Here is a 72,089-nt window from a genome sequence, read left to right on the forward strand (position 1 = left end):
ATTTGATCATTATCACCAAGTGTTTGTATATTTGTTTCTATCACTCTTACTGCATTGCAAACATTGTCCATCATACAAAAAGTTAATCTGATTTTCAATAAGAGAAACGCTTTGATTCTGCAACATATACTCTTATCATTTACTTCAAGTCTTTGACTGGTTTTTAAACACATATATAATCGTTTCGATAGTGGTTCGGAATAGACGCGAGTCGATTCAGAATCACTTCCGCTGAAAAGTCATTTAAATCCGTAAAACTGTGAACGATCTATTCACCCCCCCCTCTAGATCCTAAGGCCAGCGTCTAACAAGTGGCATCAAGAGCTCTGGTTTATTCCGTGCTATGTGAAACACTTATTGGAAAGATGGCTTCCGGACCTAAATGGGGCTCATAATAGAGCTCCAGTTTTCAACGGTGAAAACTATGGCTATTGGAAGGATTGTATGTGTGTCCACATCAATGCAATTGATAGGAACATCTGGACAGCTATTGTCAATGGTCCCTTTCAGATCACCATGACAAATGCAGCTGGTGCAGTTGTTCCAAAACCAGAAAATACTTGGGATGCTGAAGATGAAAAGAGATATGCATACGATTGGAAAGCGAGAAACATTCTAATCTCAGCTCTAGGAGTTGATGAATACTATCGCGTTTCCCATTGTAGATCCGCTAAAGCTATGTGGGACACATTGCAAGTTGCCCACGAGGGAACGGATGATGTCAAACTAGCTAGAATCAATACGCTAACTCAAGAATTCGAACTCTTCCACATGGAAGATGGTGAATCCATCAAAAACATGCAGAAGAGATTCGTTCACTTGAAAAATCGTTTAAATTTTCTTGATAAACCTGTTTCCAATGCAGTTGCTACTAACAAAATCTTAAGATGTTTGAACAGGGAATGGCAACCCAAAGTTACAGCAATAAAGGAAGCAAATGATCTAAACACTTTAGACATCACAACTCTATTTGGTAAACTAGAGGAACATGAACAACACCTTAAATGCCTTGACATGCATGAGAAAAGGACAAAGAAAGAAAAGAACATGGAGAAAGAGGTAGAGAAGAAGTCAATAGCTCTAAAAGCTTCGAGCTCCAAGACCTCAAAACGAGAGCCAAAGGATAGTGACATAAGTGATGACGAAGACTCCGATGATGAGGAAATGGGACTGTTTGTGCGAAGATACAACAAATATCTAAAGAAAAATGGAGCAAAACATTCCGACAAAGGCAAAAGATCGTATACTCCTTTATATAGTAAATACACTTTTGTACCAAAAGTATCAACTAGCAAAACTCCATATTCTCATCATATTACCTGTCATTATTGTTGCAAAAAGGGACATACCATTGAAAAATGCAAATTTAGGAGAATTTTAGTTCCTAAAGGAGTATTTCAATGGTTGCCTAAGTGCAACAAATTGTGTACTCACTACCAAGGACCCAATGAAAATTGGGGACCTCCCTTTTTAAATTAATCTTGCAGGAAAAGTGTCTTGACATTGCCGAAAGGTTGTGGTTCCTTGATAACGGATGTTCAAGACACATGACTGGAGACCTATCTCTTTTCGTTGAGTTTCAAGCAAAGAAAAAGGGGTATGTCACCTATGGAGATAACAATCGGGGAGCCATACTTGGTAAAGGAAGTGTAGGTAACCCTTCTACCACTACTATAACTGATGTGCTGCTAGTAGAAGGTCTTAAACATAATCTTTTAAGTATAAGTTAATTGTGTGACAAAGATTTTAAAGTAATGTTTACAAATTCTGGCTGCACAATAGAACATACTAAGAAAAGAGACATTATGTTTAAGGGCTTAAGAGTAAACAACATCTACATGCTAAAGCTGATGAGGGCATATTCCTTGGTTACTCACAATCTAGCAAAGCATATCGGATATATAATAAGAGATTACTTATAGTAGAAGAGTCAGTACACGTGTCTTTTGATGAATCTTATGCAAAATATGTCGAGAAAGGTCTTTCATTTAATGGTGCAGGTCCGTCCACTGAAGACATTGTCAAGAATAAGGAAGACGAGAATGAAAGTATTGTAAAGAAAGATGCTGAGAGAGAAAGATGAGTCTCACAATGAAAATGAAAAAGAAAGCATCTCAAACAATGAAGAACTTCCCAAGGCCTGGACAAATGTGAAAGACCATCCAATTGACAATATAATAGGAGACATCTCAAGGGGCGTTACAACACGCTCAAAGATAAGTAACTTCTGTCATCATTTTGCTTTTGTTTCACAAGTTGAGCCGAAAAACGCTAAGGATGCATTACTTGATGAGCATTGGCTAATGGCCATGCAAGAAGAATTAAACCAATTTAAACGGAATGATGTTTGGGACTTAGTCCCTCATCCGGGAGATCATCAAGTAATAGGCACTAGATGGTTTTTTTTCGTAACAAACTTGTTGAAAACGGCGTTATTACTAGAAACAAAGCTAGATTAGTTGCCCAAGGTTATAATCAAGAGGAAGGTATTGATTATGAAGAGACATACGCTCCTGTAGCACGTCTCGAAGCTATTCGTCTCTTACTTGCTTATGCTTGTTCTAAAGACTTCAAACTATTCCAAATGGATGTTAAAAGTGCCTTTCTAAATGGCTATATAAATGAAGAAGTCTATGTTGCTCAGCCACCCGGCTTTGAGAATTACATGTATCCAACTCATGTCTATAAGCTGAAACGTGCTCTATACGGTCTTAAACAAGCCCCTTGGGCTTGGTACGAACGTTTGAGCAAATTTCTCCTTAGTCAAGGGTACTCTAGGGGTAAAGTTGACACTACTCTCTTTATTAAAAGAAAAGATAAAGATATTCTCTTAGTCCAAATTTATGTAGATGACATTATATTTGGGTCGACTAATGCAAAACTTGTCAAAGATTTTTCTAAGCTTATGCAGAGTGAATTTGAGATGAGTCTCATGGGTGAGCTAAATCTCTTCCTTGGCCTACAAATCAAGCAACTCAGTCATGGAACGTTTGTGAATCAAACTAAATACTGTACGGAGCTGCTCAAAAGATTTGGAATGAGTGAAGCAAAAGAGATTGACACACCTATGGCAACAAATACTAACCTAGACAAAGATGAGAAAGATATCAATCTTGTCCAAAGGAATCTCACTTAAAAGTTGTCAAAAGAATTCTGCGACATCTACGTGGAACTCCTACATATGGCCTATGGTATCAGAAGGGAAATGAGTGTTATTTGGTAGGATTCTCCGACTCAGATTTTGCTGGCTGCAAATCCGATAGAAAGAGCACCAGTGGAACATGTCATCTATTCTCAAATTCATTGATAAGTTGGCATAGCAAGAAACAAGTATCGGTTGCATTATCTACTACTGAGGCAAAATATGTAGCTGTCGGAAGCTGCTGTGCGCAGATATTATGGCTCAAGCAACAACTTCTTGACTTTGGTATTAAGCTTGATCGCATACCTATCATGTGCGACAACACAAGTGCCATAAACTTGAAGAGCAAGAAGCAACTAGCTGACATCTTCACCAAACCTCTTGCAACGGAGCAGTCCTTCAACATTCATAGGGAATTAGGGATATTAGATATCTCTAATTTTGAGCTAAATGCGTTTGTTTCCTTAATTTTATTCCTTTACTTTATATATATATATATATATATATATATATATATTGATTATGCTCAAGCTAACATCTCTCTCAGTATGAAGGTAGTTCATCATCAAATCAAGCATCATTCCACATTGACTAGAGGAATATACTTCATTATACGAAATGATGACGAGATACCTACAATTGAGAAAGTGGTAACATGTTTGTTGTTCACTTCCAAAAATATCATTGATGCTATAATATGCTATCAATTAACATGTTTATAGTGACTTCTTATATGCTTCTCCACCTATCTCATTTACATGTATATGTTGTTCATCATTACTCATAACATATCATGTTTGGACATAAAAATAGTAAAATAAGCATACATCTAACATGTTTGGGAAAACGTTAGCGAGTATTGCATTAGTTCATTTCATTGCATTGCATCTCATTTCTGTCATGTTGTTATGTCTTTTATTACTTGAACTTAAGCTTGGTTTGTACCTTTAAATATGTTTGGATATTATGCTCTATTTCTTTACTATTGTGTTATGTAAGACATTGTTTTGTTTAGATTATTTTGTTATTCTCTTCTACTATTCTCCTGGTTTCTTTCTTTTTGATGTTGACAAAGGGGGAGATGAGTTGAGAGTACGGGGGAGCTTAGTACGGGGGAGCTTAGTACGGGGGAGCTTACGCATACAAGACCGGGGGAGCTTTCGTCATTTAATCAAATGTTTGCCATCATCAAAAAGGGGGAGTTTGTAAGAACAAGCATACACTCACAAATGAGTTTTTGATTCATGGCAAACATCACAAGCAACCAAATACAAAAGCATAAATGAATGACTCAAGACAATGGAAGATTATGAAGCTCAAATCACTCAGAAAATGGTATTGCATCTGTTAGGTCGACCAAGCAAAGCCCTAGGTCGACTCAAAACTAGAGCAAACTCAGCAAAACTGACAAGGTCACTGTTAGGTCGACCTACCCACACTCCTAGGTCGACCTAAACTGAAGAAAAGTCACAAAAATGCATTTCAACTGACTTTAGGTCGACCTAAACCTTCAACAGGTCGACCTAACTGGAAACAACTGCATTTAGGTCGACCTAAACCTTCAACAGGTCAACCTAACTGACTTTAGGTCGACCTAAACCTTCAGCAGGTCAACCTAACAGATTTTAGGCCAACCTAACAGGTCAACCTAACTGGGACAACTTCAACTCTGCTTCTATTAGGTCGACCTAAGCACTAAAGTAGGTCAACCTAATTGCTGAAAACTTCCCAAATTATGTGTTTTATCTGCTCCAACATACCAGCAACTATATATATCATTCCATGTTAATTATTCAACAACACCAACGACTGAAAGATACACAAACGCTTCTCATCTTCGTTCTTCATCATCTCCAACACAATTACACATAATCATTCTTGCGTTGCGGGTTAGTGATGAGTTTGATAACGTCCATGGAACGGAATTGAAGATTCCTAGTGGGTGAAGGTTTGTGGGGTTTGTTGGTGAATAAAATCTGCGGGTTTTGTCCTCCACGACGGGTGGTTCTTGGGGGTTTTTATCAAGAGGCGTTCATTGAGGATTCGGCTGAGTGTAACGATTGAGGAACGGGGAGTTCAAGGAATCAAGACACTGCAGAAGGGAATCAAAGTGAAGCTCTTGGATAACCTTGATCTTGGTCAAGATTAAGGGGGAAGAAGATTCAAAGGATCGACATAATTGGTTTATCGTTTATCGCTTTGTTATCTTCTTTGTATATACTACTTTCAACATTAATGAAAGATTACCCAATTTCAATTTGGAATTGGGGGCAGACGTAGTCGTAGCGAGGACGATCGACGAACTGCCTAAACAAATATCGTGTTCTTGTCGCTTTTACTTTTTCATTTACATTCTGTTCATATTTGGTTATAATAGCAAATTGATCAACGATTCGAGTGTTAAGATTGTGAATTAAGAACTTACATAAACATCACAATCCACCACACATTGAATTACCTTCAATTTGATCATTATCACCAAGTGTTTGTATATTTGTTTCTATCACTCTTACTGCATTGCAAACATTGTCCATCATACAAAAAGTTAATCTGATTTTCAATAAGAGAAACGCTTTGATTCTGCAACATATACTCTTATCATTTACTTCAAGTCTTTGACTGGTTTTTAAACACATATATAATCGTTTCGATAGTGGTTCGGAATAGACGCGAGTCGATTCAGAATCACTTCCGCTGAAAAGTCATTTAAATCCGTAAAACTGTGAACGATCTATTCACCCCCCCTCTAGATCCTAAGGCCAGCGTCTAACAACCATGGTGTTGGCCCCGCATGCCAACCAGCCAGAGTATAACGCGATGCGGTCAAATGGGACAACAGCAGTGTAGTCATTAAATGGCGTCCAACGAATGTCATCGCGAGCTTTGCGGTCGAGGTACCCACGATATGGTCCCACTGCATTGTTCCCCCTTAGGAGAACGTATCCGGCGGCCCTGGGCAAAGCGTAGATGCGGGGGAAGTAGGAGATGATCCAGCTCTGAAAGACAAACACGATAATGTATTAAAAATAAATACGAACCATAAATAAATGTGTAACAATTAAAAGGAAACGTACTGTCAAGAGTGTGGCAGATCCAGTCAACTGCCTGGTCCTCTGGTTGGAGGCTTTATTCAAGTTCTGGTATATGTATACCAGAATAGCTGACCCCCAGTTCCACTCGTGAATGGTAGTCAGGTCCATGAAGTATTGGAGGTAGGTCACATCCGGTTGCACTCTTGTCCACAAAGAGTGCAGTGCATCCCAAGAACATGAACCAGCACCGGAGAGCGCAAGCACGGTGATACTCCGTAAATAGCTCGTTACCCGCCTCCTCAGACTCGGCCGCTGCCACCAAGTGGTTCTCATACAACTCCCTCAAGCTGGAGAACCGGATATGTGCCCTATTCTTCGTCCGGCATTCAAAATCAGCCATGTGTGGGTCCATACCTAGATAGATTCTCATCCACCCGATCGCCTCGACCCTCTGGATCCGGGAATGGTGCAGCAGCCTCCCTCTGATCGGCAGGTGGAGCAGACACTGAATATCGTACAAGGTGATTGTCAACTCCCCATCCGATAAGTGGAAAGAAGATGTCTCCCTATACCACCGCTCCATGAAAGCCCCTTGCATGTCGTGGCTGATGGTGGTATACCCGGTCATGCACAACCCACCTAGCCCGGAAGCAGACACCGCATCATTAAACCATTGCGTCTCTGGTTTAAAGAGATAAAAAATCTTCCCCGCGTGGTTCACCATTTTTAGCGTTGCCCTTTCCCGTTACAACAAAAACAAAAACAAAAAAGTTTGTTAATTAGAGCGTAAAGAAAATGTGAAATAAAAAGCTAAATAAAAAACGGGTAAATAATAAAGTCGGTTAAATTAAAAAATACCTCTCTCTCCCAGACACGTCGAGCGACGTGCTCGTGGTAGGAAATCAGCACAGAGTGTCCCTAGGCCCTCCTGGGTAGCCCTACTCCTCCTCCTCCTCCCCGTGCGGAGGGTCAACATCCAGTACCACCTCCTCCTCTTGATGATGGGAAGAAGACACCCGAGCCAGGCGACTCCTGGATCCAGATGAGGCTTCGGGCGCATCCATATGGACGGGTACTCGTACTCGACCCCGTCCCAGTGTAGCATCCAGCTGAGACGTCCGCTCGCGTCTAGCCGACGCTGTCTGAGTCTCTCTACCCTATCAGAGTCGTGCGGTGTTGCCGGACATTTTCCTGAAAACTTTGAAATCCATAAGAATGCGAAACAATCAAGAAAATAAAAAAATATTTCTGATATATTTCAGAAGTACATTTCCGAAACTGGTCAGGGAGGTGTTTTCGGAAATGCACTTCTGAAACCCCCTGCAACACCATATTTGTAGAAAACCCAAAAGCTTGCCCTAAGTGCATCAAAATCTCAATTTTCCTATCTAAATAACACCAGTGACATGTAATAACTTAAATGAACTACACTATACTAATTTCTAACACTCCTAAATCAATTTCAATCCTAAATTGAAAGTTTGAAAAACTTACAGATTTGAGGTGTTGTTGGAGGTGCTTTAGAAGTGGTCTATGAGCCTTTGGAGTAGTCTTTGATGGTCTTTGAAGTTGCCTTTGGTGTTTATGCAAATGCTTGAGAAGAAATTTGGTGTTTTTGAAAGATTTAGGGTAAATGGAAATGGGGGGAGGCTGTTTTGTTTAAACAGCAAAACGCGCATTTTTTCGGAAATGCATTTCCGAAATATTTTTTTTTACGTAAAAAAAAGGTGATTTCGGAAATGTATCTCCGAAATCACTCTTTTTTCAACTTCGAAGATGCATTTCCGAAGTATAGGAGCATTTTGGGAAATTCGCCGCAGGTGGTCAAGAAGGTAGGAGGATCAATAAAGAATCTCCTTAAAGAAACGGATCCCATGTATAATGTACTACTCTTGTTAGGGTATGTCATTTGTAAACATGCTCGTTCCTTTCCACATGTTTCTTTTCCACATGTTTCTTTTCTTTCCCACTACTTTCCACATGCTTTATTTTCCTTCTATTTTTCTCAATAAATAAAAAGATAATCCAATTCAATTTACAGTTCTGCAAAAGTATTAGATGAAATGTCCGGATTTAAATATGTGACATCTTACTTACCCATTTTTAAATAATGAATTTTCAACTACTAAAATACTTGAAGAAAAATAGTGTTTTCTCTATGAAAACAATTAAAAAGTTATTGGAAGAAGACTCTTAATCAAATTTTTATTGAAATTTTTCTTATAGGAAATTTTATTTTCAAGACGGCTAACTCTTCCATTTAGGAGTTCACTATCATTAAGGCATTCAAAGTTAAGTTGCATCTGTCTAAGGCTTCTAAAATCATTTAAGTTATTTGAAAGCATACTGTGAATGGTTGGTTAAAATGTAATACCCATAACTCCTTCTCAACTGACATGGCTTCGTGTGACGATTTGTTCATAAGCATTTTGTGTAATTTTTTGTTTGGTTTTCCTAAAAAGTTTGATTGTCCTTCCTTTATTCATGCTGAGTTTTTTGGAGTTATTAAAGCGGTTAATTATGCCTATCGTTTCAGTTGTAATACTCTTTGGATTGAAACAAATTCTTCTTTTGTGCTTTTGGCTACCCAGGAGCTTAAGCTTGTCCCTTGGACTATTATGACCATTTGACTTAACTATTTAGCTAAAATTAGACATTCTAGTTTTCATGTATCTCACATATATATATATATATATATATATATATATATATATATATATATATATATATATATATATATATATATATATATATATATATATATATATATATATATACACATAGAAGAGAATCAATATACAAATTTGTTAATATCTTTTGCTATCAATTCTTCTTCGCCTCTGTCTTAGGATAAGCCTCCGGATGCTCCGATTCCGTTAGTTGTTCATAATAAATTGGAGCTTCCGCATCAATTAAAAAGTTAAATTAATTAATATTTTACTCCTTTCTTTCTATCATAGGAAATCGTTTTCGACTTTTTTTTTGGGAAGAAGGAGGGCTTGCACCCAAGGAACAAACTACTCTACACCACTCCGCACACAGACGATTCAATTAATATCCTTTACATACTCCTCTGCGGAGGTCTAAAGGGCACGCACCATATACACTATTGCACTGGGCATTAGCTACCCCTATCTTACCTAGAAGGTTGGCACAAGCATTTGCTTCTCTATTAATGTGCTTCACTTTGTACTCTTCCAAGTTGCTTAGCAAGTTCTTTATGTTCAACAACAAACTTGATCCCCGCTGCTCCACACCCGGTTTATAACTAGGTAAATTCTTCACTTTTGTGTTATCTGATTGGATTTCTAATTTTTCAATACCTCTATAAATAGCATGCCTGACACCTTCGCATACGACCCACAATTCTGCTGTCAACATTGAGCAACTTCCAAGGTGTTTCGCATAGCCTTCCACCTAAAGAGCGGAACTGTTTCTAATCAGCTCCCCATACCCGGCTTGGTTCGACTTCCAAGGTGTTTCGCATAGCCTTCCACCTAATAAGGAATTTATGTTTTCCATATGTTAAAATTATAACTTTAATTTTTTTTAATTATTTTATTAATTTTTAACTTAAAGTTATTGATTTATTATAAGTGTGTTGTGAGAAGTTGAACATTGAAGTAACAATTTATAATTATTTAACTTTATTATCAAATACTAGTTGGCATATTTCCTCCACATAAATGAATTAAATATTTAATATATTATAACAAAATAAAAATTATGTTCAAACATTTAAGGCCGAACTCTAATAAGAGTGTCGGCACTTGCAATGCCTTGTATGCGAAATTATGGAACATATTAGAAGGTCTCACTCTTACCCATAAACTTTGTTTCATGAAGGGCATCAAAGGAGGTTGATGGTTACAACATTCTCTTGAGAATTTTTTAATTATTGGACAAGCATGAAGAAGTCAAGGTTCTACATGAACATAGAGAATCAAATCAGTATGCCAACGCGCTTGCACGAGTTAGAGATGACGGTATTGGTCTTTTAGTTTTTGAGTTAAATAAAAAAGGAACTTCTTTCCCCTTTCCCCTGTTTAGTTTTTCTTTTCGGACTTAGACCCTCCATTTATATATATATATATATATATAGGGAGCATATCAAGTGAGAGCATTTTAAAATGAGAGATGAGAGGAATAAATATCAACCATTGAATTCGTCAAGAGAGAGAAGGTTAATGCATTAATGTGGCTATTAATTTCTCTCTCTTGATGAAACCAATAGTTGATATTTATTCCTCTCATCTCTCATTTTAAAATGCTCTCACTTGATATGCTCCCTATATATATATATATATATATATATATATATATATATATATAACCAAAGTTCTCATTTGATACGTCCCTATATATATATATATATATATATATATATATATATATATATATATATATATATATATATATATATATATATATATATATATATATATATATATATGATTTTCAAACGCACAAAATTAATATCTATAAATCCTATAGTTTAAAAAGTATTACTTTTATACTTTTTAAAAATAAGAAAATCCATATAATAGTTTGATCAGGTTTAAAGAGGAATACAATTTATTTTATATTTATCATATTGGTTTATGGTGCTATTTATGAAAATAAAATAATCAAAAAATTCAAATTCAAAATTTTTTTATTTTTTTTAAATCAGCTTAATGTAAAACAAATTTAGTATTTAATATGTAAAAAATAAATACATTTAATATGATGAAATTTTGTTGAGATATGATGTAATTTGGACATAATTAAACAAATTTCTTTTAAAGAATGAATTTTGTTATCCTCAAAGTAGAATATTATTAAAAATCAAGAGAAAACAAACATCTTAGAGACTATGTCAAAATTCAAGAAGAAACTAAAAAAACAATTGTCTTGTTAAAAACCTTTACCAACAGTGCAATGCACAAAAACTTAATGAAATCTAAAAATTAGTTAAAATCTATGTAAAATTCTGATCACATAAATCTATTAATTTGTACATAATTCAATATCAAAATTTATCTTACAATAAACATCATTGAGTCAGATTAGCTACAGGCCAACTCAAATGGAAGATCTGAACACCTTCAGTTTCAAATTGAATATCAACAATACTCCGATAGATAAAGTCGAGCATCGTTGTACGCAGCAAGATCTTGATTTTTCACAGGGAAGTAGCAAAACATGTTCATAACCAGCAACCAATTTGTCGTAACTTGATTACTCGCTTAAATCATCGTCAAAATAATTCAGATCCGACTCATCGTCAGTGGCTCCATCGATGTTAGCATGATCTGCATCTGATGATCCTACTGCTCCGTCAGCCATAGTCATCAGTTCAAGGGAACCCTTTAGATGTCTTGCAGCTCCACCATCTTCATAGTCAATTGAATCATTTTCATATTCATCGTCTAATTCAACTCCGAAAGGGATATTCTACAAAAACAAAAGGCAAAACAAATATTCAATTAGATAGCCAATAATTAATGCTAAGCACCAATTAATGCTAAGCACTGAATACCTTATCAACATCGGAGCTTTGTGCAGCGGTATCAACTATCCAGTCACCAAGTAAATGCTCTTGTAAAACATTGTCAACAGATGTTGACTTTGACTCCCTGGACCTTTTCCTTACTTGGCATTCTCTAAGGCGTAAGTTATAGTGAACGTACATAATGTCGTTAAGTTTCTTCTGAGATAGACGATTTTTTCTTTTGTTATATATCTGATCATACATACTTGAATCATGCTCACATGCAAAAGATGAGCATGTCTGACTTAATATACGCACGGCTATTCTTTGCAACTCTAAGCAACTTATTCCATGCTGTTGCCACCAAGCAGCTAGTGAGGTAAACAAAGTTAAGTAAATCAATAAACTCAAATAGAACTAGCAACACATCAATACATATTTAATCGATACATGAAGCATATAACGCGGTGGTTTACCTGGTTCAAGATCTGTTCTTGTGCTAATTGCCAATTCAGTTCCAAAATCATCTTGTGCAGAATTATAATGAGCAATCTGGATATAACATCATCGTTAACAAGATATGATAATTAAAAATTATCTAATAAAGACTATTACATAGCAGTCATTAAGTATATCTTACTTGCATAGATGCAGATATTCGTCTCATACTATCTAGATCTAGCCGAACAATGCATTCATTCAGCCCTCGTACTACCTCAGAATGCTATAGACATACCAAACTTTCACTTCAGGAAAGATCTTGCATAAAATGAAAAATTTGCGAACAATATGAAAAATATTCAATGCCATGACATACCGCAGCAAAATCCTGACGGTATCGGTATGATGGATTCAAGAAGTAAGCAGCCTTGTAAAGAGGATGACAGAACAGAGAGTTACAATGCCTGTCTATCACCTTCAAGAATGGTTCATATTTACGTGCATCATCGCCAAGACCAAATTTGATTGCAAGTCTTGCCCTGTACAAGTCGTTATATAAAAATGGCATTGACAAGCTCTCGCCACTAGACAGCTTTTGAATCACTTGCAAAATGGGTTCCACTGACTTCCTCACATACTGCATTTTCTTCCAAAATGTAACATTCAGAACAATTCTTTGCACCTCTTTCCCCTCACTTGAGCTGGAGAACCTGGATGACATCCATTTGTTTGAAAGAAACATTCGTCTGAGACTAACTCGATGATCCAACAAACTCAGCAATGTAGCAAAGCTAGAAGCACACTGGGTGCCGGCTGGTCTAAGAAGATCCTTTCCCTGGGTAAATTCACTTTTCATAAGATTTAACAACCATATTTGATTGTATATTAGTTTTGTAATTTTTTGGCCCTTTTCCATGCACTCTTCTACAAATTTTATCTTCATGAAATCTTCAAGCACTTGATTAAAACAGTAGGTAGCGCAAGGAGTCCAAAACAAATTTCTTCTCCTCTCTTCAAGCATTTTCCCTGCAGCTTTATAGTTAGGAGTATTTTCAGTGATTACCTACATCAAAAGAGGGAAATAGAAGAACCCGATTAATAACAGATACAAGGTAATATTTAGGATGAAGGAGAATTCCTCAAGAATAGAAAGAACATTTTACCTGCACTACATTTTCCTCACCTATTTCTTCCACTACTTTGTCCAGAAGCTTAAATAAATATGGTGCATCTTCTACGACATTAGTGGCATCAACTGATGAAACAAAGTATACACCGTGAGGACATGAAACAAGAAAGTTTATAATTGTCCTACCCTGGGTATCTCTCCAACTATCAGCCAGTACAGAACAACCAGTGATTGCCCAGGAAGCCTTATATTCAATAAGGTAATTCTTAATGGAATTGATTTCCTCCTGCAAAAAGCGACTAGAAATAACTTGGCTGGGCGGGCATACCAGTCCTTGTCCATATTGACCGGCCATTTCCAGCATTTTATGAAAATATATGGAGTCAGCAGCCTGTAAAGGAATTCCAGCATGGCAAAAGAACTTGCATATTGAGGAAATAACTTCCTTGCGTAATTTCTTTGTGGACGACCCTGTCTTAACTTTTAAATGTTTGTAAGTTGTAGGAGTCTGATTCGTGGGAGGTTTCCGGTAAAAACTATCTAATTTCGATCTTCTCAATACTGGTTCTGGGCCAGTGGACATTCCCTTGAAGGTCTTTTCTGTATCTTTGGAGTATCTCCTATCAATATCAATCAAAGCTTCCTTGTTTATATGATGCAAAGTATCTTCCGGTTGCTCGTATTCCTCATCATCATTATCGGACTTCGAGTAGAAAGCCAACAGTTCCTTACCCTCAGGATGCCTATGTCTCTTTCCAGTGCGATGCCATTTCATATTATCTTTAATTTTAAGATAAACTTCTTCTGGAGCACTTTTACAAGGTGCTACCTCTCCAGGAATTCTAGCCAAATGTTGTTTAAACCTATTAATACCTCCACTGACAACTTTCTCACAGTAACTGCATTTAACTTTTTTCTTTCTCTCATCCTGAGCAACACCATGTTCCCAACCTGGGTCAATATATCCTAAAGACCGAAGAGGAGTCAAATTTACAGACGCATTCCTTTCAACCATCAACTGCCTCCCTTTACTTCTACACCCAACTTGCTCTTCATCGTCTTCATCGTCATTAGAGTGGAAATTCATATATGCCTGCGCATCAACCTGCTTTTGTTTCTTATTGGAACGACACCCTTCCAGATTTTCCTTCATTTTAAGATAGACTTCCTCTGGAGCCTTTTCACAGTACGTTACTTCACCAGAAACTCGAGCTAAATGCTGTTTTAATCTGTATATCCCACCACTAACAACTTTCCCACAGTAATTACATCTAACCTTCTTTTTGCGCTCATCTTGAGCAATACCATGATCCCAACCGGGATCAACAAATCCAGTGGAACGTATTGGAGCCATTACATCCAAATCAGAGCTATCACAATTATACCTGCATAAGCATGTGGGATGAATACAAGGCACATAAATATTTAACTGCTAATAAGCATCAAATAGCATCAAAGACTCTGAGAAAACAGTACGTAAGAGAAAGAAAAACTCATATCGCTGGTTAGTAGGATGAATCCAAAGAAACATCAATACCTTTTGTCTCATTGAATACGGTCAACAATAAGAAATACTTTGTAACAATTTTTAACACAGTTGTCTGACGAAAATCAAGGGTCCAATGTTGGATAACAAAAGCACCATCAACTTCATGGATTACAATACAGCCTACACAACCACAGACTATATTTAACAAACATACATTGTACAACACTCAAAAGAGCAATAAGAAATAGCAACCAACAGGTACACAGTTGGACAAAAATCTTCTCGAGAGTTTTGGATCGAAATGTCCTATTGACGCCAAGTTGGGACTAGCATCGAGAGATATTTCCCTGATTCCACATTACATCAATCGGAAGGCAACTCGTGTACCTATGAGGTATAGAAGTGACAAGTCCATGATACTCTTAAGGCTTTGTTTGGCATTAGGAGGGGGAGGGGATGACCTTAGGGCTTTTGAGTTTCCTCCAAATAGTGGAATTTTAGTTTTACAAAAAAAGATAAACCATCCATCATGCATGTTGGGAGACTAACCTCCCTTATTCCCTTTAGTTATGAAACACGGACGACACTCGACATGACACTGACACATCGACACGGACGACACTTGACGTAATACAAGTGCCGGTATATCGGTATTGATGTCCAACACTAACAGGGACACGCCTTTTTCGTCGGATCACTTATTCTAAACCTTAAACCCTAACTCTTAAAAAAACTCAAAATTCAGGTATTTTTTCTTCACAAAAAAAACTATAAATTCAGAAATGAAAATTTCACTCTTCTTCCACCCCATACAAAACCTCAGAACTCCACTGGATCAAAAAATTCATCTATAAATATCCAATTAAAACCTAACCATAATCAGAAAAAAATTGCAAATAATTCAAATAACCTAGAAAAGTAAAACAATTTCTAAACAAAATCATCTAAGAAAAACAGTGAAAACTCGGCAAATTTTCCTTAATCACTTCTCAAAATCACAATTTCCTTTTCCAATCAAATTCAATTCCAAGAATAAGAAACTCGATCATACAAAGAAGAGAAAGTGAGAAAGAAACCTCTACGGAAGCCGATCCGGATCGAAGTGGACTCCGCGATAGAGAAAGTTCTGCAGGTGGTGGAAGATCGATGGCGCTAGAATCGTTCGGTTGTAGGTGGCGGAGACGAAAATCGCTTAGGAATCGTCGTGAGTCGCGGTTGGATTACTGGGTGAGACTCTCAACTCGACCCGGCGCGTTTTACCGAGTTTTTCATTTTCATTTTCTTTTTCTTTTTCTTATAAATTAATTATAATTATTTTATTTTTCTGAAATAATTTTAAGAATTTAACCATTAGACATAGATTAGAACGTAAAGTTTTACCTAACAATATGATAAAATTTAATTATAAGTATAATGTGTATTACACTTTCTTATTTTTATGAAAAATGTTTTTATGCTTTATGCTGTAAATTATTAGTCGGAAAATTAAATAATTTTTTAACTATAACTTCACCAACTAATATAGTGTTATGATATGTATTGCCTTATAGTTATAGTAGTAATAAAAATTAATTAATCTTTTAGGTTTATGAGTGATCAAATATATTAATTATTAAATAAATTTAAAAATAAATTGGTGATAAAAATTAGAGGAGGACAGAGTATTATATAATTTATATAAAAAAAGAATTTGGTGAGTTGACTCAGGTTTTTTTTTAAAGAGGGTCCTAATTCTCGATGGAAAAAAACACTCACCATATCAGACATGTAACATATGCGTAGGGAATTCTTTTGGTACATTTGGATACAAGAAAAATAAATACTTTTTTATGGCTGATCTTAATAAATAAATTATTTTATATTATTAAATAATTATTTGAATTAGTAGTGAATGACGTTTGGACTTAATTTAAAAAAAAAAAAAAAAGGACAGAAAGATACGGTAAGATTCTCTGCAATTAAGCAATCTAACAAATAGGATACGGATGGTAAAAACTACAATAACAATAAATTAATGGTGTTTCACTATTGTAGAAATTTTGGACTTTGAAACTGCTATTTATATTCTCTAATGGCTTTTAAACTGTTATTTTCATCTCCAATGGCTTCTTAAAGGACTCTTGTGGTCACCATTTTCACTCCTATACAAACCAGAGAAAAATATATTCTTAATACGGAGAAATGCAATACTATCCTATGTATTTAAAGTTTTTTAATTCTTTTTAAAATGATTTTTATAGTGTTATATAATAAAATTGTATAAAAAAATTTCATAAAAATTTAGTTTGATAATTATTTTTAAAATATTATTTTAAATATTTTATTATTTAATTAAAACTTTTTTTGAATTTCAAAATTCAAAAAACCATTTAATTTTAAATAATTTTTATAATTATTTGAGTGAAGTCTCATTTTAGTCCCTCACAAAAATTGTAGAGGTCAGATTAGTCCCTGAGAAAAAAAAGTCTCTATTAAATCCTTTTACAAAATTTAACTGAGTCATGTTAGTCTCTCAACTAACATTTTTTTAAAATCGGTTTTTTTTCTTACTTTTGAATCGTGGCTGGACTACTAATAGAGACTCATTTTAGTCCCTCACAAAAAAGGAAGAGTCCAAATTAGTCCCTAAAAAAAAGTCTATATTTAATCCTGTTCTGGACTGGGCCAAGATTCAGCCCAATCTACTTTCGGCCCACTTAACCTTGGAGGTCCAGACCATCCCTGAGCCCATAAGGAGCAAACTGTGCCCGGCTACTCGAAGACCCAACGACACTAGAGTAAGCTACTTGGTGCTCGGTATGTGTGCCCCCCGCGAGCACCCCACCTGACGAGGACCTACCTCCTCACTTGAACCCGAGCATGTCAAAGCGCGCTCCCCGCGAGCACCTTCTCTACCGAGGACCCTTCTCCTCGTAGGGTTCCTTCACATCCAACCTCATAAATAATGCGGAGTCCACGTGGTCCCTAAAAGACCGCGTCTCCCTTAAATTTCGGAGTGGTTGACTAGGACGAAGAGCACTCACGCATCTCCGATATTTCCGCCTAGGAAACCTGGCAGTCTCCTAGTTGGGCCTGGAAATCCAGCCCAGTAGCGAGATCATGGCCCAACGCTGGGGGCTATAAATACCCTCTTTCACTAGAGGGTCAGGTATTCATTCTCTTCTAACCTTTAGCTCGTACTTGCACTCTGATTGCTCGTTTTCTTACTTTAGCATCGGAGTACCTTGCAGGTACACCCCCCTCCACTTCTCAAAGATCCAGTTCCGAGCAGGCCTTGACGATTCGTCTGATCAGGTACGATCAAATCCCTTACAAAATTTAATCAAGCAATGTTAGTCCCTCTTTTAGTATTTTTTTTCAAATCGATATATATTTTTTTAAATTGTGACTGGACTTCTATTTTACGACTGTTGAATTGAAATTATTTATGAAGGGATTGTAGATAAGTCATCGCGATACCACAATGTTCTTTTCTTTGTTTGGTTTATTATCAGGCTTATGGGTGGGTGACTATAGTTTTTGTTGTTATGTATTCTTCTGTACTAGGTGTTGTTGTTGTTTTAGTTGTTAATAATCTTTTAGGAAGGTTTAGTTTTGTTACTAAGGTGATTTAGGATAATTTCTTGCTTTTGTAAATAATACTTGTGGCGAAAATAATACACATGATATGTTGGAAGAAAATTGGTTTATACCATATCACTTAGGTTTTGATGATAATAAAGTATTTAATGAAAGCAGGTATATCTTGTCAAGTCTAGTCATAGTTTAAAAATACGAAAAAAAATCGTTTGAAAAAAATATTAAAAGAGGGACTAACATGGCTCAGTTAAATTTTGTAAGGGACTAATTTGGACTCTCCCTTTTTTGTGAGGACTAAAATGGGTCTTCACTGGTGGTCTAGTCACGATTCAATAGTAAAAAAAAATCGGTTTGAAAAAAATATTAGTAGAGAGACTAACATGACTCGATTAAATTTTGTAAGGGATTTAATAGGGAATTTTTTTTCTCAAGGACTAATCTGACCTCTACAGTTTTTGTGAGGGACTAAAATGGGACTTCATAGTCAAAAAAAATGGGATTTCAGTCTAATTATTTTTGAGATATTATTTTTTGAAAAAAATTACGATTTTGATTATATTTTAATTTTTAATAATTTATGTTTATGGTATATAATATTAATAATCAATTTTTAATTTATAAAAATAAATATAAAAAATTATAATATTTTAAAAAACTGTTTTATAAAATCCATTTAAAAAATACAGAAAAATATCTATTTTTATAAGGGTAAACAAACTGGCCCTTATTTTAATTAATCAATTTGAAAAGACAATTTTTAGTTATAAAAAACTTGTACCTTAATATTTTCCATTCCAAGATCTTAAGTACCCAAAAAAACCCATCATTTTAGTACTTGTGAACAAAATCAAAAACAAAATTACGGAAAAAAAATACACTTGCCAACATTTCTAAAAACAGTAGGATACAATATTGCTTAGTGTTGTTTATGATTCAGTTTGTGAGAAAATTAAATAGAATCGATTTAAATTATAGTTAAAATTTATTTGAACTTAATCGAATTATTTCAATTTATTAAGAATCGAATAGATCAAAATTATTGTTCTGGTACATCATTTTAAAACTTCGAATCGTACCAAATTATTAGAAGATAATTTTTTCTAAATCGAACCATTTATTAAAGAACTAAACCGTTGAACTATTTTTTAATTTTTTTATAAAAAAATTAACTTGTTTTAAGTATTTTTTTTATTTTTTTAGTTTGGTTCGCTTTCACTTTAGTTCGATTTCGGTTTAGGTTTGATTTTAAAATTGTTTGTGCATTATGGTTTAAACATAATGATTTAGTTATTTTAATTTCAGTTCGGCAATTCAATTCAGTTATTGATTTTTTTTAAATAGTCCTAATATTGCTAATTTAGTACAATCTACAACTGCAGCGAATTGCAATTTCAGTATGAATTAAAACTATGTACATGATCTCCATTAGAAACTACATCTACCAATTACATTAAAACTCAAAAACTTAATTTACCCTCTATGGAATGAAAATCTTTATCTCAATTATATTTAACAATATATTCAAATAATTTTTAATTAAAATTCACGCTGCAACGATATGCCACACAATGATGATTTAAAGATTGAGAATATTATTTTTTTTCTAAAATCATCGTAGACGCAATTACTTTCATAATTTCTTCAAAAGAGAAGAAAGAATTGAGAAATGAGACTTTGTTAATAAGTTTATATTTATGCTTCTATTTTCTATTAGATTAGATTGGTACTTGCGTGATATGTGGGGTTATAATGAATTATAAATGCAACTAGTATTAGAATAGACAGGTTTTAATTTTGTTTAATATAAAAAATTGTGTTTGAGACAATTAGACAAAAGTCATAAAAATGTAAGATAAAATATTAAAAATTAAGATTGAAATTGTGAAATAAGTATGAAAATATCGAGTCATTTATTTATTTTTTATTTTTTCTCAACAGAATGTTTATTCTCCATCATCATGGGAATCGAAGACATTCTACATTTGAATGATTCATATTCAATATAATTAATATCAACGACTGATTTTAAGATATAAGATGAAACTCTCTATTTTGCATTATCTTAGTAATTTGCAAATGTAATGGGTCTGATGGTTGAATGTGTCCCTATGAATTGGGTGATGAGTTTGGTATTTCAACTAGTGTGATATTTTTTGTCTTTGTCTTAAATTATACCATTATATTCAATATATACCAATTAAATTTAATCAAACACTTTAATATCAATTGAATTATTTATATTGGAATTTTAATTTTGTATCATATATCGGTAATTACTCAATTCGCCTCCTTTCATATAGGGTGAAGTTCATAGTTAGTTCCAAGATTTCCATAAAAAGTATTTCTCTCAAGACCCAAAAAGTATGTACTGACAGCACCCCACGGACAACCCGTGAGCTATTTATGTTTCTGCACTTCTCAATAATTATAAGTACCACAACTAGAGTAGAACAATGAAGTGTTCCTTATCCTCAAAAAAATAAGATCAAGTTTATAAATGTGTTAAGAGTCCCACATCGGACAATATATGGCCTGAACATGTCCTTATAAGTGGGGGCAATCCTCACCTTACAAGCCGGTTTTGTAGGGTTGAGTTAGGCCCAACCACACTTCTTAACATGATATCAAGAGCCTCGTTTAAGATCTGGTGGGCCACCTTCTATGGTTTCCGCTATCGGACCACCCGCCATGTATTTCCACGCTCCAGTTGTCTAGTCCTGGACGTGAGGGGGTGTGTTAAGAGTCCCACATCGAACAATATATGGCCTTATAAGTGGGGGACAATCCTCACCCTACAAGCCGGTTTTGTAGGGTTGAGTTAGGCCTAACCACACTTCTTAACAAAATGATATTCTAATTGAATCTTCTTTTATGGATCCTAACTAAGACTTTTAGGATCTTTGAAATAGTCTGAAAATCTCATGGATCACTCGTACCCTTACTCCTAAAAAATTTAAAGTACTATGTGTAGCTTATGCCTTTCAATTATAGAAATATCATGAAGATGGTTTTACCAATGGAAATCATTTTAGGGTTTTTGATATTATTTGTGAAACTTATATGGAAATATGGAGATCGTTCCATCTCAAACTATTTTACTTGTGGTTCTATGTGTTTGCGAAGGTAATTATGGATTTGATTATGGTTTTGATTATGATAAAAATTATAAAGCAAAACAATCATGAGTATCATCAAGGAAGAAAAGATTAAAGTAAATCAAAAGAAAAAGTTATAAGATTGTGATGTTTAGCGCAACAAAAATCAAATGCTAAGAACAACATCTAAGAAACTGAAGTCTTTTAAAGTCCGCCTATGATCTTATGCCTCAGTTGTTTTTATCTTTTTATGTTATTAGTTTGTAATAAGTGTGAGTATCTCTTTCAAAATACTAAAGTAATGCACGCGCACACACACTTAAAATGTTTTACAAACTTCATCAGTTTTAAAATCTCCTTAAAAATCATCTATGGCCTAAACTAATCGATTAAGAAGCATATATAATCAATTAGAAAGCGAAATTCTCTCTCTAATCAACTAGAACACATGTCTAATCAATTATGGAGCGAACATAGTCGCTAATAACTAATCAATTACTAAACCATATAGGCATGAAGTGCAATGCTTTTTGCTTAGAAATATGTTTTTATGCTTTATTTCTACAAATATTGAACCTTGAAGTTTTAAACAAACTTTTAAATCTGATTGTTGGAGAAAGATAATGGATGTTTACTTAGTGATTTTTTATCAAAGCTTTACATGCCAACAAAGTTATCAATCCTAGATAACGAAGAAGTGCAACCGATTCCAAAAATATGATAGTGAGATAGTGGATAGTGGAATAACCTCTACTTAACTATTATTTGGACTAATTATATGAATAATAACTATAAAAAATATATTTAATGAAAAAAATAAACAAATAACACAATACCGTAAAAGATTCATAAAATCAAATATGAAAGCACGATGCTTAATCAAATTCAACATGTTTAATCAAATTCAAAACATCACATCTTATATTAAAATTCAAAAAAACGACTTATCAAAAATAATTAAATTCAAACAAATATAAAAAAAAAAACACATCTTATATTAAAATTCAAACAAGTATAAAGAAGATGTTATCATTGTCTACAAATGAAAGAAAAAGAAAACGTAAGAATAGAGTTATTAACTTATTATTACTTTAAAAAAATATCGAGGACAAAATAAAGAGTAAAAAACATAAAAGAAAAACCAGAGGACAATGAGAAGAGAAAAGAAAGAAGAAGAAGAAAAGAAAAGAGAGAAAACAAAGATTGGAGAAAGAAGAAAAGAAAGAACAAAGAAGTAAGAAGAAGAACTTTCAAAAACCAATCTGAAAAGAGAGGAATCGCCCAAGTGAGAAGAGGATAGAGAGTTTCCTAAGTTTCCTCATTGTGTACAAATAAAAGAAGAAGAAAACCTAGGAATATAGTTATTAACTTATTATTACTTTAAAAAAAATAAAGGAAAAAATGAAGAGTAAAAAACGAAGAAGAGAAAAAACAGAAGACAATAAGAAGAGTAAAGATAGAAGAAGAAAAGAACGGAGAGAAAAGAAAGACCAAAGAAATAAGAAAAGAAGGAACGAAGAAGTAAGTAGAACTTTCGAAAACTAATCAGAGAAGGGAGGAATCGGCCAAGTGAGAAGAGGATAGAGAGTTTCCTGAGTTAGGAGTGGAAGCAATGAGAAATGAAGTGAAACGCGTGAGGAAGTGAGAAGATGAATCCTTTGTTTTAATTTTTTAAGGATAAATATGGTTTTTCACCTTCAAAACAAAACTCACTATGGGCGTGAAGCGCTCCTCTCACGCGACCTTCTCCAAGCCAAAAATAGCAGCCGCTATCTCAAATTGGGACATAAACAGCTACGTCGTAATGGCCAACTACCGTTGCGCGCCACTCTTCCAAGATAGTGCTGCTATTCTCCGGGATTGATAAAGGTAGTAGTTGATCTTCCCAAAAGTGAAACCCGTGTTGGTGTTAAATGGATCTACAAGGTCAAATACCAAATCAATGGTTTTGTTGAAACATATAACTACAAATTGTTTGCCAAATTACCTACACACTAATGAAAGGAATAAAACATGTTAATACATTTTCATTAGTTGCTAAAATGAATATAATTAGAGTTTTATTAGAATTATCCTCAATAAAAGGTTAGCATCATGAACAACTAAATGCCAACAATACATTCCTTCAGGGGGGACTTGAATGAGTAATTGATATGGTTCAAAAAAACAATACATTCCTTTAGGGGGATTTGAATGAGTAAGTGATATGGTTCAAAAAGCTATCAATTGTCTTAGTTGCCTCAGTCACATGTTATTGTTGTTATCCTTAAATCATCACTCATATCTTACATGTAATATGTATAGTATTCAATATATAATATACATATGAATATGACTACACTTAATTCAATATTTCATGTATGCATCTTGAAGGAATATGCTTAGTGTAACACCCCACTTTTCCCAATTATAAATTACGGTAAAATAGTAATAATATTATCAGAGTAATTCAACACAAGTGGAATGTCACACTTTTCCAATAAACCAGAAACTAAAGTCTCAATACTTTATTTATTCGTTTCTCACAAAAAAATCAATAATACAGCGGAAATAGTTTTTATTTAAAACAATTCACGGCATACTTGCCACTAACAAATAAAATCCACCTTAACTTGTGGTTCTCCAAAAAATTAGAATTTAAAAGCGATACGTAACAAAATTCATTAAAATAACATTTGAAATAAATTCCCAAAAATTCCCGTGTTACGTATTAGAGCGACTCCTAAGACTCGGTCAAGCAACACGTACTCCACGTACAGATTAAGTACCTGAATTATCTGTACTTCTGAAGAAGCACAGGCACAGCAAACAAGAAAGAAAGGGGTGAGAACTACGTTCAATAAATAGCGGTGAATAATACATGCTAAGGAGTAGTACTCACGCCTATCACACAATATCACATAATCACAATTTAACAACCAAACAACGATAATGCAATATGACTCCATGACTTGACACAAATGCATGTGGTACCAAACTCGGTTCATTCAATCGAACCCGATTCACTAAGGAATCCGGATAATTCGCATACACTCCACTGAGCAACGAATTATGTCCACAACGACTCCACAAGTGAGTCTGGACCTACTAGGCATCTACCAAAGATCTTCACCTAGCAGTCTCAATGCGATGATATGCAATGCACCAAAAACAATACACATATTAAAATATACACAATATGCATATTACACGATCCGCCCGATCCACGATCCCCCTGATCACTCGTAAACAATGTTTACCGTAATTCACCTCGGAATTACACTCGCTGTCCAAAATACAACACACTACGAATAATCATATTATAACATTATCATTGCTGAAATTCTGTTAAATAATTAATTCCCACACGTACAGACTAAACGACCTCTGCTAATACACTTACAGCCAGCACTTGTTTTTCTGTCATTTACAGTGTATAATGACTGATAAACAATATATACTCCTCCTTGCAAGAAATTGCCCATTAATTATCTCTTACTACCAATTCCTTGCCACTACAACTTATAGAATCCTTAAATTTCATCTGGAAATTCTTCTGTTACTATACTACTCCTGTCTCTAATATTAATTCAACTATTGATAATTACCTATATTAATTCTACTTAGTATGACTTAATAATGTGGAATTATGTAATTCAAAACACGTTTTCCTACTAATTAAATTATTTCCTATGGATTAATAATATGTTAACTCATTACTAAATTACTTACAGTATGCTAGCTTACCCCAGAGAAATATACATATATGCATCTCTAGTCTGGGGCGGTCATCCCATTTATGGAGCCCCCCATCTCCAATGAATTTTATTTCCTATTAAATTAATCTCCTAAGGTTAACATATATATTAATGTGATGCACTTACAGTAACTAAATCAAAACAAAAACACAATGAACTATGTGTGGGGCGCCCACCCCTTGATAGGGGCCCCCATCCAAAATGCACACCATGGAGCGGCCCTCTTAACCATATGGGGTCTTACCATTTTTTTCAATTGCCTTTAGCATTCAGTAAATCCTAGAATCTCTACGATCGGTATATTTCCTTAATTCTTATCAGTATCAATTGTCAACATATGATTCTTAGCAATAGCATAATATTTTCACATACACCCTATCATTGACACACAACATTTCTAGAGTACGATTCACAATGGATTCACAGCAACAACATCAAACAGTATGACCTCAAGAAGAATACAGATTTCACACCAATTCAATTCTTCGATTATACAAGTTATTCAATTCAAATCAAATAGTCATACCAGACAAAATTAACATATGAAATTCCTACGAAGGAAAGGACCCCTCACTACCCTCTCATGATTAAATCACCTATAATGAACCGATTCTCCCCCCTTACCTCGATTCCGGAAAGCTTGACTCAACAATGGTGAAACCCTCTTGCTTGGCCTCCTTGCTCCTCTCCTCTCAATGTTACGGTTTTTGACTCTCAATGAAAACTAACTTCTCATATCTACCACTAAACCCTTATACTCTTATTACTAAAATACCACTTCTACCCTTAACCACTAATGACTTAGTTTCTCCATTATAATAATAACAATAATATTAATAATAATAATACTAATAATATTCATAATAGTAATAATAATAATAATAATAGCAATATTATTAATACTCTCACTAATAATTAATCTATCCAAGTCTAATATTACTAAATTAATATTGTATCAACATTTCAAATTTATCCGTTCCGATAAGGGTACTTCGCCTACGCGCTCGATCAGACACCCTAAACAAGGACAAGCAATTAAAATATAACGTACTGACTAAATAATTTAAAATGGGGCGTTACAACTCTCCCCCACTTAAATTATTTTCGTCCTCGAAAATGTACATGATAGAAACAGTTCCGGATACGACTCTCGCATCCTGCTCTCCAACTCCCAGGTCACACTTCCTCCAGCAGCTCCTCCCCAAGCTACTCTCACCAAAGGAATCTCTTTTCCTCAAAGTTGTTTCATCTTCCGATCTTCGATCCTAATCGGCATCGCTTCTACAGTGAGATTATCATGAATCTGGACTTCATCCCTCTGAATGACGTGAGATGGATCAGACACATATTTTCGAAGTTGTGACACATGAAACACATCATGCAAGTTCGAAAGCTCAGGCGGCAATGCCACACTGTATGCTACTGTACCCACTCTCTGCAAAATCTGATACGGTCCAATAAATTAGGATCCATCTTCTTAGACTTCAACGCACGACCAACACCTGTCATCGGGTTGAATTTCAAAAACACATGATCACCTTCGCTAAATTCTAAATCCTTCCTCTGATTATCATGATAACTCTTCTGTCTACTCTGAGACACTTTTATCTTCTCTTGGATCATCTGAATTGTCTCAGTAGTTTGCTGCATAATTTCTAGCCCAAGCACATTCCTTTCGCCGGTCTCATACCAACACAAAGGTGTCCTACACCTTCTACCATACAGAGCCTCGAAAGGTGCCATTCCAATGCTAGAATGGTAGCTATTATTATACGTGAACTCAATCAATGGCAAATGAGTATCCCACGCACCACCTTTCTCCAATTCACAAGTTCTCAACAAGTCTTCTAGCGATTGAATAGTCCTCTCCGACTGACCGTCCGTCTGCGGATGGTAAGCTGAACTCAATTTTAACTTAGAACCCAGAGCTTCTTGCAAGCTCTTCCAAAATTCTGAAGTAAACCTCGGATCTATGTCCGACACTATGCTCGATAGAACGCCGTGCAACTTCACAATTATTCTGATATAAATCTCCGCCAACTTTGACAACGCAAAACTGATGTTAATTGGTATAAAATGTGCGGACTTAGTAAGTCGATTCACAACTACCCAAATAGCATCAAATCCCCGCGCTGTATTCGGCACACCTATAACAAAATCCATAGTAATACAGTCCCACTTCCACTATGGGATTTCCAACGGTTGCATCAACCCCGAAGGTTTCTGATGTTTTACTTTTGATTTCTGACACGTCAAGCAAGCATACACGAACTGGGCTATGTCTCTCTTCATACCGGACCACCAAAACAACTTCTTAAGATCTTGATACATTTTCGTAGCTCCCGGATGAATACTCAAGCTACTTCGGTGACTTTCCTCCAAAATCGCCTTCCTCAATTCTTCATTATCTGGCACACAAATTCTGCCCCGAAATCTCAACACACCAAGATTATCCACTTTAAAGTCACTATCAGGATTGTCTTCTCCGGTAGGTATTAAATCCACCAGTTTCACATCAAGTCTCTGATTCTCCTTAATTACATCCAAAAAGTCATTATTTACCTTCAGCATCCCCAATCTAACACTATCAGGTTTCGTCTCACAAACCATACTCAGATCTCTGAACTGTTCAATTAACTCCATTTCTTTCACCATTAATGCCGACATATGAACCGTCTTCCGACTCAGCGCATCAGCTACCACATTAGCCTTTCCTGGATGGTAACTCAAATTAAAATCATAGTCCTTCAAGAATTCTAACCACCTCCTCTGCCTCATATTCAATTCCTTCTGATCAAATAGATATTTCAGACTCTTGTGATCACTGAACACTTCAAATCTTGATCCATACAGGTAGTGTCTCCAAATTTTCAATACGAAAACCACTTCTGCTAATTCAAGATCATGAGTAGGATAATTCCTCTCATGCACCCTCAATTGTCGTGAAGCATAGGCCACCACCTTACCATCTTGCATTAATACTCCGCCTAATCCCATTTTAGACGCATCGTAGTACACAACAAACGGTTCACTTGGATTTGGTAGAATCAACACTAGCGATGTAGTTAACTTCTTCTTCAACTCTTCGAAACTTTCCTCACATGCTGCATCCCATACAAAGGCTTGACCCTTCCTCGTCAACTGAGTTAATGGTAACGCCAAATTGGAAAATCCTTCAATAAATCTGCGATAATATCCTGCCAAACCCAAAAAGCTTCTAATCTCCGTCACTGTCTTCGGAGGTTCCCACTGAAGTACTGCACTTACTTTAGATGGATCCACTGCTATACCTTCACCCGAAATAACATGTCCTAAGAAACTCACAGTTCCTAGCCAAAACTCGCACTTCGAGAACTTTGCGAATAACCTATTATTCTTCAACACTTGCAACGCAATTCTCAAGTGTTCTACATGCTCCTCTTCTGACTTAGAGTAAATTAATATGTCATCAATGAATACCACAATAAACCGATCCAAATACGAATGAAATATACGGTTCATGTATTCCATAAAAAACACCTGGCGCATTAGACACTCCGAAAGGCATTACTGCTTATTCGTAGTGTCCATAACGAGTTCTAAAGGCGGTCTTCTGAATATCTCCTTCTTTCACTCTAATCTGATGGTACCCCGACCTCAAATCAATTTTACTAAATACGCGAGCACCAACGAGCTGATCCATTAAGTCATCAATTCTTGGCAACGGATACTTATTCTTAATGGTTACTTTATTCAACTGTCGGTAATCAATACACAGACGCATACTACCATCCTTCTTCTTTACCAGCAACACTGGAGATCCCCACGGTGATACACTCGGCCGAATAAATTTCTTATCAAGCAATTCTCCAATCTAAGCCTTCAACTCCGCCAATTCTGATGCAGACATCCGGTACGGCGCCATAGAAATAGGCCTAGTACCAGGAATAAGATCAATAGAAAATTCGACTTCCCTCTCTGGAGGCAACTCTGTAATATCCCCAGGAAACACTTCGAGAAATTCTTTCACCACCGGTATCTCTTCAATTGATGTTTCGCTCTCAACCGATGGTGAGGCAAACACAGCAAACATCTTGGCTTCATCATCTAACAATACTTTCATCTCCTTGGTAAAGAAAGAATCCGCTAACGCTTCTTCTTATGGAGTCAGGAACAATAACCTCTTTTTAAAGCAGTCAATATACACATGATTGAACTCTAACCAGTTCATTCCCAATATAACGTCAAGATTACCGAGTGGCAAAATAATTAAGTCCACTCCGAAATCTCTACCAAAGATAGTCAACGGACAATTCAAACACACTTGAGAAGTAACCACAAAACCAATAGATGGAGTTTCAATCGTCATCCTCCTATCTAAAGTGGACGGCACAATTCCCAATCTCCTTACACAATCAACAGAAATAAACGAGTGGGTTGCACCCGTATCAAAGGAGTGTTATGGATGAAACAAGTACCTTTGACTGTTCTGTCATCACTGGTAGACTGGGCTCCTACCAATGCAAACACCTTGCCATTACCCTGCGCTTTCTTTGGCTTCAGACAATGAGTGTTGATATGCCCTTCCTCACCATAGTTGTAGCAAGTAGGCACTCTGGTCTTATAATCTGCCACCATATGACCTGCTTTCCCACATTTGAAGCACTTCTTAACATCCTTCTGACACTCAATAGCACGGTGTTCCTTGTACCACACTTGAAGCAAACAATGGGCTTGGAAGCAAATCCTCTCCCACTTGGATTCTTCCCAAAAGCAGCCTTCTGTTTTCCTTTGTCAGCAGGAGCACTATACGGTTTCCCACGATTCTGATTACCCTTCCAATCATTCACAGCTTTGTAATGTGCAATCCTGGCTCTGTTATCATTGTCATAAATTCGGCTTCTGCTCACCAACTCTGGATAATTCCTTATCTTCTGACAAGAAATACCCTGTTTAATCTCGGGACGTAGCCCGTTCTCAAACTTGATACACTTGGAATTCATAGCCTCATTAGTATTGTAATGAGAGCAATATTTCACCAATTCCTCGAATCGAGCAGCATACTCATCAACAGACATATTCCGCTGCTTCAATTCCAGGAACTCAATCTCCCTCTTGCTTCGAGCATCTTCCGGAAAGTACTTTTCTAGAAACTCAGCCCGAAACACTGGCCAAGTAATCATAGTACCTGCAGCTTCCAATCTCTGACGACTGTTATCCCACCAGTCCTCAGCTTCGCCTTCCAGCATATGCGTACCAACCTGTACCTTCTGATCCTCATTGCATCCCATGGTTCTGAAGATCTTCTCAATAGCCTTCAACCATTTCTGTGCAGTATCTGGATCAATAATACCACCTTCAAACTTAGGCGGTATGTTGCTCTGGAACTTCTCCAAGTTACGGAACTGCAGATCTCCAACATTTTGATTGTTGTTGTTCTGCACCGACTGCGCCATAGCTTGCAGTGCGGCAGCAAGAGCAGCATCATTCCTTCCTGCCGTTCTGTCCAACAATCCAAAATATGGTTAGAAGGACACACAAATCGACTCCTAATCTAAGGACTGACTCTACTACATCTGGCCGATTGAACCGACCTGCTCTGATACCAATTGTAACATCCCACTTTTCCCAATTATAAATTACGGTAAAATAGTAATAATATTATCAGAGTAATTCAACACAAGTGGAATGTCACACTTTTCCAATAAACCAGAAACTAAAGTCTCAATACTTTATTTATTCGTTTCTCACAAAAAAAATCAATAATACAGCGGAAATAGTTTTTATTTAAAACAATTCACGGCACACTTGCCACTAACAAATAAAATCCACCATAACTTGTGGTTCTCCAAAAAATTAGAATTTAAAAGAGATACATAACAAAATTCAATAAAATAACATTTGAAATAAATTCCCAAAAATTCCCGTGTTACGTATCAGAGCGACTCCTAAGACTCGATCAAGCAACACGTACTCCACGTACAGATTAAGTACCTGAATTATCTGTACTTCTGAAGAAGCAAAGACACAACAAACAAGAAAGAAAGGGGTGAGAACTACGTTCAATAAATAACGGTGAATAATACATGCTAAGGAGTAGTACTCACACCTATCACACAATATCACATAATCACAATTTAACAACCAAACAACGATAATGCAATATGACTCCATGACTTGACACAAATGCATGTGGTACCAAACTCGGTTCATTCAATCGAACCCGATTCACTAAGGAATTCGGATAATTCGCATACACTCCACTGAGCAACGAATTATGTCCACAACGACTCCACAAGTGAGCCCAGACCTACTAGGCATCTACCAAAGATCTTCACCTAGCAGTCTCAATGCGATGATATGCAATGCACCAAAAACAATATACATATTAAAATATACACAATATGCATATTACACGATCCGCCCGAACCACGATCCCCCTAATCACTCTTAAACAACGTTTACCATAATTCACCTCGGAATTACACCCGCTGTCCAAAATACAGCACACCATGAATAATCATATTATAACATTATCATTGCTGAAATTCTGTTAAATAATTAATTCCCCCACGTACAGACTGAACGACCTCTGCTAATACACTTACAACCAGCACTTGTTTTTCTGTCATTTACAGTGTACAATGACTGATAAACAATAAATACTCCTCCTTGCAAGAAATTGACCATTAATTATCTCCTACTAAAAATTCCTTGCCACTACAACTTATAGAATCCTTAAATTTCATCTGGAAATTCTTTTGTTACTATACTACTCCTGTCTCTAATATTAATTCAACTATTGATAATTACCTATATTAATTCTACTTAGTATGACTTAATAATGTGGAATTATGTAATTCAAAACACGTTTTCCTACTAATTAAACTATTTCCTATGGATTAATAATATGTTAACTCATTACTAAATTACTTACAGTATGCTAGCTTACCCCAGAGAAATATACATTTATGCATCTCTAGTCTAGGGCGGTCATCCCATTTATGGGGCCCCCATCTCCAATGAATTATATTTCCTATTAAATTAATCTCCTAAGGTTAACATATATATTAATGTGATGCACTTACAGTAACTAAAACAAAACAAAAACACAATGAACTAAGTGTGGGGCGCTCACCCCTTGATAGGGGCCCCCATCCCAAATGCACACCATGGAGCGGCCCTCTTAACCATATGGGGTCTCACCATTTTTTCAATTGCCTTTAACATCCAGTAAATCCTAGAATCTCTACGATCGGTATATTTCCTTAATTCTTATTAGTATCAACTGTCAACATATGATTCTCAGCAATAGCATAATATTTTCACAGACACCCTATCATTGACACACAATATTTCCAGAGTACGATTCACAATGGATTCACAGCAACAACATCAAACAGTATGACCACAAGAAGAATACAGATTTCACACCAATTCAATTCTTCGATTATACAAGTTATTCGATTCAAATCAAACAGTCATACCAGACAAAATTAACATATGAAATTCCTACGAGGGAAAGGACCCCTCACTACCCTCTCATGATTAAATCACCTATAATGAACCGATTCTCCCCCCTTACCTCGATCTTGGAAAGCTTGACTCAACAATGGTGAAACCCTCTTGCTTGGCCTCCTTGCTCCTCTCCTCTCAATGTTACGGTTTTTTATTCTCAATGAAAACTAACTTCTCATATCTACCACTAAACCCTTATACTCTTATTACTAAAATACCACTTCTACCCTTAACCACTAATGACTTAGTTTCTCCATTATATTAATAATAATATTAATAATAATACTAATAATATTAATAATAGTAATAATAATAATAGCAGTATTATTAATACTCTCACTAATAATTAATCTATCCAAGTCTAATATTACTAAATTAATATTATATCGACATTTCAAATTTATCCATTCCGGTAAGGGTACTTCGCCTACGCCCTCGATCACACACCCAAAACAAGGACAGGCAATTAAAATATAACGTACTGACTAAATAATTTAAAATGGGGTGTTACACTTAGACCTTGCACAAAACTAATGTCAAAAATACTCACAATACATGGCCTATGGCCCGCCAACATACATCAAAGCTCTCTCTTTTACGTGCTCACCACATGTGCATCCATCCATGTGAGCACAAAAACGAGAGAGACTTGACGTTGCTAGCAGGCCGTAGCCATGTAGTGCAAATACTTTTGCTATCGATTTTTTACAGGGTATAACTCCTTATGAAGCTTGGTTGCCATTGATGAATATGCGTAAAATAGTTGTTGATTAAGAACTAGGAAACAAAAACATACTACTTATTTTCTTCAAATGGTATACTTACAATTGACAAAAATCATATGCATGCAACTGCACAGACTAATCCATCCAGATAAATAGAATCACAACGAGCAGCAAAGCTCTGGATTCGAGTCCACGATATCTAATAGAACGATAAAATTTACATTATCTTACTTCTAACTTATTTTCTTCATACACACGCTTATCATTTCCGAGCTCACAGGCTGTGCCGCCTTGGCTATACCCAACTCATTTGACAACTTCTTGCATAACTACAACATAAATCATATAGAAAGAAAAAAACTACATATCAACCTTAGATTTTAAGATAAACATAACGACAAAAGAAAGAAAGTTGATATACATACTTGTCTATTTACAATTGTATTTCCATAAGATTTCCTTAGTTATACTACATATAATGATGGACCTATTTCCAAAACATGTTAAAATCGAAATCCAAATAGTTTTATAATGTCAGCAAACTATACCAAAAATCATAACTATATAAATTTTAACCAAGTTTCTGACATGCACTTTATTTACCTCTGTTGCGACCGAGAGGCTTCCTAGACTTGTATGCGCTTTATTCCGTGTATCACTTTCAACTGAAATTTCAAGTTTTTACGATAATGTTAAGCCAAACCAATTTTTTCGATTATGTTTAACGAAATGAATAACAATATGCAATGACTTACTTTTTTGTTTTTTATTTTTCTGAACACTAAAACCCATTTCTATTACATTGTCCTCAATTTTCTCTGTCAAATCCTTCGGTGAGTGGTTTTATGTAAATCATATCTTTCTCTCGGATACATCCTGGAATTTAAAGTACATTGTTCATTCAATCGATCTAACTTTGCATTAAAATTAGTAAAGTTCGAGTTTCTGATACTCACCTATTTCTCGAAAAAGTCAGAGAGGTCTAAACACAAAGATATCTCTATCAATTGAAATGCATTGATAAGCTTCGGAGATTTTGGACTAGCAAGGTCTGATTCACTAGACAGTAACAATCATAAGCAGTCTTTTTCAGATTACGTTATGTAACGGTGCTAAGGGGTCGCAATTTAATAACATTTACGATAAATAGCTTAAAGTACAAGAAAGTATACCACTTCTTGGATGGAAAAGGCTTCTTCGCCAATGTACACATCATCTTCCTCTTCGTCTCGGTTTATAGGATTATAACCTTGTTTAAACCATTCATCTTCTTTGATCATAGACATTGTTATTCTTGTTTCAGGATTCAGAGAAAAAATTTGCTTTATGATGTTTTGAGTGTCAGGTGACAACCATAATGGTATTTGAACGTCTCCTTTAAAAAACTATAATCGTCGATGTAAAAAACATGTCAATCGATATTTAATAGAAAAACAATTACAAACTATACAACACAGAGAGACAAACGAATATTCACCTTTTGATAAAGAACTGCGAGATTTCTCTCGTCGAAAGGAATGTATCTTGTTAAAATCACGTATAAGATAACACCGCACGACCAAATATGTAATTTCTCACCATCGTAGCCTCTATTGACAAGAATCTCGGGAGCAACATAATTTGGACTTCCACAAGTTGTATGTAGCAACCCATCTGCCTGAAATTTTCACACATTTTATCAGTTACCAAGATGATGTAATTTGAGTTTAGGTCCCTATTAAAACTAACACCTCTATTAGTTCTTATAGCATGGTAAGGAAAATTCTTAGGTAGACACGAAAATAAGAAGTTCTTTTACACACAACTAATCACAAAATTTTAATTAATTAAAAAACAAATATAAAATTTCTCCCTCCTTTATAATCATAACCACCCACCCATGAATCCAATTAAAAAAGAAATTAAAATTTAAATAAATTAAAAAATCTCTCTCTTCTTATTGGTTGTTCCTAAGAATATGGATTTAGGGTGGTTTCCATGCAATAATTTCTAAACATAGTAACTATCTTATAAGTGAGAAATACTTGCTCGGAAACAAACCTATATCCATATTCTTAGGAACAACCAATAAGAAGATAGAAAATTTAAAATTTATTTAAAATCTATTAAATTTTTTAATTGAAATTATGGGGTGGTTGTGATAAAGAGAGAAAATATTTTTTATTTTTAATTAATAAAAAAATAGTGATTGGTTGTTTCTAAAACCACGTGTTATGTTTGTGTCTATTTAAGAATTTTCTCTTATAAGTACTTATTTACAAGCTATTTATATGACAAAAGATAAAATAAGGTCAAACTATTTTATTATTATAAGTTATCATGGTGAGTAGTGTTGTCTATGGAGAAGATCCAAAATCCCGACATAATACGCGCTTTGCGGCGCCTATAGCGGATTATGGCGGCAAGTCCAAAAACTTTCATGTATATCTACTATAGCGCCGCCAAAGCAAATATTTGATAACACCGATGGCGAACTTATAGAAATAAGTTAAAAAGTTGTTTTCATTAATTATTTGTAATAGTCTTACAAGTGCTTAAAAATAAATAAATTCGAATAAGTTAATGCAAACAGTTTGCTTACCCTACAATGTTGGGGCAGAACACTGAGGTTAAAATCGATTATCTTTATGTTCTCTTTGGCACCCACAAGTACATTCTCTAACTGCATTAACACATAAATTTTGTGATAAAACTGCATAAAGTGTAACTCTAAAAAATTGGTAAAGTGGAGCATATATATAGTCTCCAAGATTTTGAAAGAACCATAAGATCTCTGTGGAAGACACATTTATTGTAGCAGCAACTCACATCATCAATTAATTGTTGGAACATCTTTCTATGATGCACTTCTGTTGGTTTACCTTTCGATGCATGTGAAAACAATTAGGTAAATCATTCATTTCATATCTAATAAGATCACGCATATGATGCACAAAGAGAGTAGCATGCACATGAGAACTAACACATTAACATCGATAATAATTTGAAAAACAAAATTGCAATGTTAACACCATTTGTTAGATACACCGTATTCATATAATGAAATAGTGTTTGCTATTAAAATAATATTTTTAAAAAATATTTATTTTTAAAATTTATTTTATAACACAAATATAAGGTTGTGTTATTAACCAATTTTACAATTGTATTAACAACAAAAACGCATGTTATTAACCAATTATTTTATTTATAACTCATTAACCACTTTCACTACTTCATTAATCAATAAAATACATACTATTAACCATGTTCTAACACTAAATTATAAATGTATTAACCAACTTTTATACTCTATTAACCAACTTTATTTTACTATTTAATTTTTTTTTTTTTATGTTTGAGAACTCATTAACCAAGTTATGAACTGTATTATACAACTTTATACATAATATCAACCAAAGTATAAACTATATATATATATATATATATATATATATATATATATATAAACTTTTTTATGTCAGAATATATATATAAATCAAACTTTAAACTATATTAACCAAGTTTTAATATTTCATTAACCAAAGTAGTTTTAGAGAAAAATAAATTAAAAAGTCAAAATAATATAAAAACATTGTTCACGTATTTATGAGCAGTGTATACGATGTAGTGTCATTTTTTAGTGTCAAGTATCATTTTTCTTTGAAAAATAGTAATAATTGAATGTAATTATGTGCATTGGTGTCATGTCGCTGTCAGAAACGAATGATTGTAAGTATGTGCATTATTGTGATATCAGTGTCGGAATAATTGAAATGTAACTGTGTGAGTCAGTGTCATATCAGTGTTGGACACGTTTGAAAATTTTGCTTACAATTTTATCAAATAAGTCTCCTCCACTGACTTACTTAAGTACCATATAAAATTTGGGATTGCTAGCCAAGACCTACATAATCATCATCATCATAATAATAATAATTAGTCTCAAAGTCCCTAAATTTAATTTAAGGTTTCGTTTTGGTCTCTTAACTAAAAAACGTTACACTTTGGTCCCTTAAAAATGTTTTGTTAGCATTATTGGTCCTTTTCGTTAATTTTTCTAAAAATGACAACTAGGATACTAAGTCAGCAAATTTATTTAAAAAAATTAATACTTTATTTAAATTTGAGGGTTTTATTTTCAGGGGTTAAAACCCCCCACAAATTGTTAATAATGTGTAAAAAAATATGACAATTAATCTCCTTTCATTAATAATACAATTTTTCTCCCGTCAAATTTCAACATTCATTACAAATATAACTTTTTTTTGGGAAAAGCTATTTCATTAAGAGAAAAGACAAGAGGCATTACAAACAACAATAGACTTATGGTATAGGACAAACCCCATCCATAATTGAGAAGTATCTAAGACATTACACATAGATTTATCAAAAGATAAAGGAATACAACCAAACCAGAAACAACAACATATCATCAAATCATCAACTCTTGTAAGAGCGTCATTAGTGACACTATAAGAATGAGAATCTATTGTCTTTTTCCAAATCCAATTAAGGATGATTTCTTTGACTTGTGTATGCGCATATCGACTTCCTTCGTTCTCAAGATTGTCCATTTTCATGGAAAGCTCAAAACTTTGTTGTTGACTAGAGATAGTGTTACTCCAAAACACAAAAATCCTTTGAGGCTTTTTATCAAACACCATGAGTGCAGTCTTAAAACCCAAATGACCAAAGCATAAAATAGACAACATAAAGACATAAAAAGTTAGATCTGAAAGAGGGACAAAATACAACCTGTTGTAAAACCACAACGGCTTTAGGGGTGCGCGACTTTGAGATGCTAAGACCAACCTTGAGGATATTTTCATCTTCTAGTAGTGGTGGTGGCTTAGGCGGCGGCCGGTTCAACGGAGAGGAGGATGGTTAAGTGGTGGTTTGCAGTGGAAAGAGGGAAAATCTGATAAGGGGTTAGATCTGATGGACGTATGAGAGTGGGGTTGGGTGAAAGAGGGATTACTCTTTATAGGGGGAGGAGTGACCACCATAAAAGTGGTAGATGAGAGCCACCATGAAGGTGGGGGGCAGCCATAACAAACCCTAAAGATTTAGGAGGAGGTATTCTAGAGAGAAGAGAGAGCATCTCTCTCTAGAATTTAAAACGTAACCTAGTGTGAAACTTCATTACAAATATAACTTAGAACACCGACAATATACTAATATTTTAATTGAGAAAGTACTAATAAAAATAAGACATGATTAATCCTTAAGTCCACTACAAACAGAGCATAAAATGCAACTCGTAAGCATTTTATTACATATTATTATTGCTGACAGGATAAATATGTACGTGAAGTCCACCATTTTCCATAAATTCATAAACCAAAAACTTATGATTATGATCATAGCAATATCCAAGCAATGCAAGCAAATATGGTGAAGCAACTCTCTTAGAAATTCCACCTAAAACGATGATCTGAGCAGTATCCATAATGTACAAACCTTACCAGTAACTTGCAAGTGAACACCTTAAGTCCTTTCTCACCAATAACTTGCAAGTTTAAAAAATCACCTTTCTCATTAAAATTAGCATCTTCAACTAATATTAAAACCAAACAAAGCTTACCAGTAAGTGGACCATCAATTTCCCTGAGTTCAGCAAAGATATACAAATTCAAATAAAGAATTAAGTAAAATAGATAGAACTGAAAGTAAACCTAAAGGCTGCTAACCTCCACTCACAATAGGTTTCGAAGGAAATGTTGAATGATCACTTTGAATTCAATAAGCCTATAAAAGGGTAACTTGTTTCTTCTAGCTGTTCTCAATGGACCTGGTCTATTGCCGAGTCAAATTGGTAACAAAGACAGACCATTTCCCATCAACTTTGAACCTGAAAACATCATGTCTTGGCGTTTTTCCTTATCCTTTGCATCAGCCAAGACATTATTGAAACAACTGTCGATGTTGGCCTTGATAGCAAGAGTAAGACTCTTGGATGAGGCAGGAGCAGATTAAGAAGTAGCCTCCCAAGGAGCATAACCTTCGGGTGCTTCCTCGTAGACGATGAACCTATCCTCGTTGATCCTACAGAAGTCATCCTGATAGAAATATTAACCCTTATCATCTTGATAATACTTTATTTTCTTCACCATTGGCCTATTTAACAACTTCGACGCTTTGACGAGATCAACTTCCTCATAAACGATACAATTCCTTTGTAGGAAAATCACATAATGATCCAAATTTTGATTGTATACATCTTCTTTTGCTAGTCTTGAGGATGTTCCACTAAGATACACCTGTCTTCATTGAATCTCAGACACTCTTTAACTAGATATTAATGAAGTGAAAAAGGCATGTGTTATGAATATATTTGATTATATATAGTCCTTGTAATGATTAGATACTTCTTTACTTGAATTTATACTTCAACAAACTTGGATGATGGTTCAATATTGATAATGATTTAGCCCACTCAAATCATATTACTTTATATCTTCTTATATACTTGTTGACCGATTAATGAACACACCAATTTGTTTTCCTTTTAAAGGATCTTCATTGGAACTATCTTCATTTTCCTTTACTAACTTTAAAAGTAGAGGTCTTCAAGAAGATGTTTATTGTCTCTTCATTAACCTTTTCTCCTTTTTCTGATGAGCTTCAGATGCTTCAAACTTCTTGATAAATTTGTTTTTCCAAACATAATTGAAATATCTAGAGTCTTTAAGTTAAGTAGCTAGGTTTCTATTTACCTGCACATAGACATTAACACTTTGTGAACACAAACCTAATTTGATAAAGTCAATTTAAATTTCTAGTTTGATGATTATAAACCTCTTTACATAATGATATTAAATTGCTTCATATATCTCAAAATCATTTAACTAATTCATATCAAGTAAACATGGTATCTTTTCAATCATATTGATTTTGCTTTTTGAATATGGGAGTTTTATTGAACACACCATTTGGATCGTTATAGCTCATATCCTCAAATTTTAAAGTCAAAAGATCTGATAAAAAGACTAGCTTTGAGGCCAATTGTTGGAGGAGAATATGGGAATCAAATGGTCCAGAAAGGAGGGGGTTTGAATAGGTCATTTCCTTAAAAACCATTCTGAAAAACATTTTTTTCAAAAATCAAATTTTTACAAATAAATACGCAAATTACATAGAGAAGCGAAAGATATCGAAAATTTTATTAATTATATGATTGAATATCACATTTAACTAGGATCATCAAAATCACAACAACTGAGATATATGAAGTTGTTTAAACAAGAGTTTCAACAATTATCATGATTCAATTTTCACACAAGGTTCAAATTAAATTTGATTAATCGAATGCTCAATCTACAATCAATAGTTTATATAGTCATAATCACCAAAAAGAATATCCAAATTACTAACTCTATTAGGAACCTACGATTATACAATATATCACAATAAGCAGGTAAATTCTATCAACATGTGATCATAGAAATGCGATAAAACTGAAGTCATGCAAATATATATATAAATGTAAAAAAATAGGGATAGAGAGATTGTACACCATGTTTATATTGGTTCATCGTCTTTGTACTTGCTTTTTGTTTAATTCAGTATTCAATGGTGAACCACTAAAAGTTCATTTGGTTTTCCATTATTTTGCAAATTAATATACAGGATTTTGGTACAACGGATAATCTACACAACACTGAATACTTCAAGCAAATTAAGACTTAAGCCAACAATAGTCTAAATTTGGATTTCTTTTCTGTTGTAGCAGAATACTTAAATTGTTGAATTCACAAGATCTTTACTTGATCTTGACCCAAATTCCTTGCTAGACCCAAAGTTTTGCTCCTAGCTTATATTCTGTAGCCTTCTTTACTCAACTCTACCTGCTCCTTTTCTGAGCCTTTGTTCTACTCAAGGATCTTGAAATTTTCTAACTTCTTTATGCAACTACCCTTCTTTTGATGCTACCGAAGTCTTCAGTGGAACACAAAATAATATTTTCTTGTTGGAATTCAGTCTCCGAGTACCATAATCACATTATCAAACCTTTAATATGATACACATAAAAAAGATTTACAAAAAATATTAGATTCCCTAATGTACCTTGTATCTACTACTCACACTCAATCTTTATAGTTGAGTACCACAACAATATGGTTTCTTGGTTCAAGGTTGAAGATGATTGATTATGTTGAAGAAACTCACACAATGCCTAAACAATCTAACTCAATCAACACACTATGAAATTTTTTATAGGCCTGACTAAAGAGAGAAAGGGCAAAAGAAGAAAACTCAAGGTTTTCTAGATTTGTGAAAATATGGTTTGAGATTATTTTTTCAATGAATCTAATTGAATCATCTCTCTTAAGAGAATGACATAAATGATTTATAAAGGTGCAAGAGAAAGACATAAAATAGGTGAAAAAATAAACAATTGATTTGAGTTAGATTAGGGAAGGCAATGAGTAGAGTTTAGGCATGATACTATATCAAATATACACACATCCACGGTTTGAAAATTTCTCATACCAGAGTCCACAATCGTGTAGGCACCAATGTTCACACTCGTACTTGTGTCATATAGATACCTAAGCACCCAAATCCGTGCCTATTACTCGCATTTCTAAAAGAAAAATCAAGCAATAGTAAAATGTCATATAACTTTAAGTTTTAACAACATTAAAAATATTTTCAAATATTTTATTAATGAGGGATGAAAGAAATGAACACTTATAGAAAAATGTGCGATAGTCTAATAATGATGTATTTTTTTTTAAATATTGATAGACATATATTTGTATATATTAATATAAACTAAAATATAAAAATGTATATTGTGTGGTATGAGGCAGAGTGGGTACTAAGGTATTGTACCCACACTTATACCCGCTAATTTTACTAAGTCATTACACATGTATGTGCTCACATCTATTTTGTGGTTTTTTATCTTATTTTTCTGGGTATCCACAAGCATATGGTTGATTTGAATCAATAATTTAATTTGAAATTAGAATTTTGGCACTGGCTTTGAAATTCAAATCAAGGAAGTGTCTGATTCGAATCACATAACACTTTGACGTGAATTGCAATAATGTAGGACTCGAATCATGATCGGATAAAATTTTAAAAAACACATATGATCCAAATCATTTGATTACTTGATTTGAATCACATGTACCAAATCATGATTTGATTCAAACAAGACATTTCTAAATTTTATCACCTTGATTCAAGTCATTCTTTTCTCTAATTCAAATCATAACAGTACGATCTGACTTAGGGATGACAATAATGCTTATACTGTAATTCAAGGCACACATATATTGATTGATTTTGACCAACTTACTCAAACTAAAAATAAATTGCAATGGAAGATTCAAGGTTTAGAGTTTAGGCTTTCTAGCTTGTGACTCAATGCACGTATATATTGACTTTGAACAACTCGTCCAAACTAAAAATAAATTACAATGGACTCAAATCTAATTAAGTGAGAGGGTTGAGTCACTGTATAATTCTACAATAAACAATCAAATTACAACTAAATCGATAAAATCAAAAATCAAATTACAAATAATAAATATTACAGAACATTAAAATAGATATGAAATGCACTTTTACCAATTGAGCAATTTTAGTTGATATTGTATTGGTCAGTAGTTCTTCACAAAAAAATTCAATTTGTCAAAAGCTTTTTAGATTAACCATTCTGCTTTAAAGACCTTGGTAAGCTAAGAATTTTCTTGTGTTTGGAGAGTTCATGGTCACATACTGGTATTTTTGTTAATCAAAGGGAGTACATCCTTGTATATAGTTTATTTTGTGTTTATTCTACTTGTTTTTCTTAGCTGTATGCTTAATTGGGTAGATTGTTTTTCTTTAATGTAGTTGTGACATTTAAGTTCTCAATATGAAAACTCATTGTAACTATTAAAGAGATTGCAAATTCAAAAGTGGCTATCTAACATATATGTATAGTATTCAATATATACATATGAATATGAATCCATTTGTTTAAGCAATAATTATAAATACACTTAATTCAATATTTCATCTTTACACATAGTGTACTCCATGGATCCCTTTATAATTCTCCATTCATATTTTTTAGCTAACAATTATTTCTCGCAAATAGAACAATGAATGGCCGTTTTTGAAGGAATATGTCTAGACTTTGCACAAAACCAATATCAAAAATACCCACAATACACGGTATATGGCCATCTAACATACATCAAAGCTCTCTCTTTTACGTGCTCACCACATGTGCATCCGTTCATGTGAGCACAAAAACGAGAGAGACTTGACGTTGCTAGCTGGCCATAGCCATGTAGTGCAAATACTTTTGCCATCAGTTTTGTACATGGTCTAACTCCTTACAAAGCTTGGAGGCCATTAATGAATATGCGTAATAGTTGTTGACTAAGCACTAGGAAACATACATACTAATTTTTTTTCAAATGGTATACTTACAATTGATGAAAACCATATGCATGCAACTGCACAGACTAATCCATAATCCATCCAGCTAAGTAGAATCACAACGAGCGGCAAAGCTCTGGATTCGAATCCATGACATCTAACATAACTAATCCACCAGATAACAAAAAGAGAAAAATTTACATTATCTGACTTCTAACTTATTTTCTTCATACACACGCTTATCATTTCCGAGCTCACAAGCTGTGCCGTCTTGGCTATACCCAAGTCACTTGACAACTTCTTGCATAACTACAGCATAAATCATAGAAAAAAACTACATATCAGCCTTAGATTTTCACAGAAAAGTAGTGATAAAAGAAAGAAAGTCGATATACATACTTGTCTATATACAGTTGCATCTCCATACGATTTCCTTAGTTCTACTACATACAATGATGGACCAATTTCCAAAACCTGTTCAAAATCGAAAAACCAGATAGTTTCATAATGTCAGCAAACTATACCGAAACTCGTAAACATAGAAATAGTAACCAAGTCTCGACATGCATTTTATTTACCTCTGCTGCAACCGAGAGGCTTCCTAGACTTTTATGCGCTTTATTCTCGTGTATCACTTTCAACTGAAATTTCAAGTTTTCGCAACAATGTTTAGCCAAACCAGTTTTTCGGTCATGTTTAACGAATATAAATAACAATACTAAGTTACTTACTTTTCCGTTTTTTTTCTGAACACTAAAACCCATTTTTATTACAATGTCCTCAATCTTTTCCGTCAAATCTTTCGGTGAATGGTTTGATGTAAATCGTATCTTTCTCTCCGAGACATCCTGAAACTCAAAACACATCGTTCATTCAATTGATCTAACTTTGCGTTAAAACTAGTAAAGTTAGATTTTCTGATACTCACCTCTTTCTCGAAAAAGCCAGAAAGGTCTAAACACGAAGACATCCCTATCAACTGAAACGCATTGATAAGCTTCGGCGATTTCGGACTAGCCAGGTCTGCTTCAGTGCACTGAAACAATCATAAGCAGTTTTTTTTCAGATTACGTTATGTAACGGTGCTAAAGGATTGCCATTTAACAACATTAATGACAGATAGCTTAAAGTGCAAAAAAATATACCACTTCTTGGATGGAAAAGGCTTCGTCGCCAATGTATACATCATCTTCCTCGTCGTCTCGGTTTGCAGGATTATAACCCTGCTTAAACCATTCATCTTCTTTGATCATAGACATTGTTATTCTTGTTTCGGGGTTCGGATCAAGAATTCGCTTAATGATGTTTTGAGCGCCAGGTGACAACCATAACGGAATTTGAACATCTCCTTTGAAAATCTATAATCGGCAAGATAAAAAGCGTATCGATTAATATTTAGCGTAAAAACAAATACGAACTATACAGCGTAGAGACGAACGAATATTCACCTTTTGATAGAGAACTGCGAGATTTCTGTCGTCAAAAGGAAGGTATCCTGTTAGAATTACATATAAGATAACACCACATGACCAAATATCCGATTTCGCACCGTCGTAGCCTCTATTGGCAAGAATCTCAGGAGCAACATAATTTGGACTTCCACAAGTTGTATGTAGCAACCCATCTGCCTGAAATTTTCACACATTTTATTAGAACTAACATTTCAATTAAGTGCTTATATCATATAAGTACTTTTTTATAAGCTATTTCCATTACAAAACATAAAATAAGGTGAACATATTTTCATATTATAAACTATTTTCATAAGTTATCATGGTGAGCAATGTTGTCCATGGCGGAGAGCCAAAATCCCGCCATACCAGGCACTTTGCGGCGCCGTTATACCAGATTACGGCGGTGAATCCAAAATCCACCATGTATATCTGCCATAGCGGCGCCGGCGCCGTAGATATTTGATAACATTGATGGTGAGCTTATAAAAATAAGTTAAAAAGCTGTTTTCATAAGCTATTCCTAATAGTCTTATAAGTGCTTAAATCAGTAGATAAACTCGAATAAGTTAATCCAAACAGTCATACAAGTGCTTACCCCGCAATGTTGCGGCAGAGCACTGAGGTTAAAATCAGTTATCTTTATGTTCCCTTTGGCATCCACAAGTACATTCTCTAACTGCAATAAGGCACAAATTTTGTGATAAAACTGCATAAAGTGGATTATATATATATATAGTTTGAAGGATTTTGAAAGAACCTTAAGATCTCTGTGGAAGACACCTTTATTGTGGCAGCAGCTCACACCATCAATCAATTGTTGGAACATCTTTCTACCATGAGCTTCTGTTAGTTTACCTTTTGATGCCTGTGAAGATAATTAGGTAACTCATTCATTTCATACCCAATAAGATCACACATATATGATGCGCAGACACGGATATCAGATACTAACCCATCAATACTGATAATAATTTGAAAAAAATAATAATTGAATGTAACTACGTGTACCAGTGTCATGAAAATGTCAGACACGAATATCAGATACTAACACATCAACCCCGATAATAATTTTAAAAAAATAATAATAATTAAATGTAACTAACTACATGCGCCATGCGCCAGTGTCGTGTAAGTGTGAGACACGAGTATCAGATACTAACACATCAACACTGATAATAATTTTTAAAAAATAGTACAAATTGAATGTTACTACGTGGTCAGGTCAGGGTCATGTAAGTGTTAGACACGCTTCAGTGCTATTATATGGATATTAAAAATTAATTAAGGTGCAAATGTTGCTTACAATTTTGTCAAATAATTCTCCTCCATTCACATACTCAAGCACCATATAAATTTTGGTTTTGCTAGCCAAGACCTGCATCATAATAATTATAATAATTAATCATAATTAGAATAACAAAGCTTAAAAGGTAAGTTGCATTTGCATTTGCATTTGCATTGATTACTTCTTTTCCATTAAAAAATGTAACTTATATTACAAAGGGACTAGTTGCACGTAATTGATATTTCTATCCTAAGCTACATATGCAATGTATAGGATAAGATTAAAATTTACTACATATAAATCAAATATATATTTGGCCAATTGCATATTAGAGTTTATACGATATGATAGCTCCATCTTATTATATATATATAAATTTATTTTGTGGACCCTTCAAGGATTAAAATAGTAATTTATTGATAGACAAGTTAATGGAGAACCACTAAATAATTTATCATTATGCTATAATGTTGACAAACTATAGGTGGAAGCTATTTATAAATATGTATTAAAAGTAAAATTATATTATATCAAAGAATGTAACATAGCTACCACATGATATTCATGAGTGGAACCCACAAGACAGAGCAAACAAAAAATAATGAAAATTTGGAGTGGTACTTGATTGTTTCGTTCTGAAATTTGCGATAAAAAATTAGTATATTATATCAAATACGATAATTGAGAGGAAAATGACATCTCATATCATATCAATCATACACTAATATGACATTAAATTTTTATATTAGGTATAATAATTCATTTTTGCAAAATCAACTTATTTTACAAGGCATGTGAATTATTCTATCATGATAAGAACCGAAGGAATAAAAACAAGAATTTTAAGCATAAAGTCTAAATGTGTATTCCAAGGTTCGAAATTTATGGATTCCTAACGTGTTTTGGTTTGATAACTTTGTTCCAAAATTTAACATCACCACAAGTTTTTCCACTACTATTCATGTCCCTTTTCAAAACGCCACATACCACATTATTAGGGGTCCACAATAAACTTCAATCAAGAAGAAAAAAAAGTCTTTGTGGTTCCAACAAAATTGAAGGAATAAGTTAATTGCGGAGGAGGAGCGGGAGGATTTGGTCAGTCCGACGTTTTTGTTTTGTCCGTATTTTTTATGAGATGGATCAAAGTTTTAGATTCACACCTTATAATTTGTCTGTCCCGTCTCCTATTCCATTTTTTTCGAGTACAAACATAAACATAAAAAATTTATAATTTTTAAAGTTAAAAGATACTATATCCGCATATCCATCCCATGACAAAACAAACATTTAGGTTCCCATTCTTTACAAATTTCATCCCACCTTATTTTTTTTACATATTTTTATGGGACGCGTCTAAATTGGACGGACATGTCTGTTTGTCACTTTCAGTAGGGATGGTAGATTGAAACCTCACTCTTGAGTGTGTAAACAAATTATAGGATTCAAGACAAAGACATAACACATGTCTTGATATATACTTGAGGAAAATGGTCCCATAAAACGTGTATCCACAATATGTGTTTATACATTTTAGACATAAAATAAGCAATAATTGTTTCAAATGTGGATCTAGTTTATGGCAATTTTAGTTCACAATTAATTCGATTTGGATTTGTCAACTTTATGTCAGTACTAGTGGGATCGGAGTTGAAACTCACAACACATAACCCTGAGGTTCAAAGTTCGAACTCAGATGAACACATCTAATCTTACAATATCGACTTCTGATACTTGATACTGTAACACATCTAATCTTACAATATCGACTTCTGATACTTGATACTGTAATTTAACAAGTATTATACAATTCATTTGTGGTTAAAATTGTAACAAATTTAGTACTTCTTCTATTCACTATTATCTGAAAATAATTATTTAAAAAAAAAGTAATTTATGAATTTAATACTAAAACAACTGAACCCAGAAACATAGAAACACAAACAAAGACCAGTTTTTTTTTTTCATTAATCCATTCAAAAACTGACAAAATAAGTAACAATTTTCTGAATCATAAAACATTACCTCGTATAACCTAACAACGTTAGGATGTTTCAAAAGCTTCAACGTTGATATCTCCCTTTTAATCTGAGAATTTCAACCGCCACAAAAAAAATTAACAAAATTAATCTGAAATTTCAACAAACCATGAAAGAGAAAAACAAAGATAAGAAAAAAAAAAACATAAACCTTAAAAAAAAAAACATACCTGGTCAGTGTTGTTGAGATCAACAATCTTATTTTTCTCGAGAATCTTAACCGCAAAAAACTGTTCCGAATCAGTGTTTCTTGCTAACTTAACTTTTCCGAAATTTCCTTCACCAAGTGTTTTTCCCAATTCGTATTTCCCCAATCGTATTCCTTTGCATTCTTTCTTCCTCTCTTGGTTTATTATCACCATTCCCAAACTCAACAAACTCTCTTCTCTCTCTCCTCTCTCCTCTCTCTCTCTCTAGACACTTTTCTCTGAAGAACAAAATCAATAATTACAATAATTGTGAGTTATTAAGAGAGTAATAACTATAGCGAAACGGGTTGAAAAGAGCCAAGGAAAAGGATTAGGCTATAATTTAGGAATTAAAAACACGTTTAAGAATAATAAATTAACATAAATGGATAAATTAGTGGGATTGTGAATGAATCAAAGATTCAAAGAAACCAAACAAACTCAACCTCTTCTATTTGCTTTCTTGCACCTTTGTGTTTTGTTTTGTTTGTATTTGTTTTTTATGCTTTGAACTAAATGGCTATTTATACACTTCAAGAGCCATTTTATTTATGACCAAATAAATAAATAATAATATTTTTATTTATTTTTTAAAAATTTTAAATAAAAAAATCAATTTTTTCCATAAGAATAACGTTTCTAATAGACAAAATAAAATTAAAAATTTGAAGATTAGATCAACTAAAGCAATAGTATCTCCTCTATTATGAAGGAATAATGTTGAATGAAAGGGAATATTCAATTAATGATGGTATACAAAAATTATATTATATAGTCAAATATGGTTATTTTATTGTGGATTTATGTACATTGGTGCTAAAACTATTACATGTTTTTTTTATTGTGTATTAGCCCATCACACGTTGGTATGGTAATGGATAGGTGTCTATCATTTTTAATTTTGATAATAGAATGTTGAATGATGGAGGAAACAAAGACTTTGTAGAGAAATTTACAAGTTGTTTCTTTGAGGAGGGTTTCATAAGCTTAATTGTTAAAAAATGTGGTTGAGCCTAATTCAACTCTATAAAATCGGCTAATAAGTTGAAGATTGCCTCAATTATAAGTATATTTTTAGATCATATATTATCCGATGTGAGACTCTTAATATTAATTGATAGTTTTTCTCTCACAATGTGGTAGATTTCAAAGTGTTTTATTTTCTTTATGGAAAATTGATTTTGTAGTCATGCGGATAACACTTAAATTGCCAACCTCTTTTGTGTTTTAGATTGGGGTTGTAAGTTAATGTTTGTTTAGGCTGTTTGATCTCTTCTCTCTTTTATATTCTTTTTTATATTGGGTTGAATATCTCTTATACTCATTTTAATATATTCCTTTATTTATAAAAAACGCATAAATTGTCGAAATAAAGTATAAACAGTTAGATGCAAGTGATTTGAAGGTATTGAAATGAATCGACGAGGCATTGTAATCCACATGTGGCAGTTATAAGGGTTCTATAGTTTTCCACATAAGATGATATGGAAATAATGAGTTAGGAAGAAATATTTCTATAAAAACGATCTTTTGAAACTAATCAAGTCAGCCAAATCAACATAAGTGAAACTAAAAAAGTTGCAGTTTAATATATCTGAGAAAAAATAAACTCTTGCTTGGGAAATATTTGAGGTACTTGATGACTTAGTTTGCAGCTTGGTATTGGATAAAAATAGGCTTATTTAGAATTTAACTAAGAAGTTATGTTATGTACAAAGGTGAAAAAAATACACAAGAAGGGGGTTGAATTGTGTATGGAGAAATCTTTTGCTTCTTTTGAAAACAATTTCTGAACCAGAATAAGTTCAAAATCAAGGCAAGGAGAGATAACAACGGAAATAGTTAAAGCACATAAGAAATAAGTAAAAGTACACACAAAAGTTATCATGGTTCCTCTACAACTGGGAGTAGTCCAGTCCCCTTGTCCCATGAGAGATTTCCCACTATAATCAAAACTTGATTACAACCTGCTTAAGAAAATCGACTCAAGACTTCCTTTCCCACTCAACCTAGAAAGAGACTTTCGCTCAAGCAACCTAGCAAGAGACTTCTGTTTCTCAAGCACACTGCCAGAGACTTCCTTGCTCAATCAATCCTGAAAGAGACTTCCTTGCTTAATCAATCAGGAAAGAGACTTCCACTTGTAGCAACCTGCCCTAAAATTTAAAGATTAGAGTCGCCACCTATTCTGAAGGGCGAATAGGAAACCCTACGCAGTATAGAGATCAAGGTAAGATACTATATTCAGGTCGAGGGAAGGTGTTAGGCACCCTCAACCCTTTCCTATGGCTTTGAATCTAAGGTAACAGTTTTATGGCAAAATTATAGAGGTTAATAGCTAAGGATGTGAAAAGGGCAAAGATGATATTTATGAGGGAGGGGACTCGCCTTGGTTATCCAAGTGCCTACGTATCTCCTTATGGAGAATCAGAGTCAACGTAGTTCGGGGGACGGGTTGTACGCCCTTAAGGTTTGAAATTTGATTTGAAGGTTTGAAGGCTTTGAATAGCCTATCATAGATAAACATCTGTATTTTTGAATTTGAAGTTTGAATGGATTTTAGAATTATTTTAGGGTTTGGGCGTACAACCCTGATTTGGCACAATTAACCGCAATGATCAATGGGTTTGATCACCATAGTCAAAAGATTGGGGTTTTGCACCATTACCAATTCAAATCGATTGATTCGATTATCACTAATAATGAATTAACGTATTTTATTATTTTATGAATTTGTATTTTTATATTGTTACCTCTCATAACCGATTAATACGATTACAAATAATAACAAATTGATAAGGTATGCTAATCATCAGAACCAATAAGATGGTTAAAACCATTTAGCAAAATAATGTTTATTTTAATTTATAGGATTTGATTAATTAAATTAATCGATTATTAACCATCGCGACCAATAAATTTAGTCGAAACGAATAATAAATTGAATCCTAATATTTTGGCCAAATGGCCAATGGGATTAGGTAAATCCTAATATATTGCCACTGTTAGGGTTTTTTTGTGATTTAACAATTATAATTAATTAAATAAATTACATCGATATAATCGAAATAATCGGGGAAATAACTATGGCCCTAATCCTAATGTAACTATATTAATCTTAATTAAAATTATATATGTATATACATACTAAAAATAAATTAAGAAAATTAAACATTTATATAAATAATATACAAATAATTAAAAAAAAACAAAGAAACTTGGGCGTGAGATCATATGCTGCTACTCATTGATGGTGCACCATAGGACTTCGTGCTGGCTCCTTTAGATCTCTGCCAGTGACGATCCAGCGGTGAATAGCGAAGGCGCATGGAGGCCGCGTGTGGATGTCTTGTACTGAATCAGATGGACCTGCGTTTTATTAAAAAAAAAATATTGTTGGGAGTGGGGATCGAACCCACGTCTTGTACCACCAGAGCCTTTGCAAACACCCTCCTCCACTGGGCCACGCTTCCTTTGCTGTTATTAAACAAACATCACGTAATATATACAAAACAAGAGCGTTAAAAAAACTTGAAACGAAAACCGCGCCCAGCACTGTAGCCTTTCTTCTTCGTTCGCGATTCTGCAAAACTGGGCAACATCTTTGGCCACGGTTTTATTGCGTGGCCATAACCCTTCATCTCCCAAACCTGCAAATCACTGACGCTAAACACAAACCAATAGCCCAGATTAATCATACACAATACCGCGAATTCCATGAGACCTATAGTTTTGGCCAATTTCATCTCTAACCCAGTGTTCCCAAATCAAAGTTTCACAACCCTAACAATGGTGAAACATTATGTATGCAGCGAAACGAGAATTAAACAAACCAGAATGCATTGTTGCATCAATATAAACACAAAAACATAATCAAATGATATTAAAATTGCACGTAAGTGTGAAATCGAAGTTGCAAATTTTCGATACGAAAAGCGACTTGGCTTGCTCGATTATGGAAGCTTTGGACGTGTCTGATGATCAGTTTCACTTCAGAGTATATCGAGGGATTCGTTTCGGTCCTCAAGAGAGCTTGAATGGATTGAATTCTCCCTTTGCAAAATTCTAGAAAGCCACGGTTTTGTTCTTGAATGAGGCTCTGCCGACTGCAAAAGAAAAAAACCTCTCCCCTCTTTTTTTATGATTTTGTCTATATATATGGGGGAGTCTTTTTTTAGGTCAGCCATCATGACAAAATATTTGGCCCTTTTTTTCAGGAAAAATATTCTATTGAAAAGTCAAATAAAATCTTTCCAAACTTGGCTAGTATGCTTATATCCACGCCTTGTAGTTTCTTATCAGCTCTCATGGTGTTTTATGGGCCTCAAAAAAATAGAATCAAGCCCAACATACCTTGTCTTTCATATTTGCATTTTATCTAATTAAAATTGAATTTTAACTCATTAATTTGAGAATAAAATTCAATAAAAGAGGGAGGGGCGTGCAAATGAGTTTAAACATTGAGCCTTGAACCCTTGAAGATGAAATAAGACGGGCAAATTTTGGGGTATGACAGCTGCCCCTGTTCAATCTTCTTAAACCTGAAGAGTCAGATAGGCACGTCTGCCTATCGTGATCTAAAGGTAGAAGATGATTGGACACTGAAATGCCCTAAAATTTGCATTTATCGAGGAGAACCTCCGTGGGAGATGGGCTTACAGATGCCACCCAGGGTAAATATCACTCCTTCTTCTCTTTTTTCTCTTTTTTTTTGCGAAGCAGATGCTCCTTTTTTTTTTAGGAGCTACGCATTTTGATCGTAGCGTGGCCTGAAAAGGCAGTTTTGACTTTATGCAATGCTTATGATGCATGTGATGCATGATGCAGTGTGCTTCTCAAAATAAATGAGAGTGATGTATGTATATGCACTATGTATGAATGAGATATGTTAGTTGAATGATGCATGACTGTTAGTTATGTTAATTGAAGTATGTTAGTAATTCTGAAAAGAAAGATAGCACCTTTGATTGTTTGTTGATGATGTTTTGGAAGATATCACTGCCGAGGGACTAACGTGATAAACCCAATTGAAGAACGGTTTAAAAATCTTGTATGCCTGGAAAAGCTCCTAGAAAGGATAGAATACGTCTTGAAGAAGACTTCCTGGAAAGGTTCCTGAAAAGGAATAGCGAGGACCTTCTGTTGGTTGTGTAATTGGCTTGCTATGGTCAGCAAGCTTCCGCAGTTTGTGAACCCTCACTTACTATAGTTCTAGTAAGTTTCCGTAGTTTGTGAACCCCTCACTTACTATAGTTCTAGTAAGTCTTCGTAGTTTGTGGACCCCTCACTTACTATAGTTCTAGTAAGTTTCCGTAGTTTGTGGACCCCTCACTTACTATAGTTCTAGTAAGCTACTCGCAGTTTGTGAACCTCTCACTTACCATAGTGCTGGTAAGCTACTCGCAGTTTGTGAACCTCTCACTTACCATAGTGCTGGTAAGCTACTCGCAGTTTGTGAACTTCTCACTTACCATAGTGCTGGTAAGCTATTCGTAGTTTGTGAACCTCTCACTTACCATAGTTCTGGCAAGCTACTCTCAGTTTGTACCTCTCACTTACCATAGTTCTGGCAAGTTACATCGCAGTTTGGACCCCAATAGGATTGCTTGCTATAGTTCTAGCAAGTTCACCTGCACCATTCGGATCATTTGTCCTAGTTTGGACAATTCACCTGCACCATTTGGATCATTTGCCCTGGTTCGGACAAATTTCCTGCATCATTTAGATCACTTGCCCTAGTTCGGACGAGCTCACCTGCACCAAAGGAATTGCCTGCCATGATTCTGACAAGTGTACCTGCATGAAAGAGATTCACCTATTTTTAGACTCACGACTCGAGGGTCGGAGACTGGGCTGTTGTCACAGTCAGACGGGAACTGACTTCCAGACGGGAACCGGAATTTGATGTAATAGTCAGACGGGAACTGACTACCAGACGGGAACTGGATTTTGACGTAACAGTCAGACGGGAACTGACTTTGAAAATGATTTGGATGGCCAATAAAAATTGGGTTTTTTGTGATATGTGAATGCGTTAGATGATATGCATATGCTAGTGCGTATGTATGTATGCTGGTGCGTGAAATGAACAGCAAGGTTGCTATCATCGGTGAGGTTACCGGAAAACATCAATCAGGTGATTGGAAAATAAATCTCAGTAAGGTTACTGGCATCGGTAAGGTTACCGGGTAACATCAATCAGGTGATTGGAAAATAAATCTCAGTAAGGTTACTGGCATCGGTAAGGTTACCGGGAAGCAGGTGGACAATGTAGCTTAGTACCAGAGTTTTGAATTGGATGTTTGGATGTATGGGGTAATGCTTATGCTTATGCATATGTTGATTGATGTAATGTGTGGAATGAAGCAATGTCTTCTGTAAGATTACCTGAAAAGGTCCTTTAAATGGAAGTGAACATTTGTCTTAAAGAAGACTACCTGAAAAGATTCTTAGAGTAGATAGAAATTTGTCTTAAAGAAGACCACCTGAAGAAGTTCTTAGCAAGGAATGGAGAATGTCTTTAAAGACGACTACCTGAAAAAGGTTCTTAGCAAGGGCTGAAGTTTGTCTTAAAGAAGACCGCCTTGAAAGGTTCGTAGAGTATCTTAAAGAAGACCACCTGAAGAGGTTGAAAGATGTCTTAAAGAAGACTACCTGAAGAGGTTCTTGAGAGGGATGACGGATTGTTTTTTTTTGAAAGGGACTACCTGAAAAGGTGCTTAGGACAAGAATGTCTCGAAGAAGACTACCTGAAAAGGTGCTTAGAAAAGTAATGTCTTAAAGAAGACTACCTGAAAAGGAACTTAGAAAGAAGGGAACGTCTTGAAAAAGATTACCTGAAAAGGAACTTAGAAAAGTAACGTCTTGAAGAAGACTACCTGAAAAGGTATTTAGAAAAGAATGTCTTGAAGAAGACTACCTCAAAAGGTACTTAGAAAAAGAATGTCCTGAAGAAGACTACCTAAAAAGGTACTTAGAGAAGGAATGTCTAAAAAAGACTACCTGAAAAGGTACTTAGAAAAAGGATGTCTTGAAGAAAGACTACCTGAAAAGGTACTTAGAGACAGAATGTCCTGAAGAGGACTACCTAAAAAGGGTTTTTTTTTTTTGGAGATGACGATGACTGTCTTAGAGAAGACTACCTGAAAAGGTATGGAGTAATGTATTGACCAATGTATGTAATGCATGATTTGTATGTATTTGTATGATGCTCCAATGGTAGGTTATTAATAACCAAAGCGTATATAGTTCGCTGGAGTTGCAGGTCTGTTTGTTAAGATGGAGTGTGATGCTAGCGCGATTTCCCAATACCTGTTTTGTTTGAGCTTGGAAGATCGTAGTTAGGATGAAGATTGATTCGAGGTTGTAAAGTATGAAGACACCTTTTCCTTTTGTTGTGCGCCTTGCCCCAGTTTGATTTTGTGAAATAATCCACGCCTTTAACCTTTTGAGGTTCTCCACACCTTTAACCTTTTGAGGTTCAACACGCCTTTAACCTTTCGAGGTTCTCCACACCTTTAACCTTTTGAGGCTCTCCACACCTTTAACCTTTGAATTGTTTGCCTTATGGATTTGATATCCCATGCCCCAATGTTTAGCGAAGAAAAGATGCCTGTGATCTCCAAGAGGTGGAGGAAGTGCCCCAAGAAGTAACATTGTCATACAAATGTGATTCAAATGTTTCAGTGTTTGCATTGAGGGGTATGCCCTTGATCTCCAGGATATGGGGGACTATCCATAGTGTTCTATCCTTTGAATTTGAATTCTTCCTATGTTTGACATGCCTCAGTTTGTGATTGCTTCGAGGTGTGCCCTAAATCGATTGATCCTTTAGGAAGAATGCCCCTGGTCAATAGGATGTTTGATTGCATGCCCCTGTGATCTTTGAAATTTTTACCCCTGTTTAGGAGAACCCCCTAGATGTGGTTCCCCCGACTCCAGGGTCTTTATTAGAAATGATCACCTTTGATTAACCCATTTCGAGATTTCCTCGATGCTAAGTGTATACTCGTAGATGGTGTTGTACTTTTTGAGAAGTAGCTCCAATGGAATGCGTATGCAAGTTTTGAAATCGAAGTCCGTTATGAATTAGGACTGGATGGTTTTGAAAAGAATGCTTGAAGAAGCATAGTGATTAGAAGTAGTTTTAACAAACATAGGAGTCAGTATAACAAATTCCTGCTTAATATGCTTTCGTAGTTAACCTTGCCTCAATTAGGACTTTTAAATGTTGTAACTTGGCCTGGTTCATGTTTTAAGAAACAATGGATATAAGGCTCAAAATTTTATTTATCCCACCCCTTTCTCCTTGATGTTCTCCAGATCCTAAAAATTCGTCTAATCCAATGGATGTGCTTTGTTTGCAAGAGAACCGTTTCAGTTTCGATGTTGAGCAGAAGCCTTAGTAGAGATCCAAACTTTGATGACATATGTTGTAAAGATCCAAGCATTGATGTGAAGCTTTGATGGTTTAGCAGTCACAAGATTATCCTTTGTATTTCGCCTTTGTTTTTATCCCTTATTTTTGCATGAGCTAATTCTTTTGAATTTGACCCATCGGGATGCCCCAATTTTGCCTAAGTCTTTTTTGTTTTCATGGAATTTTCCATTTTAACTTAGCGGGCGTTTTTCTCCTTTTTCTTTTGAATGCTCCTTTTGAAGTACTTGATCCTTGGATATTGAATGTTGTGACTGCCATGTCGATTTTGATTTGTAAGCCTCGCCTTTGATACTTCCTCGATCTTGAATGATGTAATGAGGAAGAAGATTGTTGTGAATGTTATCTCCATTACTTCCTCAATCTTTGATGAATGCGAGGAAGAAGATATGCTTGAACCTTATGCTTGGATTGACTGATTCTCTTGGCAACCAAAATACATCATTGAATTAGTTGACATCTACCCTGCCCCTGGTTAAAATCAAGGTTCTTTTGAAAAGTAGAAACAAACTCCAACTCCTGGCTCGAGGGGGTAACGAGGGATTAACATCCTTATATCTCCACTGTTTGGGAATGGAAACAATGCCTGTACATCCTCGGCTTGGTCTTACCTTGAAAGCATATATTTAGCTGGACTTAGTTTTTGTATTCGTCATTCTCCCTCAAGTTTGTTAATAACCCTAAAAATAGAAATGTGTGACTGGAAAGTCATGGTAGTGAGTGAATGAATTGACTCCAAAACCTGCATGGTTGTCCCATTAGAAATACTACTCCGAAGGTACAACTTTTATCTTGAGTAACACTTAGCGGTCGTAAGGGTTGAAATTGTGAGCACGGTAAACACCTATTGATCCTAGGGATAATCTCCTTTGTAGATCCACTGACCTTGTTTCACTCCTTAGATTCTTAAACTTGTAGAAGTGAGGGCAACCTCGAATTTTCTTTGGACATGTCAAACCTGGCGGGAATAAATCGTTAGCGGTGGGTTTTCGTTGTATCGGAACTTCATGAGTTTCCTTTGACTGAACCTCTTTTGCTTTTCCTAAGGATAGTATCACCTATGACCCTTTTTTCTTGGTGTGGGGCTGACATATGTCGAATTCCCTCCATCGTTGTTATGCCTCTTTGTTCAGGATATTGCCCCAGTTGGACTAATCCTTGCCCCCAGGTTATCGTAGAGCGTCCTCGAAAGTTTGATATGTTCTAAGATGAACCCCTTTATAACTAGATACATCTTGAGTGTATCTATGAGGGAACTCTTTGTTGAACTAATCCTTGCTCGATGACAACCTTCATTGTATTCATAATCCTGTTATGACAAGGCATGGACATGCGGCTGGCATGGCGAAAGGCATCTTTTTTCTTTAGCAAGACTAAGATCTTTTATTCTCCTTGATCCGTAGTCTACGATCCTTTGATTTTTTGGGAGTTTCGGGAAACCGGCTAGCATGGTTGGTATGGATGCGGGCGAAGATAGAAATGCAAATGTGAATGTATGCATGCATGAAAATGCAAATGCACGCGTAAGCGAGAGATTCCTTATATTGTAACTCCGTGTATGCAATGCAGACGTGTAACATATGATCCTAGGAATAGCCTTAGAGGCGACATTAGACCCTCTTGGAATCTTTACAGGGTAAATGTTATGACACGCTAAGGGAAATCCCTTGGATTCGAGAGTATGCAGAAGATAGAGGCTAGTGACTGTTCAAGACAGTCACTCAATCTCATGGCCATCGAAAGGCCAATCAACGTGTACCAATGAATTTGTCCCTCGTGGGAAGGTTCTCTATGCGGAACACAACCTATCTAAGGACGATATGGACGAAGAGCAATCCCTACAGGCTAGGGATGTGATGTGTAAATGGAGATCCAAACCCTACAAGTTAGAGGGTGTGCGGAGACAAACATGGAGTGACCGTTCAAGACAGTCACTAGATCTCATAGCCATCGAGAGGCTAATCGAACGCATGCTAATGAAGTTGTCCTTCGTATGAAGGATGTGATTTTTTTTGAAATAGAGTCCCTACAGGCTAGGGACTGCATAGATGTAGGCACGAGGTGACCGTTCAAGACAGTCACTAGATCGCATGGCCATCGAGAGGCCAATCGATGTGCGTTAATAGAAATGTCCTTCGTGGGAAGGACACGTAGTTGTAAGAAGGATATAAAAATAAAATCCCTACAGGCTAAGGGATGCATAGATGGTGATGTCCTTCGTGGGAAAGACATGATCTTTAGAGTCCCTACAGGCTAGGGACCACGTGGGGATACCTGCAAAATCGAAACACATGGATATTCGAAGTATATAAATTGCAAACATATGAAGAGAACAGCAGCACAAAAGCCCTAGGTTCATAGGTTCGACGTAGCGGCTCTAGGGAGCCTACCCTTTTTTTTTGGAGTGTTCTAGAAGGTCTCATGGGGTCGTTCGTAGCCTCCGAGACTTTTTCGTCTCTTCGGATTTTGGAACAACTCATTTTATCCATGAGGTTCGAATTTTTTGGGGTAGGTTCCCGAATAGATCAGCTAAGTATCCAGTCCAGCCCTCCACAAAGTCAAGCTTCGTTTCGGACCTTTCCGAATACCTAACCCACTCCGAGTGGAGTTATCAGTGAGACTCGTAAGGCGATTCATGTCCCCTTTTGGTCTCAAAGTTAACTCCCACACTTAGGTTTTAACAACAATATAATATACCCAACAGATGCAATAGAAATAGAATATTCACTTAAATAAATATTTAATTACATTGCAGTAATGAAATCGCAGAGGAAAATAAATAAATAAAATTTAAATATTTATACTAACCTCGAAATCCGGCCGCTTATAGTTTAGACAATATATTAAAGCAGCGAATATTTAAAAATATATATTCACAAATAAATGAATAACAAAAAATTAAAAAAATAGATATTTACAAAAATAAATAAACCCTAATTTTTGGCGTATTAGCCAAACCCTAAAAATTTCGCCAAAAACCTAAACCGTTTGCCACAAACCTAAACCTAAACCCTCTCAAGCCTTAGGAGCATAGTAATTCACCGTTAAGTGTGTCCCCAGCAGAGTCGCCAGCTGTAGCAACCTGCCCTAAAATTTAAAGATTAGAGTCGCCACCTATTCTGAAGGGCGAATAGGAAACCCTACGCAGTATAGAGATCAAGGTAAGATACTATATTCAGGTCGAGGGAAGGTGTTAGGCACCCTCAACCCTTTCCTATGGCTTTGAATCTAAGGTAACAGTTTTATGGCAAAATTATAGAGGTTAATAGCTAAGGATGTGAAAAGGGCAAAGATGATATTTATGAGGGAGGGGACTCGCCTTGGTTATCCAAGTGCCTACGTATCTCCTTATGGAGAATCAGAGTCAACGTAGTTCGGGGGACGGGTTGTACGCCCTTAAGGTTTGAAATTTGATTTGAAGGTTTGAAGGCTTTGAATATCCTATCATAGATAAACATCTGTATTTTTGAATTTGAAGTTTGAATGGATTTTAGAATTATTTTAGGGTTTGGGCGTACAACCCTGATTTGGCACAATTAACCGCAATGATCAATGGGTTTGATCACCATAGTCAAAAGATTGGGGTTTTGCACCATTACCAATTCAAATCGATTGATTCGATTATCACTAATAATGAATTAACGTATTTTATTATTTTATGAATTTGTATTTTTATATTGTTACCTCTCATAACCGATTAATACGATTACAAATAATAACAAATTGATAAGGTATGCTAATCATCAGAACCAATAAGATGGTTAAAACCATTTAGCAAAATAATGTTTATTTTAATTTATAGGATTTGATTAATTAAATTAATCGATTATTAACCATCGCGACCAATAAATTTAGTCGAAACGAATAATAAATTGAATCCTAATATTTTGGCCAAATGGCCAATGGGATTAGGTAAATCCTAATATATTGCCACTGTTAGGGTTTTTTTGTGATTTAACAATTATAATTAATTAAATAAATTACATCGATATAATCGAAATAATCGGGGAAATAACTATGGCCCTAATCCTAATGTAACTATATTAATCTTAATTAAAATTATATATGTATATACATACTAAAAATAAATTAAGAAAATTAAACATTTATATAAATAATATACAAATAATAATAAAAAAAACAAAGAAACCTGGGCGTGAGATCATATGCTGCTACTCATTGATGGTGCACCATAGGACTTCGTGCTGGCTCCTTTAGATCTCTGCCAGTTTCATCTCTAACCCAGTGTTCCCAAATCAAAGTTTCACAACCCTAACAATGGTGAAACATTATGTATGCAGCGAAACGAGAATTATACAAACCAGAATGCATTGTTGCATCAATATAAACACAAAAACATAATCAAATGATATTAAAATTGCACGTAAGTGTGAAATCGAAGTTGCAAATTTTCGATACGAAAAGCGACTTGGCTTGCTCGATTATGGAAGCTTTGGACGTGTCTGATGATCAGTTTCACTTCAGAGTATATCAAGGGATTCGTTTCGGTCCTCAAGAGAGCTTGAATGGATTGAATTCTCCCTTTGCAAAATTCTAGAAAGCCACGGTTTTGTTCTTGAATGAGGCTTTGCCGACTGCAAAAGAAAAAAACCTCTCCCCTCTTTTTTTATGATTTTGTCTATATATATGGGGGAGTCTTTTTTTAGGTCAACCATCATGACAAAATATTTGGCCCTTTTTTTCAGGAAAAATATTCTATTGAAAAGTCAAATAAAATCTTTCCAAACTTGGCTAGTATGCTTATATCCACGCCTTGTAGTTTCTTATCAGCTCTCATGGTGTTTTATGGGCCTCAAAAAAATAGAATCAAGCCCAACATACCTTGTCTTTCATATTTGCATTTTATCTAATTAAAATTGAATTTTAACTCATTAATTTGAGAATAAAATTCAATAAAAGAGGGAGGGGCGTGCAAATGAGTTTAAACATTGAGCCTTGAACCCTTGAAGATGAAATAAGACGGGCAAATTTTGGGGTATGACACCACTATACCTCCAAACAAATAGTTTAGATGAATAGACAACAAGATGCACTTGATATACAATCAGAAGTGCATAAAGAATAAAACATTAACAAAGACTTTATTACTTGAGATTTCTAATATATACAATGATAAGAAATCTCAAGACTACGTGCAATATAACAAATTTATACTGAAGCTTAGTGATCAAATCAGTTCTTGTCCTTGTTGTAATATCTTGTTGTGGTTTTCTCTTGAATCTTCAGCTTTTTATATAGAGGTAGCAAAAGAGTCGTTGGAGATGACTTACACAAGTGTCTTTGCTGACAATAAATTTCTAAGAAAGAGACGTTGGAGGATGATAGTGTGAAGATCTTCATCTTATGAGTAAAAGCTTTATCCACGATGTCCTTCTAAAACGTGGTGACCGTAAGGATGTTGGAGCAAACTAAAACGGTCGTGTCAAAATGCCTTCATCCTTGCATTAGAAAGCCCTAGTTAACTTTCTCCATAATCTGGTTTTTGACAAGATGGAACTGCGTTGCACACAAAGTACGGACTAAAGGCCTAGTATTATGATTTTCAGTACACCAGGATCTAAGATGTCATTGGAAGATGATATTCCAAGAGATGATTCATCAAATTTTGATTCTTCAAAATTTGAGACATTTGCTTCTCTTTATAAGCTAGTTAATAGAGTCAGAATCAAGTCACACTTGAACAAATGTTAGTATACCATATTGTTTTGTAAGTACTTTGTTATCATCAAAATCCAAGGAGTATGAACAGATTTTGTTCCAACAATCTCCCCCTTTTTGATGATGACAAACAAATGTATTTAAGAATAATGGTTGGCCAATTTAACTAACTTGACGACATCAGAGTCTGAGGTTTGTAAGCTCCCCCTGGGTCTAACGATCCAAAATTTGAGTTTTGTAAGCTCCCCGCAAGTCCTATCCAAGTTATTTAAACTTATTTTGATTAAAAAATTAATCAATAAAATTAAGCATATATATATATAATATATGGGTTCAGGTTCTAATAAACACATCCAAAAATGTTTTTGTCGTTCTCTTTAAATACTTCCATTTCTCCCCCTTTTGTCATCAACAAAAAAAAAGATAAAGAGAGATAAAAGATACTGAACTAAAGTAGAATTAAAAAAAGTAGTAAAAAATAAGGTTCTAGATCCTAATCCTAGGGTTTCTTCATAATCTCGAGAATAGTTTGAAATCATCCCACCTTGCAGTATAGGATATAATATGTGAGGTACCAAGTATATCAAAGACAAGCCATTTGACCTTGTTATAGAATTCATCTCTAAATTGTTCCATTTGGGAAAGGATATGGGGAAGGGTAAATTGATTTAAGTTACCCACAAGTAAGGGTGCACATGGGTCGGTTTGGGTTGAATTTAGCCAAAACCATAACCCAGCCAGTACATGGTACACTGGTTTGGGTGAGGTAAAATAACCATCCACAATATCAGTGGGTTGGTTTGGGTAAAACCACAAATTTGTGGGTTGGATTGGGTTGGGTAGTGGGTTACCCAATATTTTTCTTCCTTATATAATTATTAATGAGATGTCACATTTTTTCTTAATAAATAGTTTAACATATTATTGCTATTTTTTAAATATCAAATGTTTACATGTACAATGAAATTTATCATTAGTCCAAATACACTAAAATTACATTACAGTAAAACCTAGAATTGCATAAAATACTTGCAACTTACTAGAATTAGCATCAAAATAATCAAAGTGTGACATTCTAAGTAAGTTAAAATCATTACTTACTAAATAAAAGATATTCAAAAGGTTGAAATTGAAGCAAGCAAAATTAAAAACATCAAAGTCATCCCTTGTCAAATTACAAAAAAGAGAAAAAATATAGTCGTTCAATAACCCATGGGTTTTGTGGGTTGGGTGTGGGTTTACCCATAACCCATTTATTTTGAATGGGTTTTCATTTTTGAAAACCGTATTCATCCAATAACCCGACCCAACCCACTTTTTTGGGTCGATTTGGATGGGTTTTATTGGGTTTACCCAACCCATGAACACCCCCTACCCACAAGTGATGTAGATGGAAGGATGGGGGCAATGAATGTATGAGTTGGGTTATTTCTAGTTCCAGATAACTGTTATGTGCCAACTTGTGTCACAAGAGAAAATTCTCTGATTAGAGATGGATTAAGAGGTGTAGTTTGAGGTTCAAATTCAGGTTATTTTTCTGGTTGAGTTTTAGGTTGGTTTTCATTTGACACAACATGTTCAGATTCATCAATATGATGATTCTAAGTCTATTATATTGATGAACTAGATGTTCGGGATTTAGAGAGATGATATTCAGGACCTCTATCAGGAATATTCTTCATTGACAAAGTAACTCTGGTATCTCTTTTAACCATCTTTAAAAACTCTTTGATAGCTTCAGGATTGTCTTCTTTAGCAATCAAAGGAAACTTATCAAATTAAGCTCTATTTTCTCCTCTTATGATTGTAATAGGATCAACAATAATTCCCACATCCTTTTTCTTTATCATTTGCATGTTTTCCATAACACTTGTAGAAAGAATGTTGCCATAGCAAATTTCAAGATCTTGACCATATTTGAATTCCTTTAGAACATTAATCAGTCTGTAGTGATAAAAGATTTCAGGGAGTAACCTTGCATAAGGAACACTCTTTTTGTGTTTCTTCTGGGAATATATGATAGATTCATAGAGATGATGAAAGATGTAGTTTGAAAGATTCAGAGGTTGTCTGTTGATCAGAAACCATAGGAAATGCTTATGATCCCATGAGATTTAATCAGAACTACCTTCTCTAGGAATCAGACTGCTGATGATTATTTTGATAGAAGTATAAAAATGAGATACATGTTTTTCACCTTTCCATAATCAGTTTTAATTTCAAACAGATTATTTTTTATGTCACAAGCAAACTTCATTCCATCCTTTAAACATTCATCTACTACGCATGCAGGACAAACATCAGACGCATAGAAAACTTCATTCCATCCTTTAAGTTGTGCTTTGCTATGCGTCTGATTATTTTTTAATTTCAAACAGATTATTTTTTATGTCACCTGAGAAATTTTTCCTGAGTGATAGTAATGTTGACTCCATTAACAACAGACCTGATTTTAGTACCTTTAAACACATTTTAACCCATTTCAGCCCTTGATTTTCTCTTCAAGCTCCTATCATTTTCAACAGCGATTCTTTCTTTAGCACGAGCAGAAAACTCATTATAAACTTCACCACTTGCCCAAAAATATCTAACCAGAAACGAATAAGTCGGACCATTAAGAATGTCAAAGTAGTTCATCCAACCTTGTGCTTCAAAAAATTCTTTCAGAGGATACCCATTTGTAGCAAAACTGTTGAAGTCCACAACTTATTCGATGATTAGCTTTAGATCATCTCTTCTAAGTACTAAGGTCTGGGTCTAATCTGAAGAGATTCGTCAAAATCCATATTAATAGGAACTTATGGTGATGAAGAGGATTCCATTGATGGAGTTTAAAGGTAGAGAAGCAAAAAGTGTAGGAGAGAGTGTCTGGGGCAGTGTGTGGAAATAATGAGTGACAAGGTGTTTAAAAGATTTTTGAAAATATTTACAACTGTAACTGAATACAATATTCTTTTTTAGAAATAATGATAAGGAGGCTAAACACAGGATTCAAAGATTTTATCATCATAACCCTACAAATTTTATCCATTCATCTACTACGCATGCAGGACAAACATCAGACGCATAGAAAACTTACATGAGATGAATTTTACATCTTCAGTAGATAGAGCAACAAGTTGTTTTTCTTTCACTAGCTCAGGATATTAGGTTTACACCAAAGAATTGACAGTTTCCACTAGTGGATTTTCTTTCAATCATATCCTTAGCATATGTAGCATTATAGATCCCAACTAGTTAAACTTTTCAGATACACAGGGTGTAACACCCTATTTTTATTAGATTTTATTTAATTAGGATTATTTGATATTTGAAAGTTGTTTATGTGTTTATTTAATCATTGTTTGAGTAATAATTATTTGATTGTGTGGTAATATATTACTTAGCTAATTAATAAATGGTAGAATTTTATTAGAATTAGTTATTGGGCTTAATGGGAATTAGAAATGAGAATAGTGGATGGGTTAAGCCCAATGAGATAATGAGAGTTAGAAGAGAATTTTATGAGTTAACCTAAATTAGATAGAAAAATAGAAAGAAGATTAGAGAAGAGGAAAGAGGCAAAAAAGTAGAAGAGAGAAGAGAAGAGGATTGTAGATTTCTTGAAGTTAGAAGGAGAAATTCAAGAGGTAAGGGTTTGAATACAATTCTTGTAGAATCTATGATTGGGTAATGTTGTGTATGCTTTCTATTCTTCTATTTCATGAATTTAGAAATGATGGGGTTTATGTGAAATCAATTGGATTTTGTGGTTTGTTCATGTTTAATGTGTTGTATGAATGACCCATGGTTAGAAAAATGTTTAGGAACCTTACATGTGTGCTAAATTTGCTTTCAAATGATGTATGGATTGTGTATGGGTTAATGGGTGTTGTATGGGGGGATTAGGGGAGAAAAATGGTGAAATCTGAGTTTTCACGCAGCCTGGGTCGACCTATGCATAATCTGAATCGACCTAAACAGTCCAGAAAGCTAAAAATTTATTTTTCCTTCAGTTACGTCGACCTAGAGGAGTTTTGGCCCTTGGAGGGTTTGAACCCACGCCCTCTAGGTCACACACTCAAAACAAACACCACTGGGCCAACGCGCGTGTGGTGATAGTAACTTGCATTCATTTGGTTATGTTTCAAAACAACTAGTAAATCATTGAAAAATAAAAGAATCAAAAAGTCTGGGGCGAGGGGGATTCGAACCCCAGACTTGAGGCATGATGAGACTAAGGGCGTATGGGAGGCCACTAGGGCAAGTTTGTTCAGTCGTTTAAGGAACGCATACCATTCAAAATAAAATAAACTTTGGCCCCAGATTCAAATTTTGCGCGCCATGGCCATAGTCATCTTCTTCCTCGAGCTCAAAGATTTTCAAAATCCTAACTCTCTGGTTTCTCAACTAAATGACATGATGTAAACATCAATCTTGTTCTAAATTTCCTCACGAATCCAGATATATAACTAACATTTATTTATATGAACTATAGCTACCTAATTTCTCAGAAAACTCTAAGAACATATAAACCCTAAATTTGAAATTAAATGACAAACAAGATGAATAAATGCAAGATGATAGAGGGTTTTCAATCCTCTGATGATGCTAAACAAGATAGAATCGAGCTTTAACTCAGTGAGTGCTTAAATTAAAGAGGTGAAGTTCAGAAACTTACCTCTGAAACTGGAGGTCGTGAGGATGATTGAGGACTCCTGGGTTTGAATGAATGACCTCAATAGCTTCCTTGAGACTCAATGATGCTAACTGAATGCTTATTGGAGCTTGAATCCTCCTGAATTGCTCTATGGACCTCCCTCGATTTCAGCTTCAAGTGAACATGGAGGTTGTTGAATTTGGAGTTACAGATGAGCTGCAGCCATCTGGTTAGCTTCACTATGACCTGAGGAGTGTGCCTGGATGATTGGCTTGACTTGAAACCTCCTGAATCACTCTATGGACCTCCAACTGCAAATGCTCCAAAGTGAGAGCAACAATGGTGTTCCTCTACTTACAGAAGTGATCCAGGTGCTTGGATCACCTCAAATGACCTCCCTTGAGATGTTAGAATGCTCACTTTCCAAAGATAAGCTCTGGTTTGAAGAAATCGATTCTTCTTGCCAAAGAACTTTGAAAAACAATGAACATGAGAAGAGAAAGAGAAAGCAAGGAATATGGTTGCTTTGGTGTGTTTTCTGAATGAGAATGAGGCCTCTATTTATAGGCAAATGTCTCAGTACTGATTGGGAGAGTGAGCTTGCTTAGTGAAGCAAGTTTGGTTTCTTAGCCATGAAGGAATTCAAAGAATATTCCAAGTGCAATGATGAGCTCTTTGATACCACTCCCTAGCCATCGGTTTTGCTTGATCTTAGGGGACCAAATGGCTGCAGAAATGAGCTCCAATTGGTTGGGAGAAGATTCCTTTGATGAATCACCAATTTGTCATAAATTCAAAAATGCAATCATTACATAATCACATGCCTTTGTTTTTGGGAATCTTCTCTAATCCTTATGCAATGATGGAAATTGATGTATGGTATGGTTTCAGATGCATTAGAGGTCGTGTAGCATCACTTAGTGAAGCAAAATGCACAAAATTGCAAAGTTTCAAAATGTACATGACCTATAATTTTACTTCATGAGGCCAACTTTGAACAAGCATAACTCCTAGCTCAAATTGAATTTGGAGAAGGTTGAACACAATTTGGAAAGCCCTAAACATCTACTTCAAATCATTAGTTTGGAGTTTCTTCAGAATCCTTTGGCAAATTTGTGAAAAATGAGGCCAAAGTTGGAAGAAAACTAGGTTAAAACACTTAGAAAAATTTCTGTGTTTATGACCTAAAACTCCAAAATTTCCAAAACTCTTAAATGATTCATCTTTTGGAAAAAGTTCCTTTGTAAGATGTTGTTTTATTTTGCAAGATCTACAACTTTCATGTTGGAAGTTTTTTGAGTTGTGTAGGTGAAATTTTGAGTTCTCACCATGCCTTAAAAAAAACCTAATTCCCGACTTTTTGCTCCTTGATGAATTTCTTTGAATTTCTTTGGTCAAATGACTTCATTATCCATATATTGATGATATTGATCCTTAAAAGTCATGGTTTGACCAAAAACCTTAAAAGTCAATGATGATCCCACACAGTTGACTTTTCCTGACAAAGTGAATTTTTGGGCTTTTGTGAAGAAACAAGATCTTCTCCTCAAATGAATGATGTAAATGGATTATATTGAGGTAGTAGAGATTCTTGAATCATGTATTGAGTTTTGGATCCATGCCCTGATTAAAAGTCAACCATCCTGGTGAATTAGGTCAAAAACCCTAATTGTCGACCAGATGAGAATGATGACTGTAGACTTTGAATTGAGGTGTGATGTCCAGTGGATCTTGTCATATGGGTTATTTGAAGATGATTGATGTCTTTGAGTGATCCCCTGGGGCTTTTTAGGGTTTCCCAAAGGTGATCCCTGATTTTAGTCCTTGATAGACTCCAAACCCTAGTCTGTTGATCTGAGTAATCCTGTACTTAGATAACTGGGTGTCTTAATCAATCATAGGTGTAATAATGAGGGTTTTGAGTCTTATGCTTGTATTATAGACTAATCCTCCTATTGATTGATCCTTTGCCTGAGTTTTCTTGTCTTTGAACACCCTCGATTGAATGTCAGGCTGCTCTGGGTACTTGCTTTGACTTGATGAAAATCCTGAAGATATGTCATCTCAGGGGGGTTAAAAATTAGGGTATGACACTACCATTGTTAGGGTTGTAGAACCTCCAATTGGGGTCTCTCGTTCTAAGCAAAATTGAGCCAAATCGATGGCACCATTGCAACCGTGATATAAAATCCAATCGAACCATGTTTTTCCCTTGAATTTATATTGGATAGTGTTGATTTATGAAGGTTGCAGGTTTAGGAAAACACTCAAAACGTTTTGCTGTTTCTAACAGACCCAACGAAGAAGAAGAAGAAGCATGTGCGCGCAGCTTCTCTGTTTCAATTTTTCTTAACTTATTTTATGTTATATTGCTATCGTTTCATAAATATGTCAACTAGCGAGGATGGTACTAGTGGCAGCGCGCGTTTTGGGTAAGCAATGTAGCCTGAGTTCGATCCTCAGTCTGGACAACAATATTTTTTCTATTTATTTGTCCACAGATGTAGTGCTTCTATCCTACGCAAGAACACAATGCACCTTCGAGTCTGGAGCATTGGATCATCGCAGCCCCCGGATCCTATGCTCCCCAGATTGCAGGAACATCATAGTCCCTCATGGCCGTACCACACTTGATTCCAGCTAAGCTTTCCAACTTTCTCTTCCTTTTAATTATATAATATGTTAGTTTTTTTATTTTGTTTATCCTTTTAATTATATTTTCTCTTAACAAAAATTATTCTTAAACTCTTTTCATATATATGTATAGGAGGTATTAAAATAAAATGTTCATTTTAATTATTGTTAACTATTTTATTTTTTTTTGATTTAAATCATTTAAATTGTCTAATTAGTTACAAATATTTTAAATAATTAATCAAAATACTTTTCAGGATTAGAAAATGTAATCGAAATTTTATTTTTCCCGATTTATTTAATTAGGTTGAAAACCAATAATTAATTAATTGGACTTTTATTTATTTTATTAACTATAGTTAACTTGCGCCCTGATCAGGGTTTGTGACGAACATTCAAATACACTGAATATCTCTTCTGTGCCTTTTCAGGTTTACCAACATGGTTCTTTCCGACTATGCGCCTCGCCGATTATAGAAGCTAAGTTCTATTTCATATTTATTTTAAATAGTCATTCTGTTTTATTTTGTTCCTTTTCATCAAATTAGGGTTAACCTTAATTGCCAATGAACTGCCTATACACTCACGCCTTATTTGTTTCTTTGCTCATTCCTAATGGTCAGAGTCGATGCTTCTGGCAAACCCTTGCCCTCAACCCTGTCAGGCAAATGCCAAGCTAAGTACCTTCTCCCTATTCTATTTTTAATTTATTATCCTATTTTCTTTTGTAGTTAATGAGGTTTGCCCTCGAATTTGATAATGCACTCACTATATGTTTTCTGTCTTGTCTTTTTCCTTTTCAGGGTTTATCGATTGCCAAAGTTACGTTGTTGGTAACCTAAACCTCATTTTATTTTATGCCTTTTATTATTATTACTTGTGTCAAACCCTGATAAGGGATCCGCTGGTTACAATTTCCCGCCCCCTTTATTGCTTTATATTATTGTGTGGTTAGTAATTTAGGGAGTGCAAGATTGTAATTAACCTAGAATCACTAATTTACAAGATAATATATTGAATTAACCACGTGATTGTTGCACACACGCACCCTTTTGGGGTAACCTCTGTTGCCTTGTTGCCTGTTGCCTGTTGCCTTTGTTTTTTTTGCAGAATAAGCCAAGTCCCTCGAATACAAGGATACCTCAGCCATGTTGCCTCGATAAAAAGGTCACGACCCTAAATGATGCTGCCTTCGATACACAAATGACCTCGACCCTCGGAAGTTGCCTACGGAAAAAGGCTGAGGTATCTTCTGGTTGCCTAACGAAAAATGGCTTATTCTGATCCTTGCCTTAGATTACCTGCCTTTCTATGGCATGGGACAGTCTTATGGCAAAGGATGCTTCGACGACCCTTCAACCTCCAAACGAAAGGCTTCCTGCCCTCTTATGGCAAGGATAGATCCTTTCATTCTGAAAGGCTAAAAAGAGACCTATCATCTGAGTTTAAGGTAATTGCCCCTAATTGCCTTGCCATGCTCTATTTTCTATATTCTTTCTCAAAATTCTTCAAAAACTGGCTACGCTCATTTTACGAGCTAAAGTCCATTTTTCCTCTTTCATCTATATTTTTTGAAAACGAGCAAGCAAAGCAATTAAGAGCCCATGGAAAACCATGGATGCAAAGGGTGCCTTACACCTTCCCTTTGCATAAATTACCCCCCGAACTCAGATTTCTTTAAAAGGTTTTTTTCTGTTTCTTTTAGCCTTTCCGATTTAGTTTGGATAAAATAAAAGTCGGTGGCGACTCATGCTTAACCGCGACATTTCGATCGATAAAAAGTCAGTTCACCGTATTACAGATTGGATATCTTCTATACCTTATTGCTTCTAGACCTAATATTTTATTAAGTGTTTGTCTGTGTGCAAGATTCCAATCAGATCCTAGAGAATCTCATTTAACTACTGTTAAGAGAATTCCGAGGTATCTGAAAGGTACTACTAATGTTGGTTTAGTCTTCAGAAGGTCTGAAGAATACAACTTAGTAGAATTCTGTGATGCTGATTACGCTGGAGATAAAGTTGAAAGAA

General features: G+C 35.0%; 3 protein-coding genes and 1 pseudogene across 5 annotated transcripts; all 4 read right to left on the minus strand.

The window, feature by feature from the left end:
- Window positions 1–11,155: 11,155 nt before the first annotated feature.
- On the minus strand, window positions 11,156–16,075 carry LOC131594686 (uncharacterized). Of its 2 annotated transcripts, XM_058866877.1 has the most exons (8): window positions 15,783–16,075; window positions 14,755–14,886; window positions 13,252–14,602; window positions 12,465–13,151; window positions 12,288–12,371; window positions 12,124–12,199; window positions 11,696–12,018; window positions 11,156–11,610 (listed from the first exon to the last, which is right to left on the minus strand). In XM_058866877.1, exons 3-8 carry the CDS (start codon window positions 14,569–14,571, stop codon window positions 11,395–11,397), a joined length of 2,706 nt encoding a protein of 901 aa, XP_058722860.1. In that variant the 5' UTR covers window positions 14,572–14,602; window positions 14,755–14,886; window positions 15,783–16,075; the 3' UTR covers window positions 11,156–11,394. The 2 variants fall into 2 exon arrangements, with proteins under 2 accessions (XP_058722860.1, XP_058722859.1); XM_058866876.1 differs by lacking the exon at window positions 14,755–14,886 and having other exon boundaries at window positions 15,783–16,074.
- Window positions 16,076–26,351: 10,276 nt separating this feature from the next.
- Window positions 26,352–28,618, minus strand: LOC131596998 (uncharacterized). Its single transcript, XM_058869722.1, has 4 exons — window positions 27,943–28,618; window positions 27,481–27,831; window positions 26,858–27,264; window positions 26,352–26,561 (listed from the first exon to the last, which is right to left on the minus strand). Exons 1-4 carry the CDS (start codon window positions 28,616–28,618, stop codon window positions 26,352–26,354), a joined length of 1,644 nt encoding a protein of 547 aa, XP_058725705.1.
- A 1,037-nt stretch (window positions 28,619–29,655) lies between these two features.
- LOC131596999 (fatty acyl-CoA synthetase and RNA processing-associated kinase 1-like) lies at window positions 29,656–38,770 on the minus strand (annotated as a pseudogene).
- A 4,497-nt stretch (window positions 38,771–43,267) lies between these two features.
- On the minus strand, window positions 43,268–49,168 carry LOC131594687 (CBL-interacting serine/threonine-protein kinase 1-like). 2 transcript variants are annotated; one of them, XM_058866879.1, is made up of 13 exons: window positions 49,117–49,167; window positions 48,653–48,909; window positions 48,469–48,531; window positions 46,462–46,533; window positions 45,916–46,023; window positions 45,754–45,834; window positions 45,153–45,332; window positions 44,850–45,062; window positions 44,633–44,740; window positions 44,436–44,552; window positions 44,283–44,345; window positions 44,104–44,178; window positions 43,268–44,013 (listed from the first exon to the last, which is right to left on the minus strand). In XM_058866879.1, the coding sequence occupies exons 2-13, from the start codon at window positions 48,842–48,844 to the stop codon at window positions 43,918–43,920; spliced, it is 1,368 nt and encodes a 455-aa protein (XP_058722862.1). In that variant the 5' UTR covers window positions 48,845–48,909; window positions 49,117–49,167; the 3' UTR covers window positions 43,268–43,917. The 2 variants fall into 2 exon arrangements, with proteins under 2 accessions (XP_058722862.1, XP_058722861.1); XM_058866878.1 differs by having other exon boundaries at window positions 48,653–49,168.
- Window positions 49,169–72,089: the final 22,921 nt, after the last annotated feature.

This window comes from Vicia villosa, linkage group LG4 (genome assembly GCF_029867415.1).
Source record: "Vicia villosa cultivar HV-30 ecotype Madison, WI linkage group LG4, Vvil1.0, whole genome shotgun sequence".
Lineage (NCBI taxonomy): Eukaryota > Viridiplantae > Streptophyta > Magnoliopsida > Fabales > Fabaceae > Vicia > Vicia villosa.

Coding starts and splice junctions, on each gene's coding strand:
- LOC131594686 (XM_058866877.1), bottom strand. CDS start 14,571: ATGGCTCCAATACGTTCCACTGGATTTGTTGATCCCGGTTGGGATCAT. Junction 12,200..12,287: donor GAATATCTGCATCTATGCAA/GTAAGATATACT, acceptor TGTTATATCCAG/ATTGCTCATTATAATTCTGC. Junction 12,019..12,123: donor AAGAACAGATCTTGAACCAG/GTAAACCACCGC, acceptor TTACCTCACTAG/CTGCTTGGTGGCAACAGCAT.
- LOC131594687 (XM_058866878.1), bottom strand. CDS start 48,844: ATGGTGATAATAAACCAAGAGAGGAAGAAAGAATGCAAAGGAATACGA. Junction 44,553..44,632: donor CTGGCTTTTTCGAGAAAGAG/GTGAGTATCAGA, acceptor TTTGAGTTTCAG/GATGTCTCGGAGAGAAAGAT. Junction 44,346..44,435: donor TTCAGAAAAAAAACGGAAAA/GTAAGTAACTTA, acceptor TTGAAATTTCAG/TTGAAAGTGATACACGAGAA.
- LOC131596998 (XM_058869722.1), bottom strand. CDS start 28,618: ATGAACCGTATATTTCATTCGTATTTGGATCGGTTTATTGTGGTATTC. Junction 27,265..27,480: donor TTTGGAGGAAAGTCACCGAA/GTAGCTTGAGTA, acceptor ATTTTGTTATAG/GTGTGCCGAATACAGCGCGG. Junction 26,562..26,857: donor ACCATTCTAGCATTGGAATG/GCACCTTTCGAG, acceptor GGACCGTATCAG/ATTTTGCAGAGAGTGGGTAC.